General features: G+C 41.5%; 1 long non-coding RNA gene across 2 annotated transcripts; it reads left to right on the top strand.

Moving 5' to 3' along the window:
• The first annotated feature begins 33080 nt into the window (after positions 1 to 33080).
• Positions 33081 to 56770, top strand: LOC120400317. Of its 2 annotated transcripts, none has more exons than XR_005595718.1 (3): positions 33081 to 33176; positions 55989 to 56092; positions 56263 to 56770. It is a non-coding gene; the product is annotated as an uncharacterized LOC120400317 (long non-coding RNA). The 2 variants fall into 2 exon arrangements; XR_005595719.1 differs by lacking the exon at positions 33081 to 33176 and adding an exon at positions 52204 to 52655.
• Positions 56771 to 72089: the final 15319 nt, after the last annotated feature.

The following is a 72089-nucleotide window of genomic DNA, read 5'->3' as shown; positions in this document are numbered from 1 at the left end:
ACTTTTTCAAAGCTGGAGGTGTTTGGCCTATTTCTCCTTATAGGTAATTATTTATTTATTAACGTAAGACCCAGCCCTTTCTCTCTATGGGACTGGTTCTTGAGATGAAGTCCATCTCCCAGAAATAAGGAAGGTAGTGAATTATGGGAGATGGAGCCTGGCTACGGAGCCTGGCACATAGAGGCGAACAGGGATGTAAGGCACTCAAACCACAATTCCCATGAGCCACCATAATAGTATTTCCAAATAAAACATTTCAGGTTTGGGTCAAAATTTTTCAGTTTTAAATTTTTCACAAAAAAAGACAAAAATAATCTAGTCAGAGCTGGGAGAACTTGCAGTAAACTCTACTTATGAGAAAAATCACATTAAAATAATGAAAAAGATCTTTATAATTTAATAGGGATGAAATGAATATGGTTCTGTAGAAAGTACATTGAAAACCTATAGAATTTAATGGAGAATTATGTCTTCTCTACACATTTTTAGAGCTATTGTGTAGAATTCTATATCAGGGATGTAAATCTCTTAAACACTTCAGGGTGGTTTAAAATAACCTACAGAAAGTTTAGCATTTTCCATTAAATTCTGCAGGACTTTTCCATAAGGGTTATCTGTTGCATGTATCCCTGTTTAGATAATGTTATGGAGAAACCCACATATAATTTACCAAGTCAGATGTGTTAATTGTTTTCACACTTTTGCTTAGTACCTCTGCCATAATCCATGAGACCTTTAATTTCCTCAAGCAGATTTTAAAATGTCACTTTATATCAATTTTTATCATGACATATTCTCCAGCAGCATAGTTGTTCTTTTCAGTAAAATAATTCACTTCTTTTTTATTTGTAGGAGAAGCTTTTCAACATGACACGTCTATGAGAAAGTGAACCAATCAGAGGAGCAGGTGGTCCGTTGCCACGATGTTATTCCCATTACATTTATTTTGTGAAATTATTCTATAAACCTGAACCCTCCTCACTGACATTTGTTAAGTTTGCCTACCTCCACTCTATAAGTACAGATAATCAGTCAACCTTAATTGGGGTGTATTTAGATCAAAGTGTGCAGCCCAGGCTTCCTTCCAGTATCTGGATTGCAAATGATAGTCACATGAGTGGCTTGCTCTAGTGGACGTGCTTTTTGTTTAACTATGATCATTGCTGGCAGGCAGCTTTTGTGTATCTGAAAGGGCCTTTAGAATTCTTCTAATTCTCACAAAGAAACTCTCTTTGGAAGGAAAAACTGAGTATTGCCTTCTTGCATTTGTAACCTGACTAGTCTTTCAGTTCTGTAACTACTCTAATATACTTCATACATATATGCAAGATAAGAAATAGAGCTTAGGCCCATGAGTGCTTTTATTTTACTCACTCCTGGCCTCTAAAAATGTTTGACCACGTTGAAGGGCAATACCTGATCCATTCCCACTCAGCCTTTGGCTTCTTGTGAGAGTATTGCATACTCAGGTAAGAAGTCAAAACATATTCTTTTATTTACAAAAAAATTAAAATAAGGCTAACATGGAAATTAAGTTTTTTATAGGCCTTGGGATGGTCCTCTACCAAGAGCTGAACATCACCCTTAATGAAAAAATGTCCTTATCTCTTTCCTTCTGAGCTAATGGATGGAACTAAGGCGTAACTTTTAGGGCAGCAGGTTACATTAGCCCTGTTATTTGCCTTCAATATCGGTTAAAGAATGCTTCTTTAGCATGCACACAGATATAGCCCCTTTCTTAGGAGGTCTTGGTGTTGCATAGTGTAACTATGTTATTAGTATTTACTATTTATGTGTATTTACATCATGGTCTGAAAATCTTTAGCTTAGATTGTATATACATACATACAAAAGAGTAAACAGTACGAATAAAGCCTATTGTACTGGATTAGCTTCTTAGCTCTTTAACCCAAGCTGCAGGTTTGAGATGTCTTTGTTCAGTTAGGCTTTTGGTTCAGCAAATTTGGGCTGACCAAGTTGGATATATTTTAGTTTCATTACTCACCCTTTGGAGGACTGCAGGATTGATTTCTTGTGCTTGGTGCCAGCAGTACTGTAAGTGCCCAATGCTTTATTCACTAAGCCATTCATCCTTTCAACCTTTGGCTTTTTTTTCCTTAATCCATGTACCTTACTGAGTTTTCAAGTCAAGTGAAATGTTAAACATGTGCTTCAAGCAAGAGCAACACAGAAATAACAGAGTATGTGCAGAGAATTTCTGATTATACAGTCTATTTGCTCTTTTTGGGGGGAGGGGGTAATTTGGTTGCACCTGAAAGAATGAATCTACCAAGAGAAAGAAATACAAAACGTATATCCCAAATGATTTTATACAGAGAGGCAGAATAAATACACTTTAGTAACTTTTCTCTAATATTGCAAACAAGCAATTGCTCTGCACCACAAGTATTTTTATGGATCATTCAAATGCTTAATACTGCTTGTGTGAAGCCTTGATGACTTTTTTTTTTTTTGCGCTGGAGGGGACAAGAGGCTTATACACATACCACCACTTCAAAGATTTGCCTTCTATTATTTTTTTACTTAGGCTTCAGAGTGTTAAATTGTTCAATTTAAGCCGTGAATACATTTTATAAGATCATCCTAGCCCACCATTTTTTCCAAAATAGCTTTCCTTATTTCTTTACTTCTGATCTAATGGATGAAACTAAGGCAGGATATTTGGCAGATTGACTTCCACACCAGTCCTGTGATAGATAGATATATCAATATTGCACATTGTGTATACTTTGTCACCTGTTAATCTGCTCTAGTTATCTGAGCACAAAGGTGGTAACGCCTGAGTTCTATTCATGGCTCTGGCTCTGGTGGCCTATGTGATCTTGGGGCGAAAAGGCTGATCCAATTCCCACTGAAGCCAATGAAAAGATTCCCATTTTATTTCAGTGGGAGCTGTATCAGGCTTGAATTGAAGAGTAAGGAACTTTATTCTCCAAAAGGGTGGCAAGATTTGGCCCTTTGCCTTTCTATCTCAGTTTCCCCATCTGTAAAGTAGGGTTAATATTTACCTCAGACATGTTATAAAGTTTACTTGGATAATGCTGGTAGCTTACAAAATAGAAACTGCTCAAAAAGTGCTTATTATTTAACTTATCATTATTACTAATTTATTTATTACTTTTAGCGGGTGCTCTTAAACCCCTAAGCATATTCTAAAACAATGGGTAAAGAGAATGTTCTAGCACTCTTTAGGGAGCAAGGGAAATTCTTGTACCAATGGATTTCAAAAGGAAATCTTTTAGCATCATGGTCCAGAACATTTTGCTAGAGTGAGCACCACAACTGGGCAGCAGTGACAGGTGGAATGAGTCAGCTGACTGACTCTGCTTTCCAGCAAGCTCATGGAGGAACACCCATGTAAAATGAGAATAATGGGAGCAGTAAAGCAGAAAAGTTTCTTTCTGTTCTTCTGTCACTGGTGCCAGTTAGCATAGGGACTTCAACGTAATATTATTATAACATTTTTACAGTAGGAATTATAATTGAAATTTGTTATGTTTGAGGATAACTAAAACTCAATCATTTCACACTCTCCCATCCATGCCTGAGGATATTTTGGGGTAAATAGATTGCTTGGAAACAGCTAGTGACTACAGCTAAAATTACATTTTACCAAGTGAACTGAATGGCTTTTTAATTACAGCTCTGATGTCCACATGCTGTCACCACTGTCTAATACCAAGATGGTATTGATTTGGTTTTTAACTTTGATGCACCAGGGGGAAAAAATGCAGAGTAGGATTTTTTTTCTGAAATCCTCCTTCCAAAGTAATAAAGACTCCCAATTCTAAAACCACAGATTATTTTGGTAGTCTGTCTTCTTTATAATTTATTTAGATCTATGGCCATTTCGTATGAATTGTTAGTATTGCAGGCAAGTGTGTTAGAAAAAAATTATATGATTATCATCCCCTGGTGATCCTCTCTTGAAATTAGATATGTATCATATGAAGCTAATGTTTGTATAAAATAAGTAGGTTTGCAAAGCCACGAAATCTGCAAAGCTGCAATCTCATGTGATAATGCAACTTTTGTGTATTAATCAACCACCTGGAAAAGTCATTTATAGCATTTCTCGTCCAAGGATCTCAAAGCACTTTACAAGGGAGGATGACATTACCCCCATATTACTGATTGGACAATTGAAGCCCAGAAAATTTAAGTAGCTTGCTCCTTTCAGCTGCAGCTGAGGTCCTCCATATGCTCAGAAGGAGGAGGTAATAATTGCCTCTTAAGGCTAGATTTTAAGAGTCTTACTATCTCATTGTTTCCTTGTATTACCCCATCTCTCCATATCCATCTGTTGTTTTTTTGTCTTATACTTAGAGTATAAGCTCCTTGGGGCAGGGACCATATTTTTGTTCTGTGTTTGTACAGCACCTAGCACTATGGGACACTAGTCCATGACCCAGGCTCCTAGGTACTATGATAATATAAATAAATAATAATAACATTGGAGTCTATAAGAGTGCTCATGAAGTAAGGGACTATTTGGCACAAATGAGGCCTTTTGTGAACACAGAATACTGAATGTTGCATAATAAATAGTTATCAAAGCCTTCCTGGATTAAAGCTCTGACTGATATAGTGGCTGTTTCCTTTTGCATAAGAGAGAAAGTAATGGCTGTAAATGCTACTGTTGGCATTAAGCAGCAGTAGCAGCCACAGAATGGCGGTGCTAATGCTGCTTCATGGCATCGGAAAGGAGGATTCCATCCTCCATTCCATCCCTGCCAGCCACCCGACTCAAACCCACTTACCTGGGCTGAAAACAGGGGAGAGGATTTGCTGTATCATTTTCACTTGAATATTGATTAGTGCACATACTGTCAACATAGCAGGTGGGGGTTCTAGCTTTCAGATAGTGGGCTTGAGCCAAAGCCTGTTGATGCTAATGGGCATCTTTCCAGTGACTTCCCTGGGTCTTAGATTAAAACCTGTGTGCATGCCATAGGAGCAGATAGTAAGTGTTCTTTTAACATTTTACTGGTAGGTAACTTGATGTGAGAAGGTATTCCCTATATTTAGAGTGTGGGATACAGCTAACACCATTAATACTTTAGCTAACAGTAAAAAGGTAAACAAAAGTGTATTAACTGCACCCACGGCATGGCCATATAGGCAAGTGTTCATTTTAGACTAAGAAACAGCCTTTGAATGAACCCAGGCCTGTAGTCTACATGAGGAGTTCTGCTCTTTGAGGAGTTTATGAATGAAAGCAGAGTTCAGTGAATGAATTATAGATATGACTTCACTCAATTGTCTTAGACACATCTATTGCCTTTTATTATCCTCTCTTGTAGGAAGAATAGTCTAGCAGATATGGCCCTTAGCTGGGCTTCAGGAGGCCTTGGTTCAATTCCTGGCCCAGCAATAGACTTCCTGTGACCTTGAGTAAACCATTTAATTGGCCTTGTGCCTCAGTTCCCCTTCTGTAAAATCCCCTTCTGAGGATAATACTTCTGTACATCATAGGGGTGGTGTAAGCTTAAAATCCATGAATGACTATGATGTGTACGGAGAACAAAGAGGGCCATATAAATAGATATATTTGGGTTTTGTGGTGGTGTTACTGGGTTAGTTAAGAATAGACTTATTCTTAAATTTCCTTTTTGGCCTGTATTAGTTTATCTTGGGCCTAGCTACATAATTTCTAATTCATCTTTAAGGATTGTGTATTAAAGGGGAAAAGGTAACCTGCTCTGCCCCACCCCTCCTATATACCTTGTCATTGGTTTTCACCTTCCATAGTTTCACTCACATCCAATGTAAATGAAATTACAATAGTTGGGTTTTTTTCCAGGGCTGTCAATTAATCACAGTTAATTCACGTGATTAACTCAAAAAATTAATCACAATTTAAAAAATTAATCGTGATTAATCGCACTGTTAAACAACAGAATACCAATTGAAATTTATTAAATATTTTTGGATGTTTTTCTACATTTTCAAATATGTTGATTTCAATTGTACACTTTGTATTCTGTGCTGTAGTGCTCACTTTATATTATTTTTATTATAAATATTTGCACTGTAAAAATGATAAACAAAAGAAATAGTATTTTTCAGTTCACCTTACACAAGTACTGTAGTGGAATCATGAAAGTGCAACTTACAAATGTAGGTTTTTTTGGTTACATAACTGCACTCAAAAACAAAACAATGTAAACCTTAAGAGTCTACAGCTCCACTCAGTCCTACTTGTTCAACCAATCGCTAAGAGAAACACATTTGTTTACATTTACGGGGGATAATGCTGCCCATTTCTTAATTACAGTGTCACCTGAAAGTGAGAACAGGCATTCACATGGCACTGTTGTAGCTGGTGTCGCAAGATATTTATGTGCCAGATGACCTACAGATTCATATGCCTCACATGCTTCAGCCGTTGTTCCAGAGGACGTGCTTCCATGCTGAAGATGCTCACTAAAAAAATAATGTGTTAATTAAATTTGCGACTGGACTACTTGGGGGAGAATTGTATGTGTCCTGTTCTGTTTTACCTGCATTCTTCCATATATTTCATGTTATAGCAGTCTCGGATCATGTCTCAGCACATGTTGTTCATTTTAAGAACACTTTCACTGCAAATTTGACAAAATGCAAAGAAGTTACCAATGTGAAATTTCTAAAGATAGCTACAGCACTCAACCCAAGATTTCAGAATCTGAAATGCCTTCCAAAATCTGAGAGGGATGAGGTGTTGAGCATGCTTTCAGAAGTCTTAAAAGAGCAACACTCAGATGTGGAAACTACAGAACCCGAACCATCAAAAAAGAAAATCAACCTTCTGCTGATGATGAAAATGAACATGCATTGGTCTGCTCTGCTTTGTATCGTTATCGAGCAGAACCCATTATTGGCATGGATGCATATCCTCTGGAATGGTGGTTGAAGCATGAAGGGACATATGAATCTTTAGCACATTTGGCATGTAAATATCTTGTGACGCCAGCTACAACAATGTCATGCGAACACCTGTTCTCACTTTCAGGTGACATTGTAAACAAGAAGCTGGCAGCATTATCTTCTGAAAATATAAACAAACTTGTTTGTCTGAGAAATTGGCTGAACAAGAAGTAGGACTGATTGGACTTGTAGGCTCTAAAGTTTTACATTGTTTTATTGAATGCAGGGGTTTTTGTACATAATTCTACATCTGTAAGTTCAACTTTCATGATAAAGAGATTGCACTACAGTATTTGTATTAGGTGAATTGAAAAATACAATTTATTTTGTTTTTTACAGTGCAAATATTTGTAATAAAAAATAAATATAAAGTGAGCACTGTACACTTTGTATTCTGTGTTGTAATTGAAATCAACATATTTGAAAATGTAGAAAACATCCAAAATATATAAATAAATGGTATTCCGTTATTGTTTATCAGCACGATTAATCGCGATTAATTTTTTTAATCATGCAATTAATCGCAATACATTTTTTAATTGCTTGACACCCTAGTTTTTTCCATATATTTTTTTTGGTATGGTGTTCTATCCAAAATTCATTGAAATCTGAACCTATGTCAATAGATCTAGAACTGTCCTTCCGCAATCCTTAGTTAGAGTTGTCCTACTTTCTTAGAGCTTGTCTACATGCCTCCACAGTGCATTAGTTGCAGCTCACTTCTGAAGTGTTGCGTTGTAATTGCCTTGTGTAGATATGCAAGTATGAACTGAATGGTACCTAGTTCATGTTACTCACCCACCCCATAGACCACTACAGGGCTATGTAGATAAGCCCTTAGAGTGCTGTGAATTTTTTTTTGCCAATGAAGCTATGCTGATTTACACCAGCTGAGAATCTGGACCAATGTCTATACACACCCACCCTTTTAGACCCAATATTCCCACACACAAACATGCAAACACACACACAGAGCAAAGGGAGTGTGGGGTGGATTCCTAACAGATGTGCAACCAGAAGAGTCAGCTCTTCCACCTCCCTCCCTGCATCCCTCAGTGAAGGAGACATGTCAGGGTCAAGGAGAGGCATGTTGGGGCTGAGAGGGGGGGAATGGCAAGATTTGAAGTGCAGTAGTTGCTAGGAAGCATTGCCAGCCCCAAAGTATTCAAAAATCATGAGATTTAGAAAAATAGTCCGTTTGGGGTTCTTTGTATTTGCCTATTTTTTGAGCATTTAGGGGACACATTTTAAAGCTGTTCACCTCAATCATGAGGATAGGTTACTGAAAAAATGAGAAAGTCCTGAAATTTTCTTGTGGGGCTTTAAGAAAAATACCAAATATTGTGTCAAGTATCAGAGGGGTAGCCGTGTTAGTCTGGATCTGTAAAAGCAGCAAAGAATCCTGTGGCACCTTATAGACTAACAGATAGACGCTGCAAAACGTCTGTTAGTCTATAAGGTGCCACAGGATTCTTTACCAAATATTGTGAGACGCATGATAAAATTGTAAGAGTTTACTATGGTGCTAAGGGAACATACAAAGGTTTAACAAATTAGAGCAGGGCTCAAACTGCTTTTCTTTGTATTAGGACTGAGGCAGAGAATAAGGGAAATGTAACCTGCTCACTGATTGGCCTTGACCCTACTGTACTTTCAGGTAGAATTGTGAGGTCTACTCAAAATATCCTACCCTGGGCTGCCTGAATTTGCAAATCTATCTCTGCTTGAGGTGGCAACTTTTGTAATAGGTATTAACTACAGTTCCATTCTGTAGAAAGTATAGTAAATTCCATTACGGCATTTCACTTATGTTTATCTCTGTTCGAACTGTTACCAGTGCTGTGTATGTATTATTTTGTAATGTATATCCATATACAGTACCATACATTAAAACAAGCTCTTTCCAATGTATTATTAGAACTCGGGCAGCTTCCATATTGCCAGGAAAATGAATGCTAAGCAGTATATGTTTGCATCTCTGAAGGGTTAATGAACAATGAGGAATTTGTGTATAGCTCATTAATTGTTATATTGCATCCTTTTATCTAAATTGTTAGTGGCCTGCTTAGTCAATTGAAACATATTACTTTGATATTAAAGCTGCAATCAAAATCTTTATTCTTGTGCATGTTCTACTTGAGAATACAAATCCTTCAGAATAGGGCAGTCAGAATTATCTTGGAAAGTATTACAATTCAGTAAGCCATATGCTCAAAAATGCAAACATCAAATCCAGTCAGATATCTTACATATAAATGCAGTAGTTCTGTCTTTACTTTCTAAATACACTGATCAGAAATGAAGGGGTAGAGGGGTCCTAAAGGCCTGGATTCAGATTCTGGTTTCATGACACATGAAAGTTCGGGCGGTGGTCTCACATATATTAGTCCAAATGTAGCCATCACACAAAATTAATGCAGCTGATCTACTCTAGGGGAGCCCAAGGACTTTGTCTGCTGTTAATGCAAGTTAGTACTGAGGTGCACTGGCAATACAACAATGTTCTTTTGACATAGTTTTCATCATATGGAGTATCACAAATCCTTGCCAATTAGAACTGAACATCCACCAAAAGCAGAAAGAAAAATTGTAAGTTGAGCTTTAGGATGGGATTTGCAAAAGCACTCCAGTGACCCAGAAGTACAAAATCCCCCTTGATTTTTTGTTTTGTTTGTTTATAACCCCAATCCTCCAAGGCACTCTGCACCAGTGCAGAAGTTTGCTCACCCAGTGTTCCTTGCAGAATCAAGGCCCTAGGGCTAAGTGACTCCATGGGTGGGAAGAAAGGAGATGGGTGGATCAGCAGTGACCCATTTAACTGCTCTTAAACCAAATCTTCTCTCATTTGCAAGAGTGTAAAATCAGAGTGACTCCATTCATGTTAACTCTGGAATAATGCTAGTGTAACCAAGGCCTGGTCTACACTGGGGGGGGGGTTCGAACTAAGGTACGCAAGTTCAGCTACGCGAATAGCGTAGCTGAACTCGAACTACCTTAGTTCGAACTATTCACCCGTCCAGACGCCGCGGGATCGAAGTCCGCGGCTCCCATGTCGACTCCGCCACCGCTGTTCGTGGTGGTGGAGTTCCGGAGTCGACGGGAGCGCGTTCGGAGTTCGATATATCGCGTCTAGATGAGACGCGATATATCGAACTCCGAGAAGTCGAACGCTACCTGCCGACCCAGGCGGGTAGTATAGACGTAGCCCAAGAGCAGGATTTGGCTCATATGGTTTAGAGCTGGCCATCTTAAGAAAGAGGGACACACAGATTCTCATTTAGAGCAGGATCCAAGAGTAGTAGATAGTGAAGGCTGCATGAAAATAGACAAACACCCCAAGGAAGTCAATAAGATTGGTACCATTGACTTAAAGAGGGCCAGGATTTCACCCAGAGTCTGTAAAGAAGTTTTAAAAACAGGAAGGTAGGAGGTTTTGTATTCTATACAGATAATCATGAACAGACAGAGCCTAGTGACCCCCAAGTGTAGGGAGTCAGGATCTGGGAAGGTTATACAAGAATAAATTGCAATAGCTGAGACAGAAGTGATGAAGGCATGAATAAAGATTTGAGCAGAGTCAGGATCAAGTGAAGAGAGCTGGTGAGAGGCCAACTATTTCATTTCTTCCACATTTCCTGTGTTTGTAGGTGAGATCTATAGTTTGAACTCATATGAAAGATACTAATAGAACTGCCTTGAGCTATACAGTGTGAGCAACCACTGTGGAAGCTTCCCAGCACTGCTCTGCTTGCAAGGTCAACATCTTAAGGTTATCTTTGGGCTTGTTTTTACTGCAGAGTTAATGTGGGTGTTTGCAAGGGTTGCCCTTAACCTAGCTCCTGCACACACAAAAAATACTCCGACCTGAGTGTGGTGATGTCTTACACCTGTATTAATTGGCCCATCCTGGGATATCGGCTAAAGCACAAATACTGCAGTGTAGACACAGGTTAAGCCACTCGAGTGCTGATAGTCCTCCAATGCCTTCCCACAATTCCCACCCACTCACCCACCTATGTACCCAGAAGAATACAATTCACTGGGAAAGAACCATACAGTGGCTCAGCTTACTACCGCACTAAGAACCAGGGGATATGCCTCCAGAGAGTCTAGCGCCCCATTTCAAATACTAAAGCTCACCACAATATTAATATTATTTTTAAAATGGCTAAACCAAGGCACAGAGAAGTTAAGTGACTAATCGACTAGTCACACTTGACTCTGGCTTTGCACTATGGCCGCTCAGATCCAGGCTAAGCCAAACCATAGTACCAATCACTCAAGTTAACTCTGCAGTTAAGACATACCCTAAGGCAACGCTAATATTTCTGACCTGGAAAGCAGAGCTGTGATGGGATGCTTCTACAATGCTTGGCCACAATGTCTACCTCAAGGCCGTGCTAATAGTTTCTCTCATAAGAGTCTAAAATTTATTCCGGTGGATCCCTCATCAGAAGAAAGTCGGAAAATGGCAGTGGTTGTTTCTGATATAAGTATTTTTCAAGTCTCTCATGATAAAGTGTCCATTCCTGATGTTATGTGGCTGACATCCTTTACCACTTGTACACTACATTTTTTCCTTGTAGCTCCATGACTGAGTTATTATTAGGAAGAAATGTTCTTTTTATAAAGAAATAGTTTGAAAGGTTTTTGTCCGTGATGTTAATTTGTTTGCTCAACATTAATTAAAAATCAGAGCTGCTCTAAAATGTATTTTTTTCATGTTACCAACCCCAAATTGTCCAATGCCGATGCAACCTAAGAAAATGAGCATGAGTACTATTTTAACCACATGTGCTAACTCTCTGGCCTAGTCATTATGGCTTGGTACCAGAAATGCCAGGATATCATCTTCTTATTATGATTCAGTTCATGGCTAGTGACATTTATACAACTTTGAGTTCAAGAGAGGAAATATTTCATAGTAAATGGAGCAAGAATGAATCCCCTTGGAATAGTAAAGGTACAAATTGCTTTAGTTTTCATTTTCATGGTGCTAAATTTGTATTTCACATGTGGGATTGTAACTGATGATTGCTTCCTTGTCTGGATGAAGAGGAATGCAAAAAAAATTCTGATTATGCAGGAGGCTTTTTGTGTTAGCATCTAAAATAGTACACATCATGATGAACCTTTGTAAACAGCACACAAGCAATTCTTTTCTTAAGAAAACAAGAAAGGAGACAAAAATTATTCCAAGCCAAAATATCCTTGTATTGTCTGGCTGACATCTGGGACTGCAGTGCACAAAATTTCCTGGAAATATGATTTGTATCAGCTATCAACTAAGCAAACTCCAGCGCATCAGCAAGAGCATCAGATCTTCACTAAAGCTTTGTGGGATTTGAGGAGACTTTAGCACCAGGTATCCTGGTTTGCTTTTTACTGAGACTCTCAGATGAAACCAGGAGGGGTTTCTCACATAGCATTTCTTAGTAAATGTTTTAAAATCTATAATTATTATTTCCACATGCCAACTTCTCATCTCCTCCAAAAACTCCCAATTGCCTCTCATTATCTCAGACAATCCCAGATCTAAATTTCCCTTGATCCCTCATGGACATGATTATGTCCCAGTTAATAGTACAATTCATTAACATTCTCTGTGCTGAAGTGCTAAATTATAAAAGCAAAGGGAAAAAAACTGCAGTAAAGAATTATTTTCATATCGTTTGAGGAGGGGGGTGGAGCTCCTGTTCTACTTATCTTTGCTGCGTTCTTTATTTTGGTCACTAATCCCACATGAGGGCTCTAGTGAATTGGAAAAGAATTGATTATTTTTCTCCGCCTATGTATCCTGTGACTTTTGATTCATATTGTCCTATATACCAAGATTGGGGAAATGTCATCTTTGCTATAGTGAGTGGTCTAGTAACTGAGCAACTGACTGGGCCTCCTCTACTCTGCCACTGTCACTCTGTGACCTTTGAGTAAGTCACTCAACTTCTCTGTGCCTCGGTTTAGCCATTTTAAAAATAATATTAATATTGTGGTGAGCTCTAGTGTTTGAAATGTCCTTTGAAATCCTTGGATGAGAAGCATCAGCTACACATAAAGTGTTATTTATTATTTACTCATTTTGAACATTGTGAACTTCTGGATAGTGATTCCTTTATGGCTGCTACATCAGAAAAGGGTTTGACATTGAATTATCTTGTTCAAGGGCCCTGTAGCAGGGTGGTTACCTGCTCCTGCCCTAAAGGGGTTAAAAACAAGGGGCTGTGGCAGGAGAAAAACAGCCTTTAGGCTGGGCTGATTGGGGAAGTGGCTGCAGCTGGGGCCATGCCCCAACCTGAGCCACAGGGCCTTATAAGAAGGCCAGGGAAGCCAAAAGCCCACGCAGTCTCTTTCTACCTGTAGAGTGAGATGGATCTAGCTGCTGGGAACTAGAGACAAGGTACCTGGGTGAAGCAGGGCTGGGGAAAGGCAGAGGAGCTGGGGAGCTCCAGCCTGGAAAGCCCCAGGCTGTGGCCTAGCATTGGGCTAACAGGTACTGGGGGTTGCAGAGGCAGCCCAGGGGTAGGCCAAGGCAGCAGGTCCAAACCCTCCTTGCCAGTGATGAACAGGCTGATACTGCAGTCTGCCCCAGGGTGTGGGGCTAGACAACGACTGGCAGTGGCCATACACTGAGGCAAGGTGGGGATAGAGGGTGGGGGTTCCCTGAGAGGGGAGACCCTGAGAGAAAGAGGTTACTGCCGGGGGGGGCAGCACCCCATGTAAAAGGGCACCGGGGTCCAGGGAGGGACTCAGGGCCAGGGAACAGGCGGATCACTGGCCTGCAGAGGGCGCTATGTGCTGGAAACTGAGCTAATTCCCCAGAGTCACCAGTAGGAGGTGCTGCGGGGGTGAGTCTGACCCGTTACAGGCCCATTTAGAACAACTAGATTATGAAAGATTAAATTTCACATGAATTTCCAGTCCCCAAAAATTCTGGGTTTTGTTTCAATTCTATTGTCTCAAAAAAATGGTAATTGATACCTTTAGGTTCAGGCTCTGAAAAAATAAACAAATGAAATATTTAATGGAAAAATCTCTATCTGTTGGGAAATATTAAATTGAATGCTGGAAAGGTCTTTCTGATGGCTCAATACAACATATGTCTTTATTCTAAACTGTACATTTCCTAAGCCCACTTTTTGTGGTCTGTGGCACTTGGGACTTGCACTCTAGACAGAGCTGCAAATGTCTCTCTCCCATGCTCAGCCTACCATATTTCTGGAGTTCTAACACTAGGCAAACTGGCCATTTACAAGTCTAGAAAGCTGAAGCTGGTAAGAGGAAGGATCTCTTTGGCAACTGGTCAATGTTTAGTGTGCTCCTTAGAGCACCTATGTGGATAAAAGCCCACTTTACTCTTTAGATGTTTTTGCAAACCAATGGAAACTACATTGGGGTATCTCATTTTTCTCCCAAAACAACACTGTGACCCTGATTCAGCAAAGCACTTAAGCATGTGAGTAGTTTTATGGAAGCTAGTCTGGTTAAATAAGCATTCTGCTAGATCTGGGTGTTCATGTCCTTTGATTTGAGCGATCCCTTTTGTTTACCGGACAGCACTGTTTTCTGGTTAAACCCAGCCACGTTCCCACTTCTCCCTATTAAAGGCAGGTGTTAATGCTGTGACTTTGCTTACAGACATCATATAAAATGCTACAGGTCCTACCCCAAAAGGGTTCACATGTGGCTGAGAAGTGTAAGCGAACCACTATCATCACAGTTTTATTATGTTTCCGGTGCACCATCCTTCAGTTATTTCCTTTTCTATTTGATTCATTGTCCTTGCATGATTTCAGAACCTGATTGACAGATTTCTGTTTTTAAGCACCTCTGGTGGCAAACTATGGAACAGTCATTTGCACCAACTGCTCTGTAGAAAACCCATAATGGTCCACAGGGCCCAACAAACTGCAGTGCCTGGATCCAGTACATTTGTAGCTGCTGTCCAGAAAGTGCTCAAGACAATCTGCCACTCAGAGTGCCCCCCACCCACTACCTAGAACAGAGGTTCTAGACTGGGAGAGTGAGGAATGAGGCGCACATTGGAATTTCTGGGGTGGGGGTGCAGGCATTCTAATGACATGGTATTTATGGTAGAAGTGGTGGGTCCAAGTGGAGGTGGGAGCACCACTCTCTCAGGCTTGGCCCAGCTGCCTCTCTGTCATGATGGAGAGGTAGCTCAGCCAAATTTGAGTGAGTGGTGTTGCACCCTGACACAGCTGGGTCACAGCACCACTCAGAATTGGCCCAGCTGCCTCTGCCACCCTAGGCAGAATCTGCCACCCCAGGCAGCTGCCTGGTTTGCCTATAGCTACAGCAGCCCCTGCTGCTTCCCCTGTGAAAGCACTTATACCCTATTTTTTCAGGACAGCTGCTCAGTTACCCAGCCAATAGAATATTGAGTTATTTGCATATTTGTAATTTGCATTCTTACTTAGGTTACAGTGTTAGAGATGAATGGGAGGCCATCCTCTGTACTGATGTCTAAGAGTTTTTTTTTAATTAACCATAAGTAGGATCACTCCATGCTTATCCCTACAACTTTACTTTTAATAGCATGAAGCAGTAAAACTGTGATGAAGTGCCAAACCAATTACATTGCTCAAAGTCAGTATTCCCCCCTCGCTTACATTCCTGCAATCTCAAACCCACACTGGCATGACTAGTCCCATACATTTCTTTAATTTAATATTCACAAGAGTAAGGACTTGGAGGATTGGGCTCTATTTGGATATAATCACAGTTTTATCTTCTCCTGCTCAGACTTCTGCATGTGGGCCTGACTGTAGGGTTGCATGGGTAGAGGATAGAATCTGGTTCCTCGTATTTGTTTAATAAAAACTTGACAGTGTATTTTCAAGCCTCCCAGTGGTTTACCTTTGTGTGGCAAAATAAACAAAAGGAGAGTATTTCCTAGTTAATAATGAATTTTAAAAATGGACACTGCCACAATTGCTTCTTATAGCCTCCATTTGTTTTATCTTTTGTGTGTTCACTTAACCCCCCACAGAAACTTTACCTGCATCAAACACTGACACCCGCTATAGCTAGGAAAGGCCAGAACCAGATAGTTTGGAGCCCTTGTGAATCCATGGCCTGTCAGTATCTAGCCTCTGGCCAACAGGAAAATCTGGCTTCAATTAGAAGACCTCTGCTGGCTTTTTTGCCTCGTTTCATCTTCCTCGCTATTTCTTAAAACAAATAAAAAAGTGCATTTCCCCCCATGTTCTGTGAGACCATTACATACACTGTTCAGGACTAAATGCTGCTATAATGTTATTTCAGCTGATAATTGTTAGTAGGAGAGACCAATACAATACAATATGAGGTCAGCAGGACAGCTCCATTGGTGTAGGTCTTTATTTATAAAAATTAACAAGTGAGACAATACACCCTATCTTTTCTACCAAGAGTGAGGAGCAGGGCTGGCTCCACCGTTTTTGCCGCCCCAAGCGGCGGAAAAAAAAAAAAAGCTGTGATTGGCTTTACCGCCACTGCTTCGTTCTTCAGCGGCAATTCGGCGGCAGGTCCTTCCCTCTGAGAGGGACTGAGCAACCCACCACCAAAGAACCGGATGGGTGCAGCTGCTTGGGGCAGCCAACGGAAAGGGGCGGCACGTCCGGGTCTTCAGCAGCAATTCGGCAGTGGGTCCCTCAGTCCCTCTTGGAGGGAAGGACCTGCTGCTGAATTGCCGCCGAAGAACGAAGCAATTGCTTAGTCTGCTTATGCCTAGTGCCAGCACTGAACATTAGGCTACTAATTTAGTCTCCTTAGGGACAGAGGAGCTGCCATCCCCCTCTGTAAAATGGGAATATGGCACATCCCTTCCTCACAGAGGTGTTGTGAGGTTAAATACATCAACAATCTTGAGGTGCTCAGTTATTGTAGTAATATGGAGACATAAAAGTGCAAGAAATAGATGGATTTGGGTCCCCATGCAAGGAGTCCATAGCCATGTGTCCAGCACCACAGGTGTTCCCTTCATCTCCCCATGCACTAGGCCAGGGCTGATGGCTCTATCATTATGCTGTGCTGCTGTGGCTCTCTTCAGAGCAAAGCTGAAGCAGCAAAGGCTACTGCAGCTTCCCAGCCTCTGCCAAGCATGGCTACTTGTGCTTGGTACAGAAGGCAAATATTGGCCCTAAGAGTTGTTTTCCCAATCTAGTTGTATTAAGTCTTGTGTCTGAAAAGTTGGTTCCTGTTATGCTCTCTCAGAGGTCAGGTGTGCACAGTGCAGCAACATTTCACAGAGGCAGTAGTAATAATAATATTTAGCATTTACGCTGTGCTTTCTGTCTGTGGCTCACCCAGCACAAAGGTGGGTGAGCACTCCTAGTACCTTGTCACAGAGGGGATACTGAGCCACAGAGAAGTTGGATAACCTGCCCAGGATTGTTCCACAACTAATGGATAGTCTTTTACAACTAATGTATAGTAAAATACTAGAAGCTGGTGGTGAAGGTGGAGGTCGTTTATAAATGAAAGTTCTGCTTGTAACCACTAGACACCTACTGGAATCAAAGGAAGCTTTCCTCCTAATATGCCAAAGGGGGACTCCAGAGACTTCCTATCACATACTCTAGACCAGTGGTTCTCAAACTGGGGTCTGCAGAGCTCTGGGGGTCCACAAGAGTACTTCAGGGGGTCCACGGGCCCCGCTGATCAACTCTTCCCCCTCCCTCCCAGTGCCTCCTACATGCCAGGGAACAGCTGTTCAGCATCGTGCAAGAGGCGCTGGGAGGGAGTGGGAGGAGTGGGAATGGGGTGTGGGGGAGAGGGCAGAGAGAGGTGGGGAAGAGGAGGGGCAGGGGTGGGAAGAGGTGGGGTGGGAGTGGGGCCCTGGGGGAAGGGGCGGAGTGGGGGTGGGGCTAAGCAGGAGACTGGGGGGGGGGGGTCCATGAAAATTTTTAAAGTAAAATGGGGGTCCTCAGGTTGCTAAAGTTTGAGAACCGTTGCTCTAGGCAGAACCAATTCTGGCATTTCTAACCAAACTGAGATTCCAGCTCAGCTGATGTCAAGCATTTGTGCACATTCAGATGCAGACTAATTGTTCAGCTTTAGTATTATGCCCTTGGAAAATAGTGGCCAATAAAGCATAAATGCGTAGGTCCCAGCAACATTGGCTTGAGTTGTTATTCACAGAGTTCTTGAGACCACTGAGAATAATGTAATTAGCAAGAATGTGGCATTGTACAGCAGGGACAAAAGAAAATAAGACAAGTTTATTTCTGTATAAAAGAGGCCAACACACAGCTCACAAGGCAACAGGATTTCTTTCATTCTGCATTCAGATGCAGTGGACTTGAGAGTTAGAGAAGGTCAGAACTTGACATTACAGTGAAATTATTTGTTCAATGGACAAAAATAGACAATATAATATATGAATATAGAGTCACCAGAGCTAATTCTGTAGTTTTGCCATTTGTTAAATAGTGTCGTCCAGCTGCAGCCCACACCATTCAATGCACATTTAAAACAAAACAAAGCCCCAGGTTGTCTTCAGACTTAAGAAACCAGCAAAGTCTGATTTGTGGGGGACATGGGTACAGGAAACCTTTTCTTGTGTCTAGATGCAACCCAGATGGACTCAGATGTTATTTGTTTGCTGACTGTTTTCTTGGATATTTAAATTACAATTTATTTCCTAATTTCCAATGTGCTGTAAGAAGTGGCCAATGAACGAGGATGTCTATATATAGGATGCTTTCCACAGTTCTGAATTAGCAGGCCTGATCCAAATTGATGGGTGTTGTGCTAATTTTTCCCCATGTGCATCTTACACAGAGGCTTACTGTGATCTCCAAAGAATGCTTAGAAGAGCTCTGAAACCCCCTCCTCTTGATGCTTGTTTTGTGAAGGTTATCACCCTTGCTAGTTTATTATATGTCCAATGCCCCCTACGGCCATTAACTAATTAATTCTCACCAACCACGCTATGGATGAGATAAATGAGTATCACCCCCCCCCCATCTTGCATTGAGAAATGAGAAAGAAAAGGGCAGATGCACCCACAAGTTTACGTAGTGAGTCAGTGGCAGAGATGTGATGAGAACTAAGGACTCCTACCTCCCACCTTGTGTTCATGCCACCAGGCCACACTGTTTCCCATCATGTGATAAACTCCTGGGTCTGAAATGCACTACTTTCCTTCAGCCACATGCACACAAGTGGCAAATTCTGTTTTTACAAAGTGTTAAGAAATGCTTTGCAATAAATCTCCTTTTACTGTTTTTCTCTCTCTCTCTCTCTCCTTGGCTCATCTGTATTCACTACTGTTGTATTGCATGGTTGTCTTCTAAGAGCAGAACACCATAAGAATGGCCCTACTGGGTCAGAACAATAGTATCTAGGGCCAGATGCTTCAGAAGGAATGAACATATGTTCACATCTGTATTTAGCTTTAAAATCCTTCTGGGCCTCTTTGAAGATTGCTTTAGGTTAACATAAATAAATGTATTTATAAAAAGATGTGATGAGCATAAGAATTGCACTGAAATAATGATCCACCTACTCTGATATTGGGCCTCCGATGCCAGAGGCTTTATAAATTGTCAAGCCCTTGTTAAAGCACATACTATAATTTTTCAGTCCTATACCTTTGGCAGAAATTCTTTCATGACCTCATCTTATGCCCTCAAGCAAGAGCAGCTTATGCCCTCCAGCAAGAGGATTGATAGCCCTTGTAACTGTTATCTTAGCTCTGTGTCTGCAGATGCTACTCTTACTCATATTTGGCTAAATCCTGGCTCCAAAGTGCTCTGCAGCCTGGAACTAACTAAAGCACTGCAGCCCAGGCTGATTACACAGCCGGGAAGCAGAACTGAAATCCTACAGCAGAATTAGCCCAGGGGAGGCGATCCATGAGCGCTTTCCTACAGGCCCACAAGCCTGTGCATGTGCATTTCCCAAAGTGGGGAGCAAGTCAGACTAGCCAGGGTGGGAGCCATGTACAGATTAAGCTGTGCAGGCCTTTAACAACACATGGCAGGGCTGAAGGGGAAAGGAACGTGTTTCAATCTCCTGACAGGGGACGGTGGGGGTCTCTAAGCTTTCAAACCCTCTGGGATGCACTGGTGTACAGCATCCCCAACCCTCTGAGCAGCCTGGAAATTATAGCCAGCTACAGGCTCCACAGTGGAGCAGAATTTAGCAGGGCATAGTACCCTCACCCCCAGATAAGGCAATTCAGTGAGGGGAAGGGCATATCCAACCCCCTCCCTATCCTAATAGGTATTTGGGGGGATAGGAACTATATTTAGGGACCTGGCCAGGTCTGCCTCTCTCACACAAGGCCTCAGTAATGTCCATAGCCCAATGCTAGGGGAGAGGAGGCTGCTGAGGAAAGAGAGAAGAGCTTATTTGCACACTCAGATCCCACCACAGGCCATTTGGATCTCTTCCATCAGGACTAGTCATGCAGGGGGAGAGACAGCATGTGAGGAGTGAAGGGCTGGCAAACCCCCTACCACCCTGGTTACTGGCTCTGAGGCTTTAGCTCTAAAGTGTATATATCTTTTTTTTTTTTTACTCTTACAAAGCTATTTGCCTCAAAAATCACCTGCAGCAACAAGTTCCACAGCTCAGTTCTGTTTCATGCACTAGTTTTTCCTTCTCTTTGGGAGCTGTTGCATCATAATTTAATTTAAGTGGTACAAAAGGACAGCTCTCTTCATGGCGGAAGGATAGAGAAGGTAGGTAATTTAAGGGAAAGATGAAAAAGAAGTAGGCTTCATCCCATAAACACTGTTTATTCTGCTTTTTAAATATTTAGGACTTCTGCAAAGGGGGAGCTAATGACATCAAAGGGTTCTGCAGTGAGCTAGAGAATTGTGTGGCAAGTTCAGTTCTGAAGCAGAATGGTCCATTCATCAGAAAAGGCAACCAGCCTTTTTTTTGGCATGTATGTTGGTTCAAGTGACCTTCATGCAACCAAGAAACAATAAGACATGACCACCATAGTATGATTAAATGTGGAGGCCTCAACTTTATTAAAACTATTTATCAAGGGGGAAACACACACAAATCCCTCAAACTACCCATCGGGGCTGCTCTGGTGTCAATTTCCACTGAGCTCCAATGCCCCTTCCCACCCACCCCACTCCTGGAGGTTCTACAAACCTAAGTGTGGTCTGAGGGCAATACCCCCTCTACACCTCCAGACCTGTCTGGGATTCTGGCTGGAAGCCAGAGTTCCAATCTGTTCCCCTTCTCCACACAGGAGGTAGGCGATATAAAATGTGGGGAGCCACACGCTGTGTGAGACACAGAGGCAAATTCCCTCATCATGCAATGTGATGCTCTGGAGCCATGCCCAAGAGCCCAAAATGGCTGCTTGCCAGCAGCAAACAGAAACAGCCCCCACCCCAACAGATCAGAGCTAATCAGTTGGCCCATCCCAACCCCCATTGTCCAATGGCAATGTAGGGCGGAGTTCCCTATATATGTTTATTCATGCTTACTTGTGCTTATTTCTCTGTTCATATTTGAATTTATTGTATCTGTATGAAAATAATTAGTTATAAGGCATTTTGGACAATGGAATCCATCTTTTAAAAGAGAGTCCAGTTATGGTTGTTTACAACTCACTTTCGCACTTTTCGTTTGAGGGTTTGCCGCAGAAACTGCCTCTGAGGAGACTGGATCAAACCAATCTGGATTAGAACTTTTGTTACACAGAAGGCATAAAAGGGCTGCACACCCTGTCAGTGGGGCTGTCTGTCTGAGAGGCAGCCAGTGACTGTCACATTTGCACAGGCATGGAGGAGTTCCTTCACCATCTTACCTGATCTATCCCACCGATCTGGGTATCTTCCACCTGAACCCACTTACCTGGTTCCAGTGCTTGCCAATGTCAGGAGTCCCCTGGTTCCAATGCAGTGAAAGTCTTGAGCTCCTCCTCTCCCTGGTAACCACTGGGTGCACAGTTGCAGGTCCAGGTCCCTACAAACCCAAACAATGGAGAAACTGTCACTTAACACCCGCAGCTGATTCCACTTGAGATCCATCCTTTGAGATACAGTACAGTTCTGGGGTACCTTGGTTTAGTTTGTTTTGTTAGAAGTGTAAATTGTCACGGGCTGTATTGGGGACCGGGTTTCAGGCCCATCTTTGGGCAACCACATTGCTGTTTTATGGTTTTAATCTGTTTTATTCTCCCCCCCTGCTCCCTGACATTGTTAGTAGTCCTTTTAATACATTTACTGATTGTTTTTGAAGAATTCCCCTCTCTAGTCTTCTGCTACCTACCTGGTTGTCGGTGGGAAGATTTTAGTTAGTTAACTTACTTCCCAGTTGATTAGATGGGAGTATTGCAGGAGTGGGCAGGACAGCTTCAGTACCTTGGTGCCACATGAAATCCCCCCCCCCCCCATGTTGTAGCACAGAGTGCTTGGGGAGGGAACAAAAAAGAAGCAGCACTCCCCCATTCTGTGAAACACACATGCTGCAGGCTGTTGGGAGAGGGAAGAGGAATGAGGGTGTGTGTAGCACTGTCCCAGCCACTCCTGTCTGTCCAAACCCATCACAGATGCTCTCCCAGCTAATAAGGTGATCCTTGCTTAGCAGGGCACAGAACTCACACAGGAATAGGTTCTCCTTCAACCTCACCTCTCAAATTCATGTTGGAGTTAACGTGGGATCTGCTGCTTGCTGGTATAATTTCAGTCAGGAAAGTTATTCCTCCCAACTGCTGGACAGCCTCCACCCCACCCCCTGCTATTTTGGGGGGGTTGCGCAGGGGAGCGTAGTCTCTGTGTTGGTTCCAGTACAGAGATACCATCCCATGCAGAGAAAGGTCAGGGTGATCCTCTGGGCCTGTTTAAAAGGATGACTAATGTAACTGATAAATGCTTAACTTCCTTCAGGTGTTACTTAGGGTGGAAGGAGCCACATTGGCTCTACAAACTGAAGGGGAGAGAATGAAGAGGCAAAGTGCTGCCTTCCTCCTCCATCACCACCAGTTCACCAGCTGGGCAGGGGGAGAGGGCAAGGACAACCACGGCCATTAAAAAATGGAGCTTATGTTTTGAGTGAGAAGAGTCTGTGCATATAGTTAAGAACCACTAGCATTGTCAGACACACACATTATTCAATGTTATATGGTCAAAAAGGGATGTGTCCCAAGGCCAATATTGGATTTTTGCATGGAGCTACATTCCTGCTGAAACCATACTCACATCTTACTCTGCAGCTACGTGATCTGGCTATTTTTATTTAACTATAAGTAATTCAATGCACTCCAGAGGGTGTAACCTCTGTGACACCAGCACATAAGCCCTGCTTATTTTTAGGAAACAAGCCCCATTGTTATCATTATTTGCTCTTGCTTTGCATCCCCAGAATGAGACTGTGGGATTATTCATTGCACCTTATCTCCAGTGCATTATGGTGGCATACAGTAGAAATGCAAAGAGACGACCCATGCCAGCCAATAGTGGTGGTGGGGCAATGGAGGGGTGGACTGAAGGCAGCCAGCTTCAGCAGTGTTACTGAGCATGCTCAGTCCATTTAAGCATGCTCGGGGGGGGGGAGGGGCACATGACCCTGCATGCCCCTCCATGCGTCCCCTCTGGAAATAGGTATTCCCTGATCATCCATACACAGTTATGCGTACATACACACTTAGCATCAACAAACTGAAACCAAAATCTGCTTTTAAAAATAGGAAATTATGGAGCTAGAGTCACATGTACTATAAAGGGACCAAACAGTACACACTGACATAAGGGTGTGTGCTCTGGAACAGAGGTTCTCAACATTTTTCTTTCCCACAACATGCTATAAAAACCTCCATGGCCCATCTGTGCCGCAGTAACTGGTTTTCTGCATATAAAAGCCAGAGCTGGCGTTAGAGGGTAGCAAGCAGGACAGTTGTCTGGGGCCCCTGTGGCACAAAGCTACATTGCTCAGGCTTCAGCTTCAGCCCTGGGTGGTGGGGCTCAGGGACCTGGGCTTCAGCCCCAAGCGGTGGGGTTTCGGCTTTTTGCCCTGGGCCCCGGCGAGTCTAATGCTGGCCCTGCTTGGAGGCCCCCCCGAAACCTGCTCAAGGCCCCCTAGGGGGCCCCGGACCTCTGGTTGAGAACCACTGCTCTGGAGGAACAGCCAGCAGGCTGCAATTCAGGAGATCCTGATTTCTAACCCTTGCTTTGCCACTGAATCCTCTATGACCTTGGGCAGGTCATGTCACTTTGCTATCTCAATTTCTCCAGCTGCAAAAGGAGCATGATAATAATACTTACCCGCTAGTGTGCTGTGATAGTTAATGTCTGTACAGTGCTTTGCACATTATGCAAATACTAATTTATATTATTGTTGAACTACAACCTTAATTAAGGTGCTAAACTTAAGGAGCAGTATGTGCAGTTTACACCAGACTTGCTTGTTGACACTACTGCTAAAACAGGGAGTGATACAACTCAAACACAATCATGAGTGCGTGAACACAGTGACAAATTGAGAGGATATATTTATATCATAGGCAGGTCTACTTTCCTGATAATACGTGGAGGGAAAAAAAACAACCATGCTATGTTTTGCACTGGATTTTCTGCTTTATTTTTCCCTTGTATTTTATCTGATTTCTTGTAAGTTATAGTCTATTGATTCAAATTCACCTCTGATTAAGTACAACATTCTGAGACACATTCATCCAAACATGCACCCAGTAACGCTCACTTAAAATAACAGCAAAGGAGCTGTTGGAAGTAGTATATATTTCTTAGCCTATTCATGTGAATAAAAATGTAAAGTAGGGTTTCTTCTAAATGGATGTCTTTGGCCTTTAAATAGATACCATGTTGTACTGGCATATGTCTTCCAAAGAGGCTGATTATTTTATTTAATTAATGTATTTATTTTTTTCCTTTTAAGCAGAATATTATTTTAAAACAGTGCATCTAATGGAGCAGTGCTAGTTTTTTAAATTCTTAATTCAGCATGCAGCCTGCACAAAGCAGTTTAGTTCTGTATTAGCACAGGTTGTACACCAGTGCTGTGTGCATGTGTGTGATTAGTTGTTAATCCAATGCCTAGTAAATTTTGCAGTATAAAGGCAAATAGGACCACATTTTCAGTAATCCTTTAGAAACTGCCTCCTTTCTTGCTGGTCATTTCATAGGTAATTTTTTGGCCCATCCAGTGTGCTAGGTTGTGCCATCAGGCACAGTCCCAAGCAAGGAGTGAAGGGTATAGAGCATCATCTCAGGTCTAACAACAGCAAGCATTGCGCCTCAAACACCTCTCTGATGCACAATTTCCTCCCTGCTCCCCACTTGCTCTGGGAGGGTAATAATTGACTTTTGATAATAATAATTTTGCTGCTCCTCATCTGACTGCCTCCGCTGTGCTGGCTGATACATTGGAGGGGTGCAGCCAATGTTTTGCCCATTTCCTACCTGGACCCACACACCAACCTCTGGACAGGGGAGGAAGCGGGCACCGCCTGGACCAATATTTTGGACAGAAAATGCAGGAGTGCAAGTGAGCATTCTTACTCTCCTGCACAAGCATATAGTTCAAGGAACAATCCAGTCCAGAGCTGGCAAAGTGGTACAATATACCCTCATGAGGACAAAAATTCAAGGCCAAATGAGCTTTTCTGACCATCTATGAGTGATGCCCATAGGGTAAAAATTCCCTTTTCTCCTGACTGTTTTAAATGTCTTTTAAAAACAAGAACAAAAGTTGAAGTTCTACCTTCCGAGCACTTATGGGGCTAGAAGTGGTAACACACGAGAACAGAACCCAAAAGAAAAGTGACAAGATTAAAGCTTCTCCCCCCTCCACTCCCCCCCTTCTGAATGGGTAGCAAAATCAAAGTTAAAAATGTATCTGTGGAAGGGACTGATGAAAGATTAATAATTAATTTTAGAGCCGGGATACAGCATTTTTTGAAATGTAAATTTGATGTGCAAAAGTGGCGTATTATGATAAGCAGGAGCAACAAGGGAGTGGGAACACAGGAGTGCCTGTTGCTCAGAGACAGGCTAGCAAGGAACACTTATAGCAGGGCTTTATTTCTCTCTTTTTATGCAGACTTATTATCTGAACTTAGGCAATTCTGAAGAAGTTTCCGGGCCTCAGTATTTGTGCCACAGAAACATATTAGTATCTTTATTTCAATTACAGTATTTTCTTGGCACATAAATCTCCATTTGTGGCTCGCCTTCCAGTGTCTTGCTGTACTTTAGTTCTTCTGATCACTCCTCTCCCAACTGTGCTAACTACCAGCTTCTATTTTTAAGCCTTTCTCATTTGCTTCTAATATTTGTATTTCATTTCTCTCTCCCCCTCTTCCCCTTGGGCAAAACCTCTTTTGAACTATCTCCTTTTGTGCTTTTTTCTGTGCGTGGTGCAGGGGCTTTACTCTTTTTTTTTTTCTTTTTTTGGCCCTGTTTACATGAGGGCTTTGAGAGCGGCTTCACCATGCGCTCTCATGAGAGTTGTGCAAATTGCACCACTGCTTGAGTTGGAAGAGACACTCATCTGTGGTGCCCCATGCTGTGCAAGAGTGCATCAAGGCCAAGTAAGCCCCTTGATGCTGCTTCACGCTGTGATCCCCCTTTGCACTGTGTCATGTGTCATGATGGTTTTCCCACAATGCATTCTTTAGTTCAGTGTCAGGGAAAAAGAACAAATAATCTGCTGCCGTCACAGGCAAACATGCTACCTGCATGGCAGGGAGCAGAGTGAATTTTCTTCCACTGGATCAAATTTACTCATCTAAAATCAGCTTTACATTTTATTTTTATCTGTGCAGTCAGTCCTGCCCTCTGCCTCTGTCCCTATTTCACTTCAAACTTTCTTCCTAGCAGATGGCACATTTTATTGCTTAGGAAACTTTGAGAATTATGGAAAGTTGCTTAAAGGAACTCTAGCACTTCATCTTATCTGAATTCATATTACATTTCTATTTATGCATATTGATAAACCTACACTTCATCAGTACAATTAATGCCATATAAACCATTTGTAGCCTTTTCCCTGTAACAAAGACCATATCCTTATCATAACTAAGCTGATGATAACATACAACAGATACAGTTCCCAAGTGCATCTGAAAACATCACCAAACAATCACAGCCTCTCTCTAGCGTTAAGCGGTACAAGCTTTTTATCACCCTTCAAGGAGGTCAACTGTAATAGCAGCTAGTCATGTGGCTAGACTACAGCTCACCATTAGGAAACAAATAAAGTAGAGCCCCGTGTAAGTGCAGCTTTCCTAGACGGTTTAGAGTGTGCCATCCAGTTTCAGGGTTCTCCCACAGGGAGCCCACACAACCACAAAGCCAGTCTTCAGATGTCTGCAACAAAGCACCCACATAAAATGGCAAGCAGAATTCTCCAGTCCAGGGGAAAAAAACAAAAAGATTGCTCTGCAGCAGAGTGGAAAGAGATCCTAGATTGCTGTAATACTGAATGTAGGATAGAGAACCCAGGTAAAGTTGAAAGCAAAGCAATTCCAAATCAGCAGGTTATGCTGGCTGCTTAATTCAGAGACACAGATTGCAGTGTGATATTCCATAGTGGGTCATTTAGATAGGTATATTGTACATATACTGAAATTTCAACTATTTTTCCATGTAAATGGGCTAGTAGACTGTGTCTGAGCCCATCACTATTGGTTAGTCTCTCCCTATCTCTCTCACCTCAGACTAACAAATTGTTATTTCTGTTTATGCTCTCACTTCTGGAGTGAAATTAGGCTTTGAATTCTTCAGTGCAGCTTGCCTCCCTCCTCCCTACATGCAGTCTTGCACATTTCACTCTAATGTGTAACGAGGTTAACTCTTCGAAGGACGTGTGAGCAACTCCCTCAATACTTTTGCTGAGGTCTGAGTGAACTGTGTCTCTGTGACAAAATATGATGGTGAGTGCTCTGTAAAAGTAGTTGGAGTCGTAGGCAGGTTGCCCAGATCCTCAGAAGTATTTAGGTGCCTAATGCCTATTGAAATCAAATAACTAAATGCCTTTCATGGATCTGGGCCATCATGAAAAGGCTGTTTCTTGGGCCTTGACTCAGAAAAATATTCAGTCAAGAAATGCATTTAAGCACATGCTTAAATTGTATTGAAGTTAATGGGATTCAAGCACATGCTTATACTTGAGCACACATTTAAGTGTGTCCCTGAAGAGGGATGGATGAAAGTACTTAATCATGTGCTATGGCATAAGTTGGTTCTCTTAACTTCCTGTCATTTAAATGTAGTCATTCTAATTTTTTTATTTTATTTTTTTGTCAGTGGGGTTTTAAAACCAATTCAGGGAAGGATCTTGTTTTAATTATTTCACAACATTTGATTGTTTTAACTAAATGGCAGTTTTCCCTGATGCTTTGGAATGAGGTTACCATCCTTACAAAATAAAGCAGTTTGTAGATCCGTTCTTTTTTTCAGCTGTAGCTAAACAATATATTAACATATGCTCCGTTCTGTGTTCACTCAGTCATTTTGCAGATACAAACATGATGTCTCACTTGGCCATTAAAGCCTATGAAGGAACTACACTGTCATTTACATCTCAAAACATGGGCGGGTTGGAATAAACTTTTCCCTGCCATTGTTCTTTTGTACGTGTGTAATTGTTACCTTTAATGTAATTGTTACCTTTAGCCGGTATGATTTGATTTAGACTTCCTACACATTGCAGCTAGCTTAATGGAATGCCATAACAATATCACACAGCTCTTCCTGAAAAACAGCTAGGTGTTGATGTTACTTACTGTAGCAATATTTATGTGAGACTCCTGCAAATACTTGGGGAAAGGTTTTGAAGGTTGAAAGGCGAGTATACCCATGAATTATGAGTAATGCTGCAGTTGGGAAGCGAAATAAAGTTCAGTGGCCTCTGCTTTTCTACACTGTGTGTTTATTTTATTGTATATGCATGTGACTGCTTCTCAGTCTGACTAGATTTGGTTCTCTTAATTGCAGGATGGTATTTCAATGAAGGATTGTGGAATACTCTTCTTTTTTTTTTTTTAAGTGATTCTCCAATGTCTATTGTGTAACCCTCTCATCTGTAATTCGGAAGTCAGTCTAAAGGCTAATGCTAGTAATTTGAGTGATTGAAACATGATAATGGAGTTCATATTAACGATGGCTAGGCATATTAATTCAGATGTTTTTGTTACACTAAAGGACAAAGGAGAAGACAAAAAAAACATGCTCATAAGTAGAATTGGGTGCATGCTGCAAAATTATTTGTGAATTTGTTTTAAAAAAATGTGTTTGCCTTGATAGTATTACAGATCCTTGTATTCACTTTCTGTGAGTGTTCATACCAGTGAATTACTGTGCACAAGAGTTTGTGGAAAGGGAAAGGGCCTGCTTCTCCTGATGCCAGTTTACCACTGATGTAGCTCTGCTGACTTCAGAGAAGTAACTCCAGATTTACATCAGCATGAGAGGAAAACCAAGCTTAAAGTGTCACAAATAATTGTGAAAATATTAGTTTACCTTAGTATTTGTGCCAAATATGCACCAGTGATGCACAAGTATTTGCCCTATGTTCACATGACCATCTGGAAATCTCATTTGGGCTTTGAAAGTGTAGTGAAACGTGTAAGAGACCATCCTTATTAAGCAGCCTCCTGTCTTAAGAGACTGCCCCATCGTATCCCCAGCCATACTGAGTCAGATTCTCACTTATATGTATGCCCCTTTTTACACTGTTCTGGGATGTACGTGGATATACATTAGATTTACACATGCAATAAGGTTCCTTTCTACTGCCAGAGTAGTGAAGCAACTGATTTTTGAGTGGTCCTTTGAGTTGTTGTATAACCCACACACCTACTGGTTACATTGTAAGAGGGTACCTTGCATTTTCTTTAAGGTGGCCAACATTCGCAGCTCATCTCTGGTCTCATCCTAGGCATGCCATCTGCCTGGAAAGATGCCAAGGAGGGAGCTGTGCTATAATTGTGAATGGTGGGAGGTGGGAAATGTGTTATATTACTGATGTTATAGCCTTTTAGTTACTCTTAACCCTGTCTTTCTGTGAATCAGGCAGCCTTTGGTGCCACCAGGCAGCGCACACAAGGGGTGCATAGGGTTTTACAGAGATCTCCTGTGTTGGATATATACATAATAGTTCACCAAAGAGGTGCCATGTAAGATCTCTACTGAGAGCCAGTAGCCCACCCGTCGTCATAATAATTGAGAAAGGTATATACGGATAATATTTTAGGAGTAATGTATCTATACTGAAAATTATGTTTGTATGGTCTTGAAATTAAGTGAGGTCACCAGAAGGTGACACCTTGGAGATGTTCCTTTCAGGCAGGAGGTAACAGATGCCTATCTCCCTGTCTGGCCATTTGGCTGTTGTGTTGTATGCTTCACACTGTATGCCTGTTTGCATACTAAGCCAGCTGTAAAATGAGAGAAATCTACAAGAAGCAACAAATCTACAAGAAGCAGGGGCAAAGAAACATACTGGATCCTTCACCTAGGAGGCAAACTGACAGTTTGTCTGTCTCATGAACAGAGAGTCACAGCCAACTAGGCTATGAAGTGCTAGCAAGGATTTTATGTGATCATCACTCTACAAGCCATGAATATCTAGTTCTAGAATGTATGTTATGATTTCATTTCATATGTAACCATTTCTTTCCAATACTTCTAGTTGCTGTTACTTGAATCTCTGCTTTGTTAAATAAGCTTATACTTGATTTCACTGTAATCGTATCCAAGTGCTGTGTGTTAGGCAGGGCGGTGATCTGAGGTGGAAGTGGTAAGTTGGGCTGTTCTGTTTCTTTGGAAACAGTAAATCTGTGAATACTGCAAGTGTCCAGTGGACCAGAAGCCAGACACTTCAGGGAGATGCTCAGAGGGCTTGAGGGTTGGGGTGTCCCAATCACTAACCTGCAGAGTGATGGCAGGGAGTGCTTGTGTTGCCAGTGGCCAGTTGAATTGGGGAGCTAGCCCACATCAGGTACAGACAGGCTTCCTCACGCTAGGAGCAGGTGATATCGAGATGTCTATAATCCTGGCTACCCCTGGGAAGTGTCACACCCTCCCTAGAAGCTTTTATTTTTTTCTGCCCCCAATAAAGTCCTCTTTGTTAAATTGTCATTTTGGGGGGTGTTATTTCATTTGTTGGGGGTTTGTATTAATATACATTGTTTGTGTACTGGGTTATACTCCTTGTTAAGAGTGTTAGTGTTAGACATTTTCCCTTGCATCTTGGGCACAGAGAGGAGTAACTGTGGGTGGAGGTGCCAGGCATTGCAACAAAAAACTCAGGACCCAACCCATGTGAGGAGGGGGCAGAAGCCACTTGGATTAGCAAGTGCCATGGTGGAGGCTTGAGCCAGGCCACTGTGAAGGAGCTGCATGAGTATGAAATCTATTCTTGAAAGTGATGCAAAATATTAAAGGGTTTTTTCGGGTGCGGGAGGAATGTCTTTTCAAAGGAGAATTAACCAATAATCTGTCAGTAGTGATAGATGGCAACTTTGGGGAAATGCATTCAACATTTCTAACACAAAATACAATTTGCAAATCAACATTTAAAATTAAAGGCCTGAAACTCACTGAAAGTTTTGCTACTAGAAAAAAAATAGTTGCTACTTTGGTATCTTCCTCTCAGAATATCTGAGCTCCAAGTATACCACAGACAATGGTGTGTAGTGTAGAATGTTGTTTTTTTAAAAAGGAACTGGTCTGGCTTCTTAAAAAATATTTTCCAAAAAAGTTTCTAGAAAGGTAATGCCATGAGCCCATTCACTCTAAGTGCCTCTAACTTTTATTTCATCCTCTAGCTTTAATTTAGTAAAGAAAGATGCCTGCATGGTCAAATGAGTCTTCAGCCTACATAGAAAGTTAACAAATTATCCTCTTTTTAAAAAGAAAGTGAGAAAATTGATGTAATTCCTCATTGTTTGCATGTATGTGACAAGCCTGAACATGAAGCAGGAGTCAATGGAAAGATTAAAAGCTGAAGGAGGTTTCCCTCAAAGCTGCAAATGATCTATCCAGACCGGGCAATTCAATGAACGGTAGACTCGGAAGCATCCAATGGAAAAGGAGCATTGTCAGCAACTGGCAAACTGTAAAACCATCACTAAAAATAGGCTCTGACATGGGACAATTTTGTAGATCTTGTACCTTTAATAATGTGTTTAATGTGCTTGCAAACTGGCCAGCAGGAGTCTCTGTTTCTTTCTAAGGCTGGAAGAGGTTCAGCTTCACATGGTACCTGCAGGATAACAGCATGTGCTGCCTCATTGAAAGTTAAAGGATAATGTCCATAGGGCAAGCAATAGTTGAGTTATCTATAAACTCATTTTTCTCAGTGCTTTAGGGAGACAAAATCCTTTTGACTTTATTGAATGAGTGTTTCTCTCTAATCTCCTGCCAGCCTGTTGTTAGCATTACCAGTGGCTGCAGAGTGACCTCAGAGTTGACCTGGTCTCTCCCTGTGGAACAAAGTCACAACTTCTGGAGGCAAGATGTAATGACATTTCTGATGACGGCTTGAAAGAGCTGGCCCGTCATGTCAGTACACTACTGCACAGAGAACTCTTGGGCCTGCTGGGAACTAAAGATAATTATTGCCAAATTATAATTTAAATGCCAACTATCTGACATGTTTGTATCCTCATTTGTAAGGACTTCCACTATGTCCTTGCTAGCTACAAATTTGCGAAGCTTCTGAAGAAAGAGTGTTCCTTTGTAGGAAATTGTATATGTGTGAACAGATTGGCATTTTAACAAAATCCATATTATTAATATCCCATCATGTTCCTCATAACTAAGATCATGGACTGAAAATTGTATCCTTTGTCTTTAATCTTAGTACGTGGCAATTTTGCCCCAATTCAGCAAATACCTAAGCATGTGCTTATGTCCATCCCATCACCAAAACACTTAAGTAGTCCTTAAGGCCCAGATCCTCATAGGTATTTAGGTGCCTAACTCTCATTGAGTTAGCATTTAAATATCTTTGAGGATCTGGGCCTAATTGCTTTGTTGAATAAGGGCCTTTGTGATGTGGCTTGCAAACCTCACATTGAGAAAGAAGGGGTTAATGAGAGCCTATGGGCTCACTCAGCCCTGCTCTGCTACACCTGCCCTGCAGTAGGTGTTAAGCCTGGAGGGACAAGGAGCTGAAAAGGGCTGAATGCAACTCAGCTGGGAGCTGACCAGGAAGGAGAGTGGTTTGCTGGATCTCAGTCAGGGAGAGAAGACTGTCTGGGTCAGGGAGCTCCGTTGGTCTGCTGGCAGACAGAGCCTCCCTGAAGGAAGGTACGCAGCAACAGGGAGCCCATGGCAGCTGGGAAGGAAAGCTGGGGAAGTGCCTCCACTCACGGTTCTCTGTGTTGGTGGATGAGCCGGCAGGGAGCAGGAAACTTCCTGCAGGGTCAGGGACTGCCCTGCCAGGGGAGTGGAGAAAACTCTTGCAGCAGAATCAGCTGGATGTCTGAAAGTGCTAAAAAGCTCTGCAGTGAGCCTGCAGAAGAGGTCTAGAGAGAAATACAAATACCCTCTGAGCCCAGGGAGAGGCTGTGGGAAAGTCCTAGGACGGGTGGAGGTAGGAAATGGTCATGGAGGAAGCAAGGGGTTGTGTAGCTAGGCCTTCTTTGCTTAGTAGAGCGTCCCTGAACCAAAACCCAAAGTAGTGACAGGGCATCAGTTCCCCTACTGGCCCACTGAGGAAGGTGGAATAGAAAACCCCTGACACAAGGATAAGGACTGTTGAAACTTCCTGATACCTGGGATAAGGACTAGTGAGTCCAGAGTTGAGCTGAAGACCCAAAGTTAGGTCAGTGGGCTGCTGTTTACTGGACTTTCGGTTTACCCTGGATGGGCTGGGACTATATGTGGAGTCACAAGAAGAAAGGACCCACCAGCGGGCTTGTGATTTAGCATTTGTCTCAAGCCCTTTCATTTCCTCTAGTGCTTCCTTTACTGTTGCCTTTAATGAGATTGTTCTATCTCTTTACATATGTAAATAGTCAGTTAGCAGATGGCATTCAAAGAATATGTAACACAATTCTTGAGTTATACAGGTTGTTGTGTGGTCTGTACATGGCTTCCTTTGTGCAGCTCCTTATGTGCAGCTCTTATCATTCCCTGCATACTCAAACAAGCTGCTGAGATACTTCCTGAACTACCTGCCCAGGCAGGTAATCTATTGAAATATTGAGAAAAACTTGAGCTACCTGTCTGTTACAGCTGTTCCCCTGCTGCATTCCTTTTTCCCCCTTTCCTTTCTGTTTGTCCTGCGTGGCCGCCCCTCCCGGCCATTGTGCTAACTAAAGTCACAGCCCTATTCATAGGAATGGCCTGTACAGACTAACTGGAGCCATTGCTCTGCCTAGGGAGGGGGCTTCTTGCTTCTTTGTTTGGCTCCTTTGTTCAGACCCGGGCTCAGTGTGGGGGGCGCTGCCCAGAAATGCAAGACCTGAAGTGGCCAACTAATTAAGCATATGAATCATACCTGTGGCTCAGAACATGCCCAGGCATGCCTATGCTTACCTGCAGCCTTTCCCTGCCTTCTCTGCTCCCCTGTATCAAGAGGAGCCAATCAAAAGTACTGGTGGGAAACTGCCTAAGTTTGCCTTTAAAGCCGGACATTTTCTGATCAGACCTCGGAGAAGGTCCTTGCTTTGCCACCTGGTCTGATCAGCTAGGGGTCTTTGGGGGGCCCTCTCCCCGCTCTCGTTTGTTTGTGAGCGTACCCCTGTTTTTAAACTCCCCTCCCACGAACAACGAATTTGTGCCTGGAGATCTCCTGATTATTGTAAGCAAATCGAGTCCTCTCTCCATCCTCCAGTGCTACTGCTGTTCCTGTCTCTGTGCTTGCTGCTGTCCTGGGGATTGGTAAGAACTCCCTCTTGCAAACTCCCCATGTCCTAGCTGCTGGCCTTGTTTCCCCAGCAGACAGACCCAAGCTAACTCCTTGGTCTGTATCTGTAATCTGTTTCTTGCTCCACAGCGCCTTTGCTGCTAAAAATAAGCCTGTGCCGCTGCTAAGCTGTGCCTTCCTGGACTGTATCCTGGGCTGCCGGCTTGCAGCCGCCCCACTGCTGCAGCCACCACTAGTTAACACCGCCCCCCTTTCCCCCCGGGGCTGTACCCTGGGCACACACCACTCTGCCCTCTGGAACTTCTCCCCCTCCCGATCAAAAAATTGGCATAGTGTAAGGTGCACCTATTAAAATCAGGTTCTTAGTCTAGATAAGTTGTAATTTCATTTTGCATAGCTGTGGTTAAGTTAGGTTTAAAGAATTGTTGGTATTGTGCTCTGTTGCTTGCTAATTTGTGTAGTCTTGGTTAAGTTAGATCATAGATAAGATTTTGCTGTGTTCTGTATAATTGTGGTTAAGTCTGTCTTCCCGCTGCCTTAACCCCCCTGCCCCCGAGCTTGCCCGTGTCTCCCCGCGAGCTCCCCAGTCACTCGTTGCAGTCTCTCTGCTGTTTAAACTTGCAGCCTGTCTGCTCTCTGTGTCTCCCTGAGTTTAAATCTCCCTCCACAGCGCCTCTGCCTTTGGTCTCTGCTACACCACGGGCTCCTCTCCCCCCCATCCCCCAACCTCATTCCTCTACCACTGCCTCTCTCTCTCTTTTAATCCCTTCCCCCACGTGTTCACCCCGCTCCTACTGCTGCCAAACCTCAATTGTATTGCTGAAATCTAGCATAAAACCCCATTGGTTACCCTTTTTCTCTCTGACACACCTCACATTTTACATTTACACCACTGTAACACATTTTTACCTAGAGTTGTTGGTTATTTAACACATTTTACCCATAACTGTTAGTTGGTTATATGCTGCTGTGACACACCCTTTACATAGAAATTGTTAGCTACCTGTTACATTTATACTTCAGTGTTAATTGGTTACCAACTGTATTGTACCCCACTCTATTGTACCCCACTATTGAAATGCCCTATACTATTTACTAAAAGAAACCCCTCCCCAATTGTCTACCTTAACAAACCCCATACCGCTCACTATTGAATTTTCCCTGTTTTTGCATTTTCTTAATAAAGTTTATTTTGCACCCCACCAGTGCAGTAGTTGTCCCCCAAGATCCCCTACCTGCTGGCAGGGTCACTACCAACTGGAGAGCTTGAACTTGTTCCTTGCATGAGATTCCACCATCACATACCTCCTCCCCACCTGGAGGGGGAAACCCTGGAGCCCCAACTTGGGTTTGCAGGAGTATGGGGCAATTAAGGAGACTTCCTTAATTTCCCAACACTTCAGAAGATTTGTTATATCTGTTTCTTCTTTTTATTATCTTTGGTTAATAGACCTTCTGGTCCACAGGCCCCATTTTCTCACTATTTCATAGGGACTTTCCTATTTCACCAAAAAATAATCTTAGTTGAAGGAATTAAAGATATTTGCCTTAGCCTGTAGGATTCCAGAGGTGGTATGGGCCTTCAGTCAAGAAGACTCTGCTTCCCATCTTCTCTACATTCAGGGCCGGCTCCAGCTTTTTTGCTGCCCCAAGCGGCGAAGAGGGAGGGGAAAAAAAGCCGCGATCAGCAGCACCTCAGCGGCTGCTCTACCGCACCGCTTCATTCTTTGGTGGCAATTCAGCAGCTGGTCATTCCCTCCAAGAGGGACTGAGGGACCCGCCGCTGAATTGTCACCGAAGACCCGGAGGTGCCACCCCTACCCCTTGGCCGCCCCAAGCACCTGCTTCCTGCGCTGGTGGCTGGAGCTGGCCCTGTCTACATTATACCTACAGGTCTAACCATGCTGATTTCACATGCCTATAGAACACATGGCAACAAATGTCCCTTAGTTATGCTGGTTTGAATATTATTTAAAGGAGCTTTTTTTTACAAGAGACATGAATATATATTTGTGTGTTAACTAGTGTATTTAAACTAGATTCTAAAATGAAAAGCGCAGTGTGAAAACAGGTATCAGATTTTGAGATGGCCAGTATTCCTTCCTACAGCCAGTACACTAGGAACCAGCACTAGGCCACCACAGTACACACATGGAAGTGTGAGGATTAATAGAACATTCTCTATTTTCTTAATCTATCACAATTACAGAAACACCTGTTCTAAAAAATTGTGTGCTTTATACACTGTGGAAAATATACAGTGCTCTCATTTAATCTCGGTGGTGGGTGTTCCAGTGACTGCAAATTGAATGATATAGAGCATGTTGGAGTACTGGGTTAAATTTGTTTTGTTTTTTACTCTACCTACAAGCTACATGTCTGCTTGTATTACTTATCCAACTTAGTTGTAGCCGTGTCTGTCCCAGGATGTTAGAGAGACAAGGTGGGAGAGGTAGTATCTTTTACCCCACCAACGTCTATAGGTGAGAGAGACAAACTTTTGAGCTTCAGGTCCTCCTGAAGAAGAGCTCTGTGTAGCTCAAAAATTTGTCTCTCACCAATAGAAGTTGATGCAGTAAAAGATATGACCTTACCCACTTTGTCTCTGTGTTGCTTATGTAATATGTATCACTTGTGTTTGATTTCTATTTTTCAGATTTAGAAGTTTAAAGTATTTTTAAATGTTCATCATTATATTAAAACACATGCCATAGAGATACAAGGGGGAAAACTATATAGAAAGGAATAAAGAAAACCACTCTTGTATGTGCTGTGGAACCTTGCACTGAAATCATGTGCATTGCCAGAACATTACAGATGGATACACCAAGAACAGGTGTAAATGTCTGTATGTGATGGGATGATTATTCCAAATTTGCAGTAACTGGATGTGCACTTTTGAACTACTATTATTAAAGAGGGAAGGAACAAAGATTCTCTTGCTCAGATTCTCAGGTTGACCTTGATCCTGAAGTCTTTGTATGATGTGCAGCAGAGTTTTCAGGGTTGTTGTGCTCCAGCACAAGTATAACTGGGGACTATGCAAAGGTGCAAGTAAAGTTAAGTGCAAAGTTAATCCTTCTCACTGGGCAGCAGTAAGTCTCAAGCCCCCTGCTCCCATACTCACAAGTGTGCATGGTAAGAAAGGAGCAAAGCATGGGCAGAGAACATGTGTATCTGAGGAGACAAGGACACAATCTTCAGCAAGCTAATGAGACACCTAGCTATGTGCTTCCTACTCATTGGTTTTACTCCATCTATCAGGCAGGACTACTATGATAACAGCACAGCAGTACTCTCATTAATGCAAGATTGGCATCTCTTGGACTGCACATCATACTTTACCTTGTTCTGTTACATACAACACTCCACAGCTGTGCTCTGCAGGATTAAGCCTGAAATAATCCCAATCATTGTCATCTCCAGGTTTTAAGACATTTTGGTTGCTATTCTCTTGACTTTCCTTGAGCTAAAGCAGCCATATTCAAACACACTACTTGAAGTGTAGACTTTCCACTAGTGTTAGACAATGGCATTATAATAGTCTCTATAAGTGAACAAAATTCCTTCTCTTTCCTTCTCTTACAGGATCCTCAGGGTTGGGGCAGGGGTGCTGGAACAATGTGTATAGTGGGGGTGCTGAGAGCCATTGAACCAAACTGTAAACCCTGTATATGATGGAAACCACTTCAAGCAAGGGGGTATGGCAGCACCCCCAGCACCCTTAGTTCCAGCACTTATGGGTTGGGGAATGGAGAAAAGGGAGTCTTACAGGTTCCACATTATTAAGAGTAATAGTGTCAGGCTTTTTTCAATAGATGGTGTCTGGGTGGTACCCCTCTGATAATGTCACTCTTTCCAAAGCTCTTTGTATAGCTGAAAATGCTGCAGAGAAACAAGTCAACTGTTTTTGATCAAAAACATTCCCTCTTGTTTGTAATTAACTATAATACTATTTGTTAAAAAATATATCATTCATATTAATGTGTAAGTCCATTCTGCTGCTGTTTCAGCTACATCATGCCACTGTCTCAGATGATCCAGCTGGTCCCCATCTAATGTCAGTTATATATATAAAAAAGACTCAATACCATATCTCTGGCTTTGGCTTTTCTTAACACTTGCCCTTTCACTTACAAAGCATGTTTATAGTGCAAACAATTTACAGACGTCTGACAGTAGTTCAGAAGGGTGAAAAGCAAGAGACAGAAGAATTCCACGTTTTCGTTGTGTTGCAAACATGATAGAACAAAAAAAAATTCTGTTTTCTGCTTTCTCTTTTCAGTTGAGATAAAGTTAAATCTCTTAGGAGGAATTGCTGGAGACTAACACGTAAGATACACCTGAGTTTTTCACCCCTTTGAGGTAAAGTTTAAAAATATATTTGGATTTCAGAAATGCCTAGGACTTCCCCCAAAAATCTGATAAGATTCACTTCTTTGTGACAGAAATAAACCTGGTGGGCCAAATTTGTCTCTAGTGTAAACAGGAAAAGCTCCCTTGTCTTTAGTGAAGCTGCCCCTTCTCAAGTCCAGAGTGAATGTGTCCCTATAGGCTAGAGTCTGACCGTCTTATTCACACTGAAGAACCTTTGTCCATGAGTGTCAGTAGGGCTATCTGAGGCGAAAAGAGGCTACTACACTGGAGCGAGGGTATCAGAATCCAGCCCTATGGGAATAAAAGATAAAGGGCCCGATCGTGTGAAGGGCCAGCACACCCCAAACTCGGGCCCTCAGTCACTATATTACCTAAATTGCTAGTTATGGTTCCTTCTGGAAAAGCTTATAGGCCAAATCCTACCTTGAGGAGCACAGATGTGTCTTCCATTGAAGTCAATAGGAGCCACAAATGTGCCTCTGAGAAGAGGACTTAGCCCTGCATGATTTAAAAGGATACTTCAATCTCCAGCTCCATGGAACTCCTAATCAAACCTTTAATGCTAATAATCATAGCTCTGTTCCCCAGAAACCTATCAGCAGATTAAACTGGATCTGGGACTTTTGTTCTTTTTCTGTGTGAACCTACTTTGCTGATCAGGGTGGGCTCCATTTTCCACATGGTGTGGCGGGGGGGGCAGTAGGTCTGCAGCTCTTGCTATTGTTAATGGGAGTTGATTGCTTAATTCCTGGCACACTGTGTTGAAAATGCACCCCTGTGTCAATCGAGGGGGGTGGGGGAGAAGAGGAATAAGACAGAATAAAAATTGGTTTTATACAGCACCTTTCATTCCCAAAGCGCTTTACAAACAATGAATTGGATACTGGTAATAGAGGGGCTGTGCAAGAAAATGTGGCAGCCATTAAGCACTCAGCAATAGCTCACACACAGTCCTCTGAAACTCCAGGAGTCACCCCTTAAACAATGTTACTGCCCATGAAGCATACTTAGTATGATTAGTTGTTAGCCAGCATGCCACACTGTCAATCACCCAACTCCACTCAGACCCTTCCTATGAAAGAAAAACAATGGTCTATTTTAAAAGAATTGTGCAGCTCTGACAGCAGATTTCTAGATGATTTACCAGGGAAAAACACGGAATGCACTAGAGTGAAATAAATTTCATTAGTGTCCTGTTTGCTAAGCCCCCTTTTTCCCCAGAAAAAGGAATGAGAAGAGATAAAAGAATGGTCAGGAAATGGATGAAATAATAATGAAAAAAGTGATTGATTTTTGCAGAATGTATAAGCCCTTTCTGTAGTGCTGATTAGCAACTTTAAATTGTTCAGGAGGGAATTTAACTTACACTCCAATCTCTTGGACAGATATTTAACTGTGTGCTATTGATGATGAACCAAGTTCTGATACCTTTTCTCACAGTGAATAGCACTTTTGTCTCGTTGACATCAGTCGGGCCTTCCACAGAGTAAGGTACTGTTCATGAGTAAAGCTGTCAGTATCTGGCCCTAAATGAAAGCTGTTGGAGTGCAAATCACTGCAATTGCATGGCATAAAGAGAAATGATGATGTTTTATAAAAGCACAAGATGGTGAGTCAAGATACCTGGTTTCCTGCCCCGTCATAGACTTTCTGGGTGTGATCTTGGGCAAATGATTCAATTTCATTGCACCTCAGTGTCCCTATCTGTAAAATGGGGATATTAATACCTACCTGCATCACAGGGGTGTTTGCCTGGCTTACCTCATGAATGTTTATAAAGTATGTTGAGATCCTCAGCTGGAAGCACTAGGAAAGTATAAGCTCTGCTCCTCCTCCAGCCTGAATCCTGCCCTGCCCCCAGCCTTGTTTCCATCCTGTCCCAGCCTTGCTCCTGTCTCAGAACCAGCCCTGCTCCTGCCTTCACTAACTTCTATTGTGATCCTCGGTTCTGATTCTGGCTCTGTCTCAACCCTCGGTTCTTGCATTTTGGCGCTCTCCTCTGCCTCAGCTTCTTGGTTCTTGCCCTGCCTTGACCCTGGCTCTAGCATTCAGACTCCAGCCATTAGGCCTGACCACCTACGACCTGGTGCTCTGACATTGCCCCAGAGCCATGGACTCTAGAAGCTTTGGGGTCCTCCACTGCAGTCTGGCAGGTGGGCTGCTGAGGAGCAAGGCAAGTGAGCTGGCCGGGAACCAGGCAGGTTTTGAAATATGACTGGTAGGCAGGGTTCTGTCAGAACGTCATTCAAATCGCATCATCTGCGAAAAATGTTTTTAATTTCAACACCTTTTTCTGACCCGCTCTAGTCATTTTATGAGTTCTTTTATTATAAAGCGATAGAGGAGCCAAACTTCCAGAGAGGCCTCAATCCAGCCTCCTGTTTTGAGCACACAAGAGTAGAGGCCACTTTTTGGATATCTGGCCCATGTTGCATTCACAAAGTCTTTCTAAATTAAATCATATTTTTCCTCATTTAAAAAAACAAGTAAAACCAGATTTTTTTTCCTCTGCACTCATTGCCGCTGTCTTACAAAATCTACAACAATAAAGCACAATGCAATAGATGGTCAGAAGGTCTACTACTGTGCAGGAGGCATCTTCTTACTGTGTGCAGTTATCTCACTGCAGGAAAGGATTTCCCACTGCTCTCTTTCCTCCTTAAGCAGCTGAAGGTGGGGGAGCTGAGAATGGAACCATATTGCTGGAACCTAGAGGAGGAATACCGTCACATGACAACATCCAGTCTCTAGTTAACTAGTGATCCTTTGGGTCATGCATTCTCTCTCTCACCTACTGAGCCAGCCAGCCAGATGATTATCTCGCACTGATGTTACTCAAGAGTGACCCCATTGAAGTCAATGGAGCTAAACTGCTAAAAGTAAGATCAGAATCATACCCAGTATGTCCTCATTCAAACACAGCTTGTGCACCCCCCATTGCACCATGCACCTTGGTTCATTCAGCACAGCCACCACACACACGTGTATTTTATAATGCCTCATCAAAGCTAGTATTCAAAACTTTATACATAGACTTTCAAACTAATGCTGACATCATTCAGACTGACCTCCACTGACACCTGTTCCAATAGAGCTCCCAATTTAGAGATATCTAAAATTCAATGGGAGTTTGTTATTGAGTGGGTTTAAGATTACTCTTTGTAATGGCTGCATGCAGTAATTCTGCTAAGAATCAGACCTGGCTTAGAACCTCTTGGCTGAGAATGGTACTTTATTGCTACAATTATTTATATGGTAAACATCAGGTGATAATATGACACGTTGTCTTGTATGATTACATTTACACTGCTGTAGTGATAATTGATGCTTAACTGAATGTACTGTAAATTTCACCCTATCGTGCCAGTTTTACTTGTACCTACATCACAAATACAATCATCTAAATGCAATAGAAGGTTAATAATACTGTCAGCTTATGTATGAGAAGCCTATATATCTTCCCCCTAATTATCTTCTTGGGCATAATCCAGACATGGCATAAGCGGATCAGTCTCTGCACCAAATCTTGTGTTGGTATAAGTTGTTATAGAAGTTGGTAAAATGACAGATGTAATCCATAAAGCTCTGTAACCTGCCCTACTTTGGATCTGCAAAGTGAGTAACTTACACAATGAAGGGCAGAAGGTGTATAGCAAGAAAAACAGCTAACAGGGATGATGTGTGCTCCTGGAGCCTTAAAATTAAAATTGCATCTGTTCACTGGAGCTTTCCTTCTCTGCAAGACGAATTCCACCAAATAACACCCCGCTTTGGTATTTAAAAATAAACCCTCTCTTCCTGAAGCATAGGTGGAATTCTAAGGCTCCAGGAGTGTACGATCTTGGCTGTGGGAAGGCCTTTGTTAGATGCCATCCATGCAATACGTGTGCTTGTTCAGTGTATAAGTTATTAAATTGAATGCAAAAATCAGTGTGTTATATTGCTTTACCACTTACACCACTTTCCTGACCAACTTACAGTATGCACAACTTTTATTTACAACACCATGGATTTGGTCCATTGTGGCTAAGTCAGGGGTCCTCTACTTCAAGTTTTTGGTGGGTATCACTTGGGTCTTTGAGGCCATAGTATGCCTGTCTACAGCTCTAATTGGCTTGGTGTTTTTACAAACTTTCTGCCATCTGAGTTGTAATCATGCTCTTGAACCTCAGTTATGTGCTGTGGAATCTGTAAATGAAATGTTCTATATAAGAAGTAGTTGTAGTAAAGAAATGTTGTGTTGTTTCCTAACTAGCCTATCATTGACTAAATCTGGCATTCACAGAAGTGTAAATATAGAGTAACTCAGCCAAAATCAATAGCATTAATTCAAATTTACACCAGTGTAAGTACTCCATTGGCTCCAGTGGAGTAACTGCAGATTTTTTTTACACTTGAGTGAGATCAGAAATTATTCTTGTAATTTTTGTTCTCTACCATTTTTTAATTTTAATTCAATATCAATAACTGTATATAGTCATAATTTTGGTTAAAAGATTTTAATGCTTTCATCCAAATGCCCAACTTTTAAATTTGGTTTATCCATCAGTGTTGCGTAGCCCATTGTATTTTAATGATTGATTTGTCAGGAAGTGGACTGATGGATGTACTTTCTAGACTAGACAGGCCTTAGTTTTCTACTAAAGAATCCTTAGTCACAGAGACTCAGATTCATGTCAAATTGTCAGTCCCTTTGTTTCATAGTTGATTATTGTTGAAAGGGTGGTTTTAAGCTATGATTTTATTGGCAGCTTAATGACTTTAATATTTTTTCTCTCAGTGAAAGTTGGTTGTCAGTGTCACCTGATCATACTTTTATGGCTAATGAAATCATCCTTATGCATTACAAATTCATACAAGCATGTAAATCAAAATGAGGTGTAGGATAGCTGCTTTAACCAAATGAGCATTGAATATTTCTGAGGCTTTATCTTAGTGTTCTTTGAATAGTCTTCTCTTCACCGTTTTCACAACCTCTTTTCTAACTCTAGGTCCAAGAAAAGCTGCTTGGCCTGAATATTTCAAATTTATCACAATCTAATACTTTGTTGGGCTAATTTCTCATTATTAATAATCCTGATAATTACACTCAGAATCTGCATGTACTTGGATTGTAAGATCTGTGGGGCAGGGACCATCTTTTTTTTTACATATTTGTACAGTGCCTAGCACAATGGGGCCTTGACCCATGATTGGGGTTCATTAATAATCATCATCACTGCTCCTGAAGATTTTTACCTGTGACTGTTTCTACCTAAACATCAGTAGAGACTAGTCAGCCTGACTTTGATACCCGGGAAGCTACTAGAGCAATGAATAAAACTTCCAATTTGTGAATACCTGGAGGATGAAGGGGTAATCGCTAGCAGCCAGCATGGATTTACCAAGAATAAATCATGCCAAACCAACCTGATTTCCTTCTTTGACACGGTAACTGATTTGGTGGATAGGGGAATGTAGTGTACACAATATACCTGGACTTCACCAAGGCTTTTGACACAGTCCCACATGACATTCTGATAAGTAAGCTGAAGAAATGCGGGCTCAACAGAAGTACCATTAAGTTAAACAGAATTGGTTAAACAACCACAGAGCAAGTATTAATGGAATGATGTCGGATTGGAAGGAGGTCTCAAGTGGGGTTCCACAAGGATCTGTTCTGGGTCCAGTGTTGTTTAACAACTTTATTGATGGCCTGGACATAAGTATAGAGTGCATACTGATCAAGTCTGCAGACGATACAAAGCGGGGAGGGGGTGCCAATATTTTGGAAGATGAAACTAAAATGCAGAGGGACCTTGATAAATTGGAGAACTGAGCTATAGGCAACAAAATGAAATTCAACAAAGACAAATGTAGCATGCTATACTTAGGAGAAGAAAAACCAAATGCACAAATGCAGAATGGGGGATAACTGGCTTGGCAGCAGCACTGGTGAAAAGAATCTGGGAGCTGTGGTGTGTCACAGCCTCAACATGAATCAGCAGTGTGATGCTTTTGCAAAAAAAGCAAATGCAGTTTTAGGTTACATTAACAGAGGCATAGCATGCAAGTTATGGGAGGTGGTAGTACCGCTCTACTCAAAGCTGGTTAGGCCTCAGCTGGAGTACTGTGTCTAGTTGTGGTCACCAATGTATAGACAGGATGTGGGGAAACTGGAAAGGATCCAGAGGTGAGCGACAAAGATGATCAAAGGGTTGGAATGCAAACCATATGAGCAAAGACTGAAGGAACTGGGTATGTCTAGTTTGGAAAAGAGGAGATTAAGGAGGGGGCGGCTATGATAGCCATTTTCAGATACTTGAAAGGCTGCCGCAAAAAAGATGGAGAAAAGTTGCTCTTTTGCCACATAGGGCAGGACAAGAGGCAATGGGTTCAAACTACAGCAAAGCAGATTTAGATTAAATCTCAGGAAAAACTTCCTAACTGTAAGAACAATAGGACAATGGAACAGACTGCCTGGGAGGTTGTGGAAGCTTCTTCACTGGAGGTTTTCAAAAGGAGGCTGGAAAGCCATCTGTCTTGGATGGTTTAGACACAACAAATCCTGTATCTTGGCAGGGGGGTTGACTAGATGATGCTTGCAGCCCCTTCTAAGCCTGTGTTTTATGGTCACATTTAGTTTTCATTAGCACGTCTGAGAAATCTCTACTTATTAGATAATCTTGCTTTCTTTTCCTTACTGAAAGCCTAAAGGGTTTCCCCAGGCTTGTAGCCTCCAGGCAGTTAGTAGAAATGCTCAGGTATGCTTCACTAACTTTGCTTTGTGAATCAGATCCTTGTCGTGAATCAAAGTTCCTGTTCTATGGATCGTGTATTGCCATAAGATACCTTCTATGCCTCATTAGGACATCATTCTATGATTATGATGTAGTTCTTATCTATTGGTTTTGAGCCACATCCTGGGTTTTGTCAGCAGAAACCAATGGAAATCAGGGTACAGGCTCCTGGTGATAGGAAGTCCACAAGGAAGTCAGAGTGGCATAAACCACCTGCAACCCCTGATTCACCAGGAGCTCTGGATGACTGAGGGTATGTCTACACTACCCGCCGGATCGGTGGGCAGCAATCAATCCAGCAGGGATCGACTTATCGCATCTAGACTAGATGCGATAAATCAACCTCCAAGCGCTCTCCCATCAACTCCTGTACTCCAGCACCATGAGAGGCACAGGCAGAGTCAACGGGGAGCAGCAGCAGTCAACTCACCTCAGTGAAGACACCGCGGTAAGTCTATCTAAGTACGTCGACTTCAGCTACGTTATTCACACAGCTGAAGTTGCGTAACTTAGATCAATTTCTTCTCCCTGCCCCCCAGTGTAGACCAGGGCTCAGAAAAATAGTGAGGCCAGCCACAGAAGGGGTGAGGACTGAGGAATCTGGAAGATATGCAGACTTAACACAGCTGATAGGCAACCTATGCCTGTAAGGCTCCTATGCATACCTCCAAGCAAAGAAGGCAAGAATAAAAACAGTGTGATTAAACTGAAAATGTAAAAGAGAGAATTCAAGCCCCAAAATGCATATCCTTCCAAAAGCAGAAATCCAACCCCAAGAAGACAACAGAAAAAGACATTGACTATGCCAAGAAGTAAGGCAGAAAATAGGAAGGTTGAGAGGAAATTTGAAGAATAAACAACCAAATACATAAAAAATAAATACATTATTTAAATATGCAAGAAGTAAGAAACCTGTAAGAGAGTGAATCGGTCCACTGTGCAATGGAGAAACTAAATAACCTCTTTTCATCAGTTTGTTGGGGAGCTATCTACCCGCAGTCTACCCTTCTGAATACTAGAAATTGAGGCACTGTCAGAAACTGAGATGCTAATGGAGGAAGTGCTGGAACACATTTCTAAATTAACAACAGATCACCAGGACCAGATGGTATTTACCTGAAGTTCTGAAGTGAATTAAGAATTAAGTGACTGAACTGCTAATGGAAACAATCCATAATTAAAACCAGCTATATTATCAGGAAACCAGAGGTTATCCAATGCTGTATCTGTCTTTAAAAAAGGAACTAGGAGCTGGGAAATACACACCCAGGAGGTTTTGGTTTTGTTTTTTACACCAGTATCAGGGAAGCTGGTTGAAACAATAATTATAAATAGTTAAAGAACAGGTAGGTCAACATAGTATGATAGAAATTAACCACAAGGGGTTCTGTAGAGAAAAATCAGGTGTCTTGAAAAGGAAATCATATTTCTCTAGTCTATTGGAATTCTTTGTGGTGGTGTGAAGAGAAAAGTGAAGAAAGATGAAGCAGTTAATATCATTTACCTACATTTTCAAAGAGCCTTTGACAAAGCCCATCACATGAGGCTCTTAAAGAATCAAAGTAGTCTCAGAGTGAGATATAAAATTCTGCCATGACTTAGAAATTGGGTAAGAGAGAGAAATAAAACATAGGAACGTGGGTCCTGATCCATGACCATAGCTCCTAGGTGCTACAGTATATAAATAAAAAGTAAGTAAAGAAGGACCTAGCTACAAAAAGGTGATTGTGCAACACTGGCAGATGAAATGTTATATATAGATAACTGAAAGGTGAGGCACTCTGGAATTAGTTCTTTGCTCTACCCATGCACCCTCTGATGAGGTTTAAATTATCTGTTACCACTTAGAAAAATATTACAGGCCTCATGGTGAGCTCATTGAAAATATCTTAAAAAGAAGATGTGGCCTAAGCAATCAAGATGTTAGGTTGCATTAAGAAAGGGTTAGAGAATATTACTGATAATATGAAAATATTTATACAAATCAATATAAATTGCATTCACACTCCTTGACATATACATATCCCTACACAGTGTAATGTTCAGTCCCTGGAGGGGTGAATCAAGCCTGAACAGGATTAACAAGGTGATAGGCACATAGCAAAGATTCAGTAAGGTGTCTACCTAGCTTGATGCATTTGTCAGGGAGTTTTCTATCCTTTGTTTGTTTGCTTTTTGTTTTGTTTTGTTTTGTTTTAAAGAAACTGCCTTATAAAAATAAATTGTTTCACTCACGTTGTTAACACCTTGGATTATCAGAAATGAAACAATTTTACAAACCTAATATATATTTTATCACTTGTAATAGTGTTTCTAAACTATTTTCAAATGTCATAAGGCTGCATGAAACTGAAGTCAAGGAATTAACACCAGGAATTAATGCGGTCCTTTGCTGATTCTTGCTTTGTGCATTTCACTTACAAATTGGACAGTGAAACCAGACTCGTCAGTTTAATTTTCCATTTCTCTTGCCCTAAGGGTGAAATCCTGGCTCCGTTCAAGTCAACGGTATCACTCCCTTTGATTTGAAGGGGCCAATATTTCACCCTAATGGAGTACATTCCATTGCAAGGGAATTTTTCATTTTAATTTTGTTCTATAAAACATAATACAAAATCTATAGGCTTAAGCTACTTGACAGTGTCGCTTCAAGAAACCAAAGGAGAGTCACTGAGGTATCCTTCAAATTCCATTGAGTTTTAAAACTGGTTGAGCCCTTTTTCCTGTTATAAAGCAAAACTAGCTTTTGAAAGTTCTGCTGAAAAATGTGCCGCCTTTTTCTGTCTTCTTTAATCATGTGTATCTCCTGTCTTCCTGATCTGATCCTCTTTTAATTGTTTGTTCCTGATAGTCTTGGTCAGATTCAGTTTGTTATCTTAAAACCTAAGGCCATAATATTGCAGAGATATACACGTGCATAACTTTGCATGCTTGAATAGTTCCATTGACATTAATGGAACTACTCACGAGCAAAAAGTTAAGTGCATGCATAAATCTTTGCACAATCAGGGTCCAAATCACCCCCAGGTGCAATCAATTCACAAATTACCTTAGTGGTCCTGTGTCTTGTTTGTTGACTTTGTTTAATCTGCTTTGAAAAATGGTGGTGTTATTCAGTTATCATAAATAAGTTACCATTATCTCCTAATCATTTTAAGTTATCACCTCCCTGCTCATCTTCCTTTCCTGTCAAAGACCTTAGAGAAAGCATTTTAGGAAGTCATTTGTCTGACTGTTTATCTCATAGTAAAAAAATCCCCAAACTCCCATTTGATTTCCATAACACTACGACTCCATAGTTTTGAATTATTAATTATTAAAGTGATTCGATTGTGGCAATGTGACCGACCTATTGTTGTTTAATTCTTTCAGCTACTTTTGATACTATTAAGTATGACATTTTGCTGACCCGGTTAGATTCCTCCTTTAGCTTTGGCTCCAAGATCATGCAGTGACTGTGTCCATCTCTGTCAAAGGAAATTCAGATAGTTTCCTTTTAAAGGGATATTTTCTGTCTGATGGGCTTTGGAAATGGGTGGACCACAGAATTTGGTCCTTTTCCTCTCCTGGAGAGGTGTACGGTTAAGAGCTTTGGTTTGAATTTTTGTCTTGATGCTGATTTGTAGATTTAGGACACTAGCAAAGATTTGTACTTTTTAGAAATTGTTTTGCGGGCAGGTGAAACTGAATGAGTGATCATTTCAACATAGAAGTGTTAGCAAGATCAACGTTTATTATGTGCGGCATCTCTTATTAAAAAGAATTGGCATCCAACTCTGAATGATACTAAAACGTCACCTTCATTTTTAGTTCAAAATGGGGACAGGAGATTTTTAAAGACACTGTCAGTCAATGAGAAATAGGGGCCTAACTCCTCCTATGCATCTTTGAACATCTCTGTGTTTATTTGGTCTGTGTTTTGTGTTCTTAGAAGGTGTGTTTGTATGATAGTGATTAGGCCTTTGTGTCAGGCCTTCCTCAGTAAATTGCATTCCCTGTCCTCCCACCCCCCAGAGTTTACAGTCTAAAAAACAAAGATAACAAAGAAGGGAAAGAGGATACAAAATACAGAGAAATGATCAGGGTGATGAGTCACAAGTCTGGCAAGTTCAGTCTTCATTTTTCTTCCCCCTCAATGAGAAGTGGTATAGGAAGGTTGGGGAGAGAAACTGGGGGCTTGGCTACACTTACAAATTTGCAGCGCTGCAGCAGGGTGTGAAAACACACCCTCTCCAGCGCTGCAAATTGCGGCGCTGCAAAGCGCCAGTGTGGTCAAAGCCCCAGCGCTGGGAGCGCGGCTCCCAGCGCTGTACGTTATTCCCCTGTGGGAGGTGGAGTACGGACAGCGCTGGGAGAGTTTTCTCCCAGCGCTGGCGCTTTGACTACACTTAGCGCTTCAAAGCGCTGCCGCGGCAGCGCTTTGAAGTGTAAGTGTAGCCAAAGCCACAGTTATAATCAAAATAAATACAACTTTATATACATTCTTTTTTAAAATGCTGATCATCTATATCAGGGATCAGCAACCTTTGGCCCGCGGCCCGCCAGGGTAAGCACCAGGCTGGTTTGTTTACCTGCCACGTCCACAGGTTCAGCCGATCGCAGCTCCCACTGGCCACGGTTCTCCACTCCAGTCCAATGGGGGCTGCAGGAAGCAGCAGCCAGCACATCCCTCGGCCCACACCACTTCCCACAGCCCCCATTTCTCCTCTTTGTGATGAGTATGAATAAAATTTTCAAGGTGCATTTTCATAGGGAAGAAAGTGAAACATTTCAACTCATCTTATCATTGGGACTATTTTTATAAGTCTGTGACTCTGTTAAAGAAAACATAGCAAAATGAACCTATAACTCAACAACAGTTGAAAGAAGAAGAGGAACCAGTGACGTCTGTCTGTGTTAGCACAAGGATAGCACAGTTTTCAGGGGAGAATTACTGGAGCTGGGCTCAGTCATTATGCAGTGCCCATGTTGAGCTCATTCCCATTCTTATGCTACTAAAACATGAGCATCAGTAGTTACTAGTGAATTACGTGTAAGCACTCTTAACATTTGTATACCATACAATACTTCAATTTTCAAAAATGGTTTAGAAGTTCATGAATAGCCAATATGTGTACAAATGGGAATAGATTATATCTTGCAAAACCAACAAGTGCAGAGTATCAAGTTTTACCCAATAAACAATGGACCTCCATCATATGATAAATAGAAAATAATATATGGAGCTATAACTATCTCATAGAACTGGAAGGGACCCTGAAAGGTCATTGAGTCCAGCCCTCTGCCTTCACGAGCAGGACCAACACCTAGAATGCTCAAAATGAGAAGTCATCACATATTTCACCACTATGCTGTTTTCAATCAACTCAGATAAATTTAATTGGTTTTGTCCTTCTCTGATAGTCTTTAATATCGGGGGGGGGGGCGGTGAGGAGAATAGCCATAAGCATCTGACATAAGCATGATACTGTCCCCCATCCATGCATGCAATCCCACAACTGAAATCACTTGGAGCTGAAGATGCAGAAAGATGACAGTATATGGCCTCAAGAATGTATCCTGTCTATTGCTACCCACTATGAAATTATGAAATATTTCAACCTTTCACATACATGTTGGCTCTATTTATTTTGTATTAATTTGCTTACTGAACCAGCATTACTTCAAAATGAAGGGAAAATATGTATGGGAAAAGGATAGAGGTTATGACTATCACATATTAGATATACACAAAAAGTGGCCAAGAGTAGAAAATGAGTGTATTAATGAAACCACAGAGGTAACAAAGCAGACAACAGAATAGAAACTACAGTAAATAATTTCAGGATTTCTCTACCATTAATAGGCTAGTTTTAGAAAAGTATTGCCCATTCTATGGCTCACAAGTGATCTGCAGCTCTGAACTACACAATTCATTCCACAAAACACTGCACATACATGCCATTTTTCTTACCTTCAAAGGAAACATATGTCTGGATCTTGTTATATCTCATTATATTGTGGGGGGGGGGATGATGGGGTGTCCACCCCACACAAGTCTTGAAGGGCCACAACTTAATTGGTCAGGTGGGCCAATTAACTCCCCAGGCTGCACCTAGAAGAGGAGCCAGGGAGCAGGGATTGATTAAATGAGGCTCAGCTGTCCAAGATCAGGAGGGCCCTGCATAAAGCCCAGGAGCTGAAAGCAGACAGGGCTACAGAGAACTCCCTGGGAGAAGGGGGGATGTTTGGGGCTATAGAGATAGGTTGCCTACAGTTAATCCGAGGCAGGAGGGAGTTTGGACTGGCAAACCCAGAGAAGGGGGAGAGCTGGAAAGGTTCAGGGGAAAAGCAGCAAGAGATGGGATGGGCAGACCTTGGCTGCTGATGAGAGAGCCCCTTAGCGGGACCCCAGAGTAGAGGGCAGGTTCCCTTAGCAGCCACTGGGGAAGTGATACTGACCAGACAGTGGAGAGTGGACTGCCTGGGACAGTTTGCCTTGGAAGATTTTAATACCCCGGAAGAGGAGGATTATAGTGACCTGACCAGAAGGCCAAGTCACAAACAGGAATCTGCATTCCTGGAGCAAGAGGGGCTGCAGGGTGAGAGAAGAAGATGGATGGATGGAGAGAGCACCAGAGGAGGGTGCAGCACCTGCAGGGAACTAATCCCCAAACTGCCTGGAGGAGGCAGTCTAGCAGTGAGTGGTCCCCATGACAGGATCAGTCAAATCTTCTGGTTGTTTCCTGTGACTCTTTTCTATTGCTGCTATTTCTACAGGTAGGAATGAGTGCCAAAATAATGTTAAAATGTTACTGAATATGTACACTAGTTCTTATTCTGTAATGTAATGCACCCAGGTAAAATGATGTTACACAATGTTTTTTTAGATGATTAAACATAGGAACCTCGAAGAATATTAGTATTCCATTTAAAAATAAACATGACAAAGTTATTCACTGCCATGTTTATTTTTAAACTGGAGAAAGTTAGCATTGATGTTACAATGGAGAAAGAAAGAAAAAGCTAATGCAGATGACATTACACCAGTCGCTAAAGAAAAGGTAAAGTGATGAAACTCAGAGACAGGAAACAAATATAGTGAATCATTTAATTAGAAGACAGATTGGGAGAGTCATCACACACACAGTCAGCTTCAGTAATTCCTGTCCCAAATTGTATATTTAAAACGTCACCCAATAAGCCTCTCTCCCTTGACTTTGCAAAGCTTCTAAGTTATCTACCATGTGTATTCAAAACATTACAAGCTGGCATATATACCTCTATAATAGTGTTGGAACATCTACTTCTGTCTTGTTCAAATTAAACCATACCAAGTATAGTAACCATAGCTATTCCAAAGTTCTCTTGTTTTTATGCTTTCTTCTTATACCTTCATTTTCATCCTGAGCCCAAACACAATGACTGCGATCACTACTTCCCAGATTCTCCTTTATCCCTCTATTTGCAATCAGATGCTGTGTATCACAAATACCAAGTCTAGTACTGTTCCCTTCACCTGACTGGCTGATGCACATATTGAATTAGAAAGCAATCATGTGTCAGAGTCACAGACATGCTGCTTGGCTTAGTTGTGTACTTAAGACAATCCTATTGGTCAGTACTAGCCAGTTGAATATTTGCAGCCTTTGGTAGGGGATGGGATGGGATGGAGTTATTTTGGGGTAACTGTGGGTAACTTTGACATTTTGTGGTTTTTGACTACTTCACTCTGCAATCTTAACATCCTTTTAACACACATGCAAACATATTAATTATATACTTTAGATACAGATGTGTGTGTGCATGTAACCTTTCTGCCAGTTGTAGTCAGGTTCAATATCTAGGAGTTCCTTTTCAAGAATGCACCACAAAACTGGCTCCAGCCCTCACCCAGTAACCTGGGACACCCCTGGGTGCCTCTAAGAGGCAATAGTTCCCCTCTCGCAAGCACAGAGTCTGAGTGTAGAAAAAAATAATAAAAGAAGGGAAGTAACCCAGCATTGCATTGGGAAAATGCCATAAAGAGGATTCATAAGCATAAACCCATTAACAAGCCACTCACCCCAGTCAGTTGGGTAGTGGCCTTTTGCCTCAGGTTCTTAAGTCCAGCAACCAAAAGTCCCTTTTACGTGCCCCTATCTTCTCCATACCCCACTCACAGTTGTTGTCCTTGGTCAGTGCAGACCCAGAGTTCAGAGTTGCATCTGCAGAGTTCACCTCCCATCCTGGCTGTGTGAGGGAACAAGAAGGTACCTTGCTTGCTCCGCTGTCCAGGCACTTGCTTGCCATTCTGCTCCACCAGCCACTCTGCCAGCCACTCGCCACTCCTCTTGTCTCCGCCGGCTGCTTGCCACTCCCCTGGCCTCCCATTTGCTATTCCAGTCGGCCACTCACTTCATCACTCCTCTCCTCTCCACCAACTGCCTGCTCACCGATGTCTTGAGGTCCCACCACTTAACACAGCTCTCAGTGATTTCAGCTCTGTGATTTCAGCTGTTAGTGGGGGAGCCTCATTACTAATGCACACTGAGCAGTCACTTGCATCAGAGACACTGTCCCAAAGCAGGTCTTATGCTTAGACCTGATTATCAGTGGTTTCAGCTCCATGGTGTGTGACAGCACTCTCAATTGAGTCTTCATCTGCTCTGTTATTACCCAGTAGAGAGAGGAAGAGTCAAATGGTAACTAGAACCTTTGGGCAGGTCACACACCACCAGGTACAAGTACCTGTCCCCACTTCCGGCATCCAGCTGGATGAAAGGTGCCATATAAATGTAAGATCATCATCCTGCGTCTGGTTGCTATTTTAAGATCATCTCCTGCAGTCTGTAGGAGGGCAACCCCTTTAACTAAATTAAATCATCAAAGCAGAGGTTTATTTGAGTCCTTTCCTAAAACAAATGCATTTTCTGGCTGAGTGAAGGGGGGCCCTAGGGCCCTTCAGCATAGGACTGGTCACATGGGAAATGGCAGACACCTGAAGACCCTGGCATGGGGGGGAGAGAATTGGAGACCCTGAGGGAAAGGGTGGAATGGGGAGTTACAAGAAGTCCCTGAAGTAGAGGAGAATGGGAAGATGACACACAGGGAACCTGAGGGCATGAACTGGAAGAATGCCAGAAGCCACTTTCTATGCAATGAGCTTGACCTATAGAAGCACCAAAGCATGCAACCCTCTACATAGAAACAAAATGTTAGTCTCTTAAAAATTACTTTGGAAGAATTCTGGAGAAACCTATCAGAACTACCAGGCCAAGGATTTTTTTTCCACTATGGTCTTTACAAAATGGTGTTGAATATGTGCAGACATAACCTCACTATAAGCTTCCCAGCTCATTTTCAAGAAGATATTGCTTAGGGACCTGAGCCTGCAATCCTCCCTAAGACAAGTAGGCCCATTGTAGGTCCTAGATAACTAAAATATTTCTTTTTTTCCATCTGAAACATTTTATAAGTAGTAGTAGATGCATCCCGCTCCCAAAGGGTAAAATGTCTCTACTTCTTTTTGGGTGTTCAAAAATAGCTACCAAAGGCATGTGTATTCCTAGTGATGGGTAAATCTCAAAATGTTCACAGAAACCTTGTCAGAAGTAGCAGGACTTTCTGAGTCTGCAATTAGAAAGAAAAGGTGGGTGATGTAATATCTTTTATAGGACCAACTTCTGATGGTGATTTTGAGCCATAATTGAAGAAGAGCTTTGTGTGGCTCGGAAGCTTGTCTCTCTCACCAGCAGAAGTTGGTCCAATAAAAGATATTACCTCACCCACCTTCTCTCTCTAATATCCTGGGACCAACATGGCTACAACTACACTGAGTACAACAGTCTGCAGTTGTGAGATGGCAATCTTATAATTGTCATGCTGTGTTGCAAGAAGAAAGAAGGAGGATGCAGATACGTGTGTTTCCAATGTGGTCTTTGATACAGACTACCTGGAAGTAATACAGATAGTCAGCTCTGCTCCTGGGTGTAACAAGACCTTCCTGATTAAGCCTTTAGCTGCCCACCTGCACAGCAAGAACAGTCTTTTTTGGGGGGGGGAAGAGGGTTGACACATGGACTTGTGTTCATGTCTGAAAAATTACTGGAATAGCATCTCTCTGTATTTCAGCTCTTTTGGTTACTGGTGGAACCTGGACATGGAATAAAACTCTCTGAACATTTCATAGCCATAAGATAAAGGTTGGGTCCAAATTAAATTCCAAAGCAATGGATGTAAGTACTCAAATTCTTATTTTTCTACATTCCTAGTATTCAGATTATTAAAACTCCCTAAGAATGAACGAGCAAAATCAAGATGTTGGCACTAACTGTTCAGTACGATAGGTAAATGATTGTATTTTATTTTTACTCCAACTATACTTCAGAATACTGTTTTCTTACAGACTGACTGTCTAGAATGCATAGTTACGCCTGACAGACCACTGGGCTGATAACATCATTATAAACTCAGTGATGTAACATCCACATCAGAAGAATGTAGAAAACCTTTGGCTGCTAAAGCACAGTTCCGCAGAGCTAGTGTAATCTGATCACAGAGAGTATAGATGTAAAGCTCCTTTCTACCACGCCCTTGCAACTAGGACCAAATCTGGTCCCAACAACATCAATGGGAGTTTTGCCATTGATTTCACTGTGCCAGGACTTCACACCCAGTGTTCAGTGGGAGTTTAACCTGAGAAAGATTGCAGGATTTTACCATATTTGAACAATTTTATTGGATGATGCCTCAGTGAATGTGTGTGGGAAAGCTGTTCCAATGTTTAATTACTTCAACCCTTGGGAAGTTTCTTTTGATATCTGACATAACCTTCACTTTCTTTACTTTAATGAAACAAATTACTTGCTAAAATAGTATTGAATATTTTTAAATAATTTTGGACTAATTGGTTTACATGTAAAAAAAGACTCTTTTATAGATGCCCAGGTGAACAGCAATGCCAAATGTCATCATCATTTTTTCATTCATCTATTCACCTACTTTTGTAACTGATATTTAGAATAAATGGTGCACTTAAAAGGAATATACAGCTGTTGCCTGATTTGGGGAGGGTTAGTAGGGACAGTGGAATTTATCCACTTAATTTAGGTTTATTTAATACTTAATTTTCTAATTAATTAAGAATGTTAGTAATAATTAATAGTTATTAATAATATGGGTATGGATATGTGTGATCAGAAGATAAAAGTTCGTCTTGAATCAGGCTTCACAGAATTTAATACAAGGAGATTGGGGTATAACAGGAATGTACACTGAGACAAAGTTTAGTCAAACAAGACCTTTTATTTAAAATCAATGAAACAAGAAGTAAATGTAAAATGTTAAAAGCAGTATGAGATTACAAAGTATCACAATTCTTTAAGAGATATGATATGATATTATACAGTTCTAAATGCACTCTGCAGCAAAGAGTACTAAAGTGAATTTCACACCTCTGCTAGAGGAAGTATAGTTATAAAGAAACTGGTTGTAAATTAAACCCTTCTTAGCATAGATGCTTAGAGGTGAAGTAGAAATTAAGAATTATTTCATACTCACAAAGAATTAATACTACGACTAGCATTGACAGCAGGAGAAGGAGGCTTCAAGCAGGTTGAGACGACCAGGAAACAGAGAGATGTATCGCCTGCCCTAGTGGTGGATTATCACACCTTTATAGGTAAAAATCCTTCCCTTTATGCCCAAATTTGTCTTTCCCCCATGGAAAGGTGAGGGTACCTGTTTTCATAGGCTGACCTTTGTATACGTACTAATGACAACTATCTACGTATCTTGTGGTAGACTTGTTGTATTTTGTGGGCAGAAATACCCTACTTTTGCACCTAACTAGATGAAAGGTTAGCGGATATTCAGAAAGTCCCTAGACAATTTGTTTCCTAGTATCACTTTTCTGAGTAAGGGTCTTAAAGGTTGCTTTCAGCCACAGAGGAAATAGGCCAGAATGTCTGGTCTAGAAGTTTCTAGGTATCTTGCATTAAAGCTATTGCAAATTCTATTAATCTATGCAGCCTACACACTTTTATCAAAAGACATTTTATACAGACCAACAGATTAACTTTGACGGGTGGTTTACATAAAGAAACCCCGTCACCTAGGACTTAATGTCTGTGGGGCCCTTTTTAGTTTCATACCTGGGCAAATTTTGGTATGTATCAGGAATGGGCACCATGTATATATATTCATCTTTATCCCCAGATGGTGCTCGTCTGTGCATTTGTTTAGGGGATTGTCTGGGTGTCTGTCTAGGTCTCTGCCTAGTTTTTGGTATACAGCATATAACCTAACATAAGGAAATTAATCACAATCCCAATTCCTTGGATAATCATCCATACTTCTAATCCGAAATTTTCTCTGGAAGTTGTTGCAGGCTCATTCCCTTCATTCATTAATTGGGTAATAACTTGTTGGGCTTCATCCATATTGTTAGTAATTTGAATGAGGTGAGTCTCTTTACGAGTCATTAAGGATTTCAGTTGCAACCCTAATGGTGGAATATAAACCAGAAAAGTAGGTGTACTTTGAATAGTTAAATTCTGGTAATCAGGGTTAGACTGAATAATGGTAATGTTCTCAAAAATAGGAATAGGGGAAATAACTTGATTTCCTATTACCGTGGGTTGCTCTGGGGTAAAACAGAAATTTGGCTCTGTGACAGGACACTCCAAGGGACCATACTGGTACCTCTTTTGATTGGTAACCACGCAAAATTGGTTCCTTCCAGCATAGGTCACCCTCTCCATCGGAGTCTTCCATGTGGTCAGCCTCACCAGGCATGACGATGATGAATTCTGTGCTTTCTCTCCCTGTAGTCCACACAAAACAGTGTTTGTTTCAAACACATTACACCTACAGATATACTGGGGTCCTTTTTCAGAACAACAGGCCATCTGTGGTACCTTCCAAGTCTGAGTTGGAGTGTGATAGACTACCACTGTAGATGTCATCTTCGAGGTGACCTATAGAATGGATAGCAGCCAATTGCCTGTACACATCTCTGTCTGGGTCAAACACTGACCGTGAATGAGACATACAAAGACCGTGTCATCATACAATCTTTTGTAAGAGAACAACTGTCTCGGTTGGGGTGAGGTGTCACAGATCCTATCTCTCTCATAGCACCCACTGACAAATGCTGGCATGCATCCAAACAAGTGGATCTTTCCTTTTCCAGCTTTTGAAAACATTTAGGACAATACCAACTCATTAGTTGTTTATCCTTAATTAAGTCAGGGACTTCTCCTAATTTTAAGGATCGCAATGCATCAGTAATTGTGCTTACAACATATTCCATATGCAGAACATATAATTTCTTTCCCCAAATGCTGATCTCTTTTCTGATCATTGTTTAAAGCAATTAACTTTAAAAGCAATTAACACATCTTTTTCCAACCACTAGAGGGTAGTTACTTCTACTAATTGATATTTAAAAATAACATCCTCCCCCCGAATTCCCTTAACCTGTTGAATCGGGTTGTTGACCAGTTCTGGATTAAGTATAATAGTCCGTTCCTTCTTTGTTGGTATGTTTTGTTGCTTGGGCTCAGACAACTGAGTGTGATCCGGTCGTCTGGTTTCCTGGGGTTGCAATAGTTCAGTTTCAGACTTAAGATTTTGGCATAGTCCTACTCTTAGAGCAACAATAAGGGTGTAATAAGTCAAAAATGTCAATGTTAATTTCATGGTTGCAAACTGCTGGGCTTCAGTTGTTGCGATTTCGTCTGATCACTTAAGTCCTGAGGAAGAAGTTGCTTCTGCGACCTGGACGATCGATACAGCTTTAATTGGTTAGCATGATAAATCTTGTCTCTATTATGCTTTCCTCCTGTTATTCTGATCTTATATACTGCTGAACTGAGTTTATCAATGATTTGGAAAGGTCCAATCCATCGATTACACAATCCATGTTCTGGTGACTTATATGACAATAACATTACTTGATCTCCTACCTCCCAAGTATTCTCTCTCTGGTTTTTGTCAAAGTAAGCCTTTGCCTTACGTCTGGATTTTCCCAATTTAGCAGCTACCTGCAAGTGAATGTGATTTAAATGTTTTTGCAGATTTTGCAGGTAGGTATCCATTTTTATTCCCTCTAATTGAGTGCCACTAGCTTGCCAAATTAAATGTTCTGGTAATTTTATTGTTTGGCCTGTCATTACTTCAAAAGGTGTTTTATTAGTAGATGCCTCAATGCCATTAAAATTAAAGGCATGAGGGTGTCCCAGTTACGTCCATTGGCATCAACCAGTTTCCTCAACATCACTTTTATAGTCCGATTGGTTCGTTCCACCATCCCAGATGACTGTGGTCTATATGGGATGTGTAGTCTCGACTCCCATCAATTTAAGACAATCCCTAAAGAACTGTCCTGTAAAATGTGATCCCTGGTCTGATTCTACCTTTGCAGGGATCCCCCAGCGAGAGAAGACTTGTTCTACCAAAACCTTGGCAGTGGCTTTTGCAGTATTGGCTTTAAGGGGAAATGCCTCTATCCACTTTGAGAAAGGATCGATAATCACCAATAGATATTGGTTACCTCTTTGGGTCCTTGGCAAAGGACCTACAAAGTCAATCTGCAAAGCCATCCACGGACCTTCATACACCTGGGATCTTAGTGGCGCATTTCTTTTGGATGGAGTAGGATTAGCTTGGGCACATGCCAGACAATTTTCACAATATTGTTGCACATCCATCCTAAGAAGTGGCCACCACCCTACAGATGCAAGACGTTGGACAGTTTTGTTCCACTCCCTGATGTCCTCCTGTAGGAGTGTCATGGACCATGTACATCATTTCCCTTCGTAGGTGAGCTGGAACTACCCACACAGGGAAAGGACCTCCTGTATACATGAGAACTCCATCTACGACTTGTAACTGCTGTTCATGTCGTTTGTACAAAGGGTCTATTGTTAGTGATCCCCCTTTGTCTATTTTGGAAAGCTCTAAAATTACTTTTATTATGTCCTTATCCAATTTTTGCATATCTTTTAGATCTGGTATATTGGGTTGTACCAATTTAGTTGCAGCTATAGGACATTTAGGATTAGGGGTAATAACAGAATACTCCTGATCCTTACTTTCCCAAAATTCTCCTGATCGGGCTCCTTCACGGGCCAATTTATCAGCTTTCTCATTTTCCATAGCATAAGGGTCTAATTTCCAGTGAGCTTTTACTTTTTATTATTTTGATTGGCCGCTCTGAAACAGTAACTATTACTGTTAACCAATGGATGTATCTCATCAGTGATGCATACCTAATAGGTGTGCCATCAGAAGATGTAAAACCATTTGTTTCCCAATATGGTAGGAACTCTGTGAGAGAATTGCATACCCATGCAGAGTCTGAAAACAGACAGATATCTTGGTATGTGGTGGTGATGGAGAACTGCACACAGTACTCCAACACACAAGCCACTGCAGCTAATTCTGCATATTGAGCCGAATGTGGAGTGCATGAATATGCCTTTTCCCAAGGGCTCTCTTTCCCCTCAGGGAAACTGCATATTCCAACCCAGTATAGGGTTTGCCTTGATGGTAATAACTAGAACCATCAACAAAGAATTTATACCTATTAATGGGATCTGTCTCCTGGATTAAAGGTTGAAAGAGCTTTTGTTTTTCCTCCCCCCTTAGATCCAATTGATCAAAGTTGGGACACTTGTGTGGCTCTCCCTGATACAATAGAGCTGTTGGTAACAAGGATGGTGTCCTAATAGGTTTGACTGCAATATCTTTTCCTTGCAGTAATAATGCCCAGTGAGCAAGGCGAGCATTTGAAACTTGCCCATCTTTTACCCTGTTGGACAGTAAAAACTTAATAGTCTTTTCTATGTATGGATTTGCTTGTTCTGGGTAAGGATACTGTTTTTGGGCTGAAATTTCTCCTCCTTCCACCACAATAGTGACGGCCATGCATCCACAGTCATGTTTGTGTTTAGCAAAGGCATCTGCATGTTTGTACAGTAATGCCTGTAACTCAGGTTGGTCTGCATGTTTAGCCACTATTTTGTCCAAATCATACCCTTCAGGTTCAGAGTTCTCCACTGGAGATACCATGCCACACTCAGGTATGACTACTGGAGAGTCATCCTTTTCCTGTTCTACTGAAAGACACAATAATTGGTTACACAAATCAAGAACACATCCCTGTTTGTATAAGAAATCAGTTCCCAATAAGGAATTCTTTGGGTCTGCTAACTTCATTAATGCAAAAGTATGATTCTTTCTTAGATGACCTATCTGTACGTAGAAAGTGTGGTAGTAACCTGATTACTTGCAAAAGTTGCAAGTGTCTTGGTACATCCTGATGATAGAGGAGAGGATCTAGGATCCTCGACATGGAGAATACTGATTGCTGCTCCAGTATCTATAATGAGATTCCTGTCTAGTCCCTCTATCACTGCAGATATTGTGGGTCTTCCACTTGTATCTCTGCCTAACGGGGTTATGACTACACTCGGGGTTGTTTGTAGTCATGCAGCATATGCTGTCAGATAATCAAGGGGTTCCTCCTCTATCTCCTCAGAGGCAGCCAATTCTGGAGGAGTGGCTGTCCACTGGGGAAAAGGGATGGATCGACGGAGGCCACTGGACGGTTCAAGGTTGCTGAGCCTTGGCCTTCCATCATCATCAGCTCATTCACACGGGCATGAAGTTCTCGGATAGCCCGTCGTTGAGCCTCAAGCGTCTGTTGCACTGTCTTAAACATTTTTACAACTGAGTCCTCAGTTTTGTGCAAAGGCGGTGATTTAGGTCTCTGCAGACGTGAACTGTTCTGTGCAGCATCTGAAAAGAAAGGAACACGATCCCGGGCTCCTGCATAGGATCCAAACGCATAACCCTGTTGATTTGCCAACGTTGATACTTAGGGAATTTAGGAACTCCTCGTCCTAATCCTGGCTGAGGTTGAGGTCCTCAATCCTCACCAATTTAGAGCCTCCCTGTGCATGTGCTTTAGCCAATAAGGCTAATGTTCTTTTTAAAGAAATATCATCAGTGATATGCATATTAACCATTTCTCTTAACTGAGGAAGAGAATTATTAACTAACAGACTGATATATGGCAGTTCATCTGTTTCCTCTTTGATATGACTAACTGATGTGGAGTTTCATTAGGTTTCTGCTTTAGGTTAGACAGAATTGCTACTCCAGCTTGCCCTGGGTGCTGGTTATGTTCCAATAGGGCTACTGTCTCTTGAAAACTTTTCTCTCCTACCCTAAACTTAAGTGGCAAAGTACTCCACAATGCTCGATTCACTGTGAGTTGTAAGATTTTAACCCAATCTTCCCTTGGTAAGCCAAACACTTTTGCTGTCTCCTGCACACGTTGTGCATGCATAGCAACTGAAGAATCCTCCATCATTCCTACTTGCTTAGCTACCAGGTCTAAGGTTTTAATATCTGTAACAACTGCTACAGGACAATCAGAATTGGAACCTGCAGTTCCTTCTTCTGGATCTGAATCTGAGCTTTCATCTGAGCTTTCATCTGAGCTTAAATCTACAATTTCTATTCCTTGCCTCCTTCTACCTGGATTCACATTTTCCTCATCTGAACCATCAAAACTTTCCACTGGAGATAATCCTGGGTATCTAGGATAATTTTCCATGAAATGTCTATGGGTTACATTCAAAGTGTCTCCACACTGACGCAGGACATCCCTTAGTCCACTAAAGTCTGGCGTGGTAGGACGTTCTACTGATACACTAGGTGATACCAGCATATACCATGGGGGTGTAGAGGACCCACGAAATTCCTGGGGTCTAGGCAATGTTGATTGCCCGAATGCCAATAAATGTCCACCCAAAGGGACTGGATTTTCTACTCTATATGGTGCTAATGTAACATTGGGTGGAGGAGCAGGAATTCTATTCCCTGCTTGTTGTTGTAGCTCTCTTTGTAACTTAGAGATCACTACATCACATGCATTAGCTACCTGTGTTACCTGTGATACAGCCTCTTCCAACCCTTGAACAATGACCGATTCTAAAGGTATCGCTTCTTCACTCACAGAAGCTGTCTCTACAGAAGTAGAGATCTTTTCCTCTTTCTCTGCTTCTCTGTTTGTGTCACTAACTGCTTCACTGACTGTGACACTTGTCTCCGCCTCCTGAACTGTCACTTCAGAACTTCCGTCTCTTATCGGCAGACTGTCAGTTTTCTCTGCACTGCCAATTTCCTCTTCTGACTCTACAGATTCAACTTGCAAATTCGCTTCTAAAGGTACTGTGTTTGCTCGAGCTAATTCTCTTGTTTTACTTCTAGTCACTGGTCCAATAAGATTTTCTACCTCTGTCGGGTCCACCATACCAATAGGAATGGGAATCAATTCTTCAACTTCCTCTGCTCTATTTTCTCCTTTTCTAGTTCTTTAATTTTTTCCAACAGCCGACCACGGTCCACTCTATAGGCTACCAGCATCTGCTGAACTTCCCTGAGTAACTCCATCTTTTTATCCAATTTCTTTCCCAATGAACTACAAGCTACAAGCAAGCATTCAACAGCTATTCCCTTCACCACCTTAGCTCTTTTCTTTTTCTGCTCTGTTTCATCCTCAAATACATTACTCACAAAACCCCATGGGTTTCTCTGCTCAGAAATCATTCTACTATTTCTCAGCTGCTCCAAACCTCCACCATGTTCCTGAATATATTTCCTAGCAAAGTTTTCCAAAGCTAAACTACTAGAAATTCCAACACACTCCACTCCTGTGCTATCTTCACTTTTAACACTCTTACTACGAAATAGAGAATTCATCTCTTTCTTTTCCTAGTATATTCACTAGAATCTAGTATTGTCTAGTATATTCACTAGAATCAATCTTCTGTCGATTTACTCTGATATAGAAGGCGTCCCTTCACAGAAACAACAGGATAATACCCCTTAACCGGTTTAAACACTGTATCATAAAAGTCCCAAGTAAATAGAGGGAGTGGGGATACTCTCTTCTCTCTTCTCTCGATGGCTTATAGCAGATCGAGAGGTCTTTCCCCTCTGTCGGGACCTGCCAAATATCGGGGAATACTAAGGCAGACGGATCAGAGGTGCAGTCCGGAAGAGTTAATGGGACTAAGATAAGGTATCTTTGAACTATTCAAGTTCTGACTGATTTATGAATACCTTGCTTTATTAACTCCCCGCCACCACTAGTGTGGGTCATCGGATCCAATGCTACTGCGAATTATTTTATTTGGTACCATTCATTAACTTCTTCAACATATAAAAACCCCTTTCTGTGCGCGCTTATCACTTTAAAACAATATTACTTTAATATTATCAGTTATCAATACAGTTAAAAACCTTTAGGCAAAAGTGAAAGTAAAGACCTTAAGATTGCTTAACCACAATACAAAACGGAAATACTGGGCGTGCTGCCAGCAGCAATAACCACAGTTGATTCTGACTTTGGTTTAAAAGAAAGATTTCAGAGTTTTACTGAAATTAACTATTTACTTACGGTTCAAAGAAAAAGTCTCTAAAGGGTCCAGAAATTCCTGTCACACACTCCTTAAATCTCCTCCTGGCTGGCTTCTGTTGTCTGATTTGGGGAGGGTTAGTAGGGACAGTGGAATTTATCCACTTAATTTAGGTTTATTTAATACTTAATTTTCTAATTAATTAAGAATGTTAGTAATAATTAATAGTTATTAATAATATGGGTATGGCTCGCCAATATGTGTGATCAGAAGATAAAAGTTCGTCTTGAATCAGGCTTCACAGAATTTAATACAAGGAGATTGGGGTATAACAGGAATGTACACTGAGACAAAGTTTAGTCAAACAAGACCTTTTATTTAAAATCAATGAAACAAGAAGTAAATGTAAAATGTTAAAAGCAGTATGAGATTACAAAGTATCACAATTCTTTAAGAGATATGATATGATATTATACAGTTCTAAATGCACTCTGCAGCAAAGAGTACTAAAGTGAATTTCACACCTCTGCTAGAGGAAGTATAGTTATAAAGAAACTGGTTGTAAATTAAACCCTTCTTAGCATAGATGCTTAGAGGTGAAGTAGAAATTAAGAATTATTTCATACTCACAAAGAATTAATACTACGACTAGCATTGACAGCGAGAAGGAGGCTTGAGCAGGTTGAGACGACCAGGAAACAGAGAGATGTATCGCCTGCCCTAGTGGTGGATTATCACACCTTTTATAGGTAAAAATCCTTCCCTTTATGCCCAAATTTGTCTTTCCCCCATGGAAAGGTGAGGGTACCTGTTTTCATAGGCTGACCTTTGTATACGTACTAATGACAACTATCTACGTATCTTGTGGTAGACTTGTTGTATTTTGTGGGCAGAAATACCCTACTTTTGCACCTAACTAGGTGAAAGGTTAGCAGATATTCAGAAAGTCCCTAGACAGTTTGTTTCCTAGTATCACTTTTCTGAGTAAGGGTCTTAAAGGTTGCTTTCAGCGTCACAGAGGAAATAGGCCAGAATGTCTGGTCTAGAAGTTTCTAGGTATCTTGCATTAAAGCTATTGCAAATTCTATTAATCTATGCAGCCTACACACTTTTATCAAAAAGACATTTTATACAGACCAACAGATTAATCCTCAGGGCTACACAGCTCATGGTCTGAATTCTGAAAGGAATAAGATCATGAGACTATACAGTATCTACAGATGGTTAAATAAAAACCACATCTGCTGTTCATAGCACTAAAAAAACTCATATGTTGAAAATGAATCACTTCTTACCATGTACAAAGTGTGATCTGGCATTGAAGCACATCTTCCATGATTTTGCAATTGACAATGGTGGCATCTTGCTGAAAAGCAACATTTTTAAGAGGACAATCCAGTACAAAAGAGTGAGCATCATCTTTATTCTGCTTTTAATATCGGTTTAATAATCAAGGGAAATTTAGCGTTTAGTAGTAGTTATATACCAATGGAAAAAAATAACAGCCTTATTTTCAAAAGTGAATATAAAATGAATGAATCTTATTACCTCAGTACACACCCACTCACAGCCTATTACATAAGCAGAGAGTCTTTTCAAACTGGATGCTATCCAGAGTACTGGCGAATAAACCAAAGAACCTCCCACCAGGTTTGAAAGTCCATAGTTGGTCAGCAGATCAATTTCAAGAACAGGCCACAAGACCGCACACTTTGATTCAAATTGCTGCATCATAATGCACATGGAGTATTTTTTTCATCTGACCATTCTTATCCTTAGGTCTCTTCTACAAGCAATTTCCCCATTTTAGAACAACTTCAAACCCACATGTCTGGCAAAGTAAGGACAATTCCTGTTCCCTAAAGAGCCATGGCAGCTTTTTTCCCCAGAGTCTTTTTATGGACCTGGCCAATTGCAGCCCTCAGTGCAGCTATCCCATTGGAGTTGCCAGTTTAGTTGGAGCCAGTTAGATCTCACCAACAAGTGCCACCCAAAGGCCACCTAAGGAATATATTTTCAGTAAGACTGTCATTGCGAGCAGTAGGTTCAGACATTTAGAAATGCCAGAAAAATGGGGGCAGTCTTCCTTTAATGAAGGAACACCAGTAGTTAAACGTCTGCAACACAGTTTGTCAATAACAACTGCCTGTTTTCTTTCCATTTTCAAGACCATTAAACTCCTCAGAATAAGCCAGATCTCCTCCCGTGACTGAATGAATGCAGATAACCACTTGACGATGCTGTAGAATTCACTTAATGAAAACATTAGCATGTCCTCGGCAGTTTGAAACAAAATCCAGCTTTTCTCAAGTAAGTTGTGAATGAGACCCTCAGCTATAGAGAAATTCCAGGATGAACTTAAACCAAAACATTGATCCAAACACTCTCTAACTTTGGGAACGTTTGAAAACTGAACTCCGTTTTTGTTCAGATGGCCCCTATCTTCACACTATGTAGCACCAAATCACTGTAGGTAAACATGAAATTTGGGGTGGTAGAAAACTGAGTCTGGAGGTCAATGCTGTGGTTTCATCTCATCTCTAATTAAACAGACATTTAAGTACTAAACTGATTAATGTTGCTGGCCCTAGTCAAATACTGTGATGAGTGTGTTTTACAAAATACTGAAGGATTATGCAGTATGTTGGAAACATGAATCCTATATAAATGGAGACACTTCCTGGTACACAGACACTCCTAGGGGCCAGTCCAGAAATCCTTTCTCACATGGGGAAAGACTGCAGAATTGGGTCCCTTATGTACAATTTCCATAGTGTAGATTTAGACTAGCAGTTACCAATATGTGGCCCTAATCCTGCAAGAACTCCCAGATGTAATTCCTAGGGCCGGAAGCTCGCACTCTCTGGGCCACATTTTATAACTGAACACCCACCTCTAGAAGCTAAAAGGAGCTCTACCACCTAGGCTCATATTTAGTAAAATGAAGTAACATCTGATCAAAGTACGTGATTAAGCAAAACCTTATATTTAAAAGGACACTGTCAAATTTAACCCAGCATTGAAATACTGTGTAAACAAGCTTTTCTAAAACATAAGTTCAGCAGAAATGGTTCCATTTTTTAACTGCAGGTGAAAATGGTTGTACTTGAACAAATAATTATTCCCCATGCTGTTTCTGACCCAAACATTACAACACTAAAAACCTGAAAGTGAAACGTACTATAAACAAATGTGAAACGGACTTCATTGATTTTCATTGTCTAAGGTGAGAGAAAAAGCAAATGGTAAATAAAGAGCAACAAGTTAATTGAATTTTTAAAAATCTTTTAACAATGTTAGAGGAAGGGATTTTTAAGGTGACAGTATTCCTTTAATTATCTTCAAGTTGTAACTCACTTACTCCAAGATTATTGACATCTAAGCACACATAGTATCTGCAATTATCTAAAGAGTAAGCTAAAATTGAGCAATCATTGCACACGCAGCGCTAAATCCTGAGACCTTGCTTAGAGTCAGATTTTATTTTCAGCTATATTCATGTAGATTCATGGTATTATAACTCCACTGGGCCAGATCATCCCTGAGATCTGTGCACGGGGGGACCCACCTCACACTGATCTCTCTTCCTGCATGAGAGGGATTCTTCCCCCTCCCTTCAGGCCTCTTTGAGAGGATACTTTGCTGGTCCAGGGCCTGTGCTAGGGGAAGGAGGCAGAGACTGGGCTGGATGGGGAGAGGAACTGGTGGGTTGGGGGAGAGGATGAATATTTTTTTCTTTAAGATTGCAGGGATTCATGGGAAAACACTATATAGACTCTCTCCTGCCACCCCAGAGTCTCTGGTAGCACAACTCTAATTAAGTGGGCTGCCCAGAGGCAGTGAGAATCACAGGCCCCTCCTTGTGACTGGCTCTCTTTGCCTTTTCCACCTGTAGGGGCAAACCCTGCCCAACCAGCCACCCACCCCATTGTAACAAGGGGAGCCTCACTGGGATTTCCTCTCCTACATCCCACCATCGGTGTTACCATAGGAGGAGATGATCCAGCCCACTGACTTTGCTCAGGTTATGCTGGATTTACACCAGTGCAGCTGAGACCAGAGTTTGGCCTACACATTTTACTCAGTCCTTACTCAGACCAAGCTTCTTTTTGAAGCCGATGTGAGTTTTGCCAGAGAAGACTGAGTAAAAACTGAATAAAGATATCAGGATTGGGCTTAATGGGGGTAAGAGGTAAATCAATCCTTTATACTGCTCAGCAGCCACAGAATAATGTCAATTGCTTATTTCAAGATGCAGTTACAGCACTGAGTTATTTGCACATTGTTTATACTGCTCAGAGCTTTTGTCATACTTCGCATATTATCACATTAAATTTTGTTTGTAGAAAAAACTTCTGAGTGCTGAAATTGTTCGTGTCAGAAAACCTGAGTAAAGCAACTGTGAGAATCCATAAACGGGTAAAAGCAACTGCATTTATTTGCTTCTACTCCTCAGCCCCTGGATATTAAAATCACCTTTCCTGTTTAATGTTTGCCCTCCATATTTTCAAGTATCAAAATTCTAGCAAAAATGGTGGTGTAGAGCAGCTGGTCCATTTCAGAAGGTGATGCATGTCATAAAAATGATTACACAAATGGCTAAAGGTGGTGCATTATTCCCTATTTTCATTTGTGCATCATACCCACGCGGTGGTGACGAACTCTGTCAAAAGAGATCCTTGGCTGCCTTCTGTTGGAGAAAGCCCCTCAAAGAACTTTGATGTGACAGCAAAACTGGGAAATATTACTGACTCCCAGCCTTTAAGCAATCAAGTGATCAAAGCTGTGACTCAGGAACTCAGGGGAAAAAAATGTACATGCTCAGGGAAATGAGCAAAGTTTATTACCAGCTGATAGTCAATAGGACAGGCAACTGAAAGTGTAATTCTGGTGAAAGATACTTTTAATTGGTGTTCCCTGGATTATTGTATTTACTTTATGCACAGAGTCATTCTTGATTCTAGAGAATAGATTGCACCAAATCCCAGCTCTGGATTGTTTATACGGATATGCCCAAAAGGTCATGTGCAGATGAGGGAGTGTGGGGCAGAAGCGTTTTGCCTCACTCTGGCTCCCTCCAACATCTGCAGAGAAGCAAGTGCTTCTTAAGGAGGGTTAAAATGTGGGATGTAGAGTTAGAGGAAAGGTTTAACACGTACTCGGCCTTACACAACTATGGCCCCCTACACTCCACTCTCCAGCACAGATTAGTCCTCTCCTGGAAGCAAGTAACCTGTTAAGGGAGACAGGACTGGCTATAATTTGTAGTATAAACAAGCACCTGTTTTCTGGACAGACTGAAAGTTCTACAGTTTGTCCATTCACTTTATTTTGTCCTGTAAAATAGTACACACCGGGCAAGACTCTGGTCTCACCTACACTTGTATGTCTGGAGTAACCTCATTAAAATCAACATTGAAACAAAGTTTATAGGATTCAGACTTTCAGCACAAGAATTTAGGTTCTTAACATCCATTGGAATCAAGGGCCTTTAAAAGTTCACATTTAGTAACAGACAGCACACGTTAATAAGTAGGTATTCTTAAATATTCAGTCTGAAACCACAGAAGGAGCTGAATCAAATCTAAACAGCTTCCTATATTGGACTGCCGCTTCCTTTAATTAGGTCACTGTTTCTCTAGTTTATCAGATGTTACTAGTAAAGGTCAGAGGACCGTAGCCATAAAGCCATGCTATGGATCATCGGAGACTTTCTGCTAACTAGAATATGGCAGCCATAAACTGTGGTGCAGCATGGCATGAGGAAAGAAAGTTAATGGAAAAGAAAGCTGCTGCCCATCACCAAGTACCAATGAGAAATAGAGAAAATGAAGCTTGAGAAAGTAAGTTGCCTAGAAAGGCAGATTAGAGATGGCACAAGAACAAAACCACACACCTGTTAAGTATGATCACATTTTTCCTTGGTTGAAGATATTAGTTTGTGTCTACAGACTTTGTTCCCTAAACATGCTGAGTATAATTCTGCTCCACTTTTGTGAGATGACCACCTCTGCCATTAACCAGCTGATTGTGTTGCTCTCCATTGACTGCCTAAGTCACATTTCATTGTATATAAAAGCACTGAATATGCCAATTATCTGCTGTAAATGAAGCTACCTTCCTTAATGTTTTAACCTATTCCCAATAGACTGTGTTTTAAAAGAAAGCTCTCAAATGCTACAGTGTATAGGCCTTGGCAAATGAGAAGAGCACGTTATTAGTGAATACTGCAAGGATGAGCCACAGTGACAGACATCAACTTGCTGTCTGCCATAGGTAGCCCAGCATTAAGGTAAAAAGCTTCAGGGCACTGAAAGGATTTGATCTAATCACAAGTTGTCAGAAGCAGACAGCATTGTACATTCTTTTTTCCAACATATATTCTTGTGTACAGCCTAAGGGCCCGATTCTGCTCCTCTTGAAGTCAATGAGAGCATTGCCAGTCATTTCAACAAGAGCCGGATCAAGTCTTGAAAAAACACGAAAGATGCCTATTTCTTCATTTTTTCTAACCCAGTCAAAATCATTCTTTCCTGCAAGAAAATATTCGCAGCAGTATAGTGTAGAAAATGCTACCTGAACAATTAGACCAGATTGTTTTCTAGCTTTTTCCTAAAGTACCTCTCAGTTTAACTTTGCTTCCACTGTTCTTCCTTGCCCCAAAGCTGGAGGTGAGTATGTGGATTGGACATCTGTACTGATCAAAGTAGATATACTTCCAGGAGATAGATTTTTTTTATACATTTCAAAATATTCAAGGCTCCATTATGAGTCATAAAAACAAATATATTAAGTACAC

Source organism: Mauremys reevesii, linkage group 3 (assembly GCF_016161935.1).
Source record: "Mauremys reevesii isolate NIE-2019 linkage group 3, ASM1616193v1, whole genome shotgun sequence".
In the NCBI taxonomy this organism is placed as follows: domain Eukaryota; kingdom Metazoa; phylum Chordata; order Testudines; family Geoemydidae; genus Mauremys; species Mauremys reevesii.
The sequence above is the reverse complement of the archived record's forward strand: the minus strand, read 5'-3'. Positions and strand labels throughout refer to the sequence as shown.